We start from the raw sequence: 54208 nt of genomic DNA, 5'->3' as shown, positions 1-54208 counted from the left end.
GGGCTTCCTCGTTGAAACAAGGTACCTACCTACATTACCCACAATGTAACGTAACTGCTGACAGGACAGACAGGAATTTGGATGTTATGCTAGTATTGACTCAGGTGTTGTATCTTTAGGCTACAGTGTTTTGCTCAGACAGGTGCTTGTTGCCCAGGTGACACTGAAGCCAAAGTTGCATAGACACTACACTGCCATTGGAGTGTCAGTGTTTGTTTGAATGAGTGAGTGAAAAGCAGTGTAAAGTGATCTGAGCACCACAAAGACAGGAAGGTGGCAGATCATAAACTGTAGAGGAAAGGTAAGGCGGTCATTTTCTGGGCTGCTTTAAGTTCCACCTTGACTTAAAGATGTTATTGAGAAAACCTTTATTTGTTCCATCTTACAGTCCTCCTGGAGTACAGTCCCACAGGTCACCCATGTAGACAGTCTCCTTGTTTGCTCCGACACACACTGTTCTGAGATACTAGGTGAAAAACAGGAAGAGGGAGTGTGGGAAACCTGGCAGCTTTAAGGTATAATATGTGAGGAAGTGAATAGCTGAATTTAACAGTTTACATTTTCATCTTCAAACTGTATGTAAATACCGTTGAAAGTGAAAGTTTGAGCTTGATTAAAGGTGTAGTTTAAACAGTTTATTGGTCTCAGGCTTTTTTAACAAAGAAAGTACAGTAGACAGAGGAAATGTGAAATCAATCACACAAGGCACGTCTCACCCTTCTATAGCTCAGCGGTAATGCATCTACTGTACACTCCTCAAACAGCAGAAGAAAGTATATGCTTTGTTATTTCTGCTGCACACATTAAGGTCTGTGTTTCTCCTTTTATCTGAAAGCATTAACATGTCCATTAACTACAGTCTCCATTCTTGCTGTGACGTCTTAGGTTTTATTTAGTTCCATGGTGAATGAACCCTCCCTCAGAGAAGGTGCACTTTCAGATGTAGGAGCTTTTAATCTTTCTGGATACAGAGAAACTCCATTAAAACACAAAGGTGCGCACAGGCACACTTTTTCACATGTATGTGTGTTGGTCTGTGTGTGAGCACACTTTTCATTTTCCTCAGTGTCAGATGCTCAACAACTCAGCAAGAAGTTCTGTCCTACTTACACTCAAAATGTCCTATTGCTCCTTCTCTTGGCTGTTTGAGCTGCACTGTGCAGGTTTAACTTTTCTGCTTCCATCTCCTGGAGGATGACATCTTCTTTGTTACACTGTACTGTACACAACATACATGCCTGGACAAGCTAAACCAGTTTGGTAGCCAGTCATGGCTGGTGGATATTATTTGAATATCCTTTTTTTAAAAATAGATTTTAAACTGCGACCTCAGTTCCAAAGAAGTTGGGGCGCTGTGTGGGAACTTACTGTACAGAAGATATTCTGCCTAATCTGCAAATAAACCTGACCAGGTCAGCTGAAATGTACTGTCCTCATCCTGGCTTTTGTCTTTCAGCAGTGCTCACACGGAGAGCGGGACGTGTTTGTTGAGTCTTCAGAGCTCTGCTGCTCGCCCACTTTGTCAACATCATCCAACAATTCCATGACGAAATGTTGACTTGAGTGACCTTTGACAAACAGCAGTACTTCTCCCCGAGGATCCACACTGTTCAATGACACTACAAAGCTTCAACAAGGACAGTCTGATTATGGTGCGTGCACTTCAATTATTTTGCATTTAATCAAATAATGTGGATGAAGGAGTGGTATTATTAGGGAGCAGCAGTTCACTTAATTCGGCCCTGATGCTTTGATTTATGGCTTTTATTTCATTACATGTCAGATATAATAGAGTACAGATATTAGCTGTGGAGTGGAATATAAAGCAGAAATACTTCAAATTGTATATTAGTAAATGTACTTAGTTGTTTATATTGCCAGACCAGGGGAGCTTATAAAGAAAGACACAAACACAAAAATAAGATGGATTACGAGCTGTCCAGTGTGCATGCTCCTATAGCTCCAAGACTTGTGGCTCCCAATTTGGGGGAGTGCAGTCAGCCAAACTTTTAGGACAAATAAGTGGAGGGTGTAATTAGATTTGATGGAAACCCACTGTGCTTACAGATGTGTTGATGCATGTGTGACGTAGGCAGAGCCTGAAACGGAGACAAATACAGGAGGTTGGCTGTAAACCATCCCTCCCCTCGCTCCCCTCTGAGCTCGGACGGAGCTTAGAAAGCTCCAGCTCAGCTCACAGCTTGTTAAGCTGGACTGTCTGCTCATCTTGTCCCACCCACAGACAAGATGCAGCCTCTCACTGTTCTTCTAGCTTGTGCAGTGTGTGTGTGTGTGTTTGTACAGTACTCACACACTTATACTGTATGGCTGCTCCTGCGTGTGCCTAGATCCTTTTCTCACATTCCATTTGTGAATTTATTTACACAACCAGCGACTGCATATTCCTCCTTTCACAGACATTTTCCTGATGTATTTTTCACCGCATTAATCTCAAGTGCTGCATCACTAATGCCATTTATGTCTGATAACAGTCAAATAAACAGTGACTCTCCCAGGCCACCTCCTACAGATGCAGGAACAGTGAGAGAGAGAGTTATGTAGTGCATGTGCAGTCTTTATTTAAACAGCCTTCTTGGCCATAATAAGGGAAAGTCATGGGAAGCACTTTAAATACAAACATGAGCATTATGTGGGCTTTCCTTTAGAGGGAGAAAGATGGATAGAGAGAGAGAGAGAGAGAAAACAGAATGAAAGAAGAAATGAGGTGTTAGGAGGACTGTATGGGATCTTTCCCCTCCAGCCTGACCACTGATGCTATAAAAAGAATGAGACTTCCCAGAGGACCAGCAGTCCCTGAGGTATCAACATCCGCAGGACTAATCTCTGACCTCCATCAGTTTCACTCCTCTCATCTCTTCTTTTTTCTCCCCTCTCCTCCATCTCCTCCCACCTGCAGCCACAGCTGAAGATGTCATCTGGGGATCACTACTGAGTCCACAGTGAGGCCTGTAGAAGACCCTCCCAAAGACATTCTGACATGACAAATTATCAAGGTTAATTCTCTCTCTGAGTCTGATGGCGTGACAGCTCATTACAAGGCTGCATAATCTCCCCTGCCCCTCTCTGTCTTTTAGAATTCAGCCGGTGTTGCAAAGGCCTCTGATCTGAGGGGAAACATCCCTGAGAAGAAGTACTGAGCATGACCAGACAGGCAAGGTCAAGAAGGAAGGCAGGAACAAACACGCAACATTCATGACTGAGCATGCAGCAGTGTCTCAAAAGTCAAAAACAAGGTGAGTTTTCACGGCACAGAGCAGTGGTTTCACCATGCTTTGCAGCCCCATAAAAAATTTGAAGGTGAAAAAGATAGAAAAAACCTAAAGTGGTTTTTAGGTTAGAGAACATTACAGCACTGTAAAATGGGACTCTGATTTAGGGCTGGCAAAGTGTTTAGTAAGTTATGTCCTTGTCTTTTTGAACGGAGCAGCTCCGGAGTACTACATCACTGTGTGTTTTCAGGAAAATAAGTCGTGACAATATGATGAAAAGCTTCTTTCCACAAAAGAAGTTGGATATAGTGCTAAGCTAAGTTGTAAATGAAGTAAAGAACAGTTACAGAGAACAATAATAAAAAAACATTTCAACACTCTCTCCCTCTCTCTCTCTCCCTCACTCTCTGTATACAGTTCACCATTTTAAAACATAACTCCTCAAAAGGAGAACTCCCTGCAGGGCCTCCTTCTGCTAGATAGAAGTTTTGTTTACTGCTTTCACTACTATATGAGTCTTTGTCCCCAGTTAGTGCCCATAATGTTATTTTCAGAGCACTTCTCTTTAGCGCTTATTGTTGCTAGGTGACAATTTGGTACTTTTGCATCATAGTTTACTGAGGAGAGATGAGCAAATTGAAAGAAATCAGATCCAGCGTTGGCAGCTGAAGATGGAAATGGGATTTATGGGATAAGTCATGTAATAAAGCGTCTTCCTCCCACTTCTCGTTGACAGTGTCGATGTTGTGATGTTGATCTGTGTTCTTGCATCTTGTACGTTTGGATTGGTTGGTGAAGGACAAAGGACTATTTCATGGATGCTCCCTGAATGCAGCACTGAAGGAAGCTGGACACTGAGGACATTTGTGTACTCAGGATGTTGACCTTCATTCACTCACCTGGCCCTGGACTACATTTGCCCAAATAAAGCCATAATTGGACTGTTCCAGGCTGACAGGCTGGGGTGACTGCTTCTCCTTGAATGGGTGTGATTTGAAAAGTTAAAGTGTCTGTTGTTGTTTTTATAGTGTCTGTTGTGTGTTGGATATCTTTTACAGATCAGCTGGTTGCTAATTAATGACCCATTAATCCCTTCATCACCGTGTGACCGTTGACAACATTTCTCAGAAGCTCTGTCTTCCAGCTGCTGTTCGACTTCTCCTTAAACGAGGAAGCCATATCAGTTCTCCTCAGTGTTCCTCCTGAGCCCAGATATTTCAGAACAAGTCTGATCATGCTAGACTGGTCTCTACTTTCCACAGTGCAGCTATTTTCATCAGTATTGTGTGAGAGGAACACCAGCAGCTTTCTGACAGCATCTTGGACCCACCTGCCTTCATGTCTCACTCCTCCCCTTCCTGTTATTCTTTCCTTCACTGTAAAACTCTCTAGCTGTCTGGCAGTGCACAAACCTCACAACTGTGGGTTAAAGAGATGGCTGCAGTGCATGAAAAGACATCTGCAGTCTGATGTTCTTGCATGTTGGTATTTATTAGTGTAGCCTAGCTTGGCCTGGGCCCGGATTGAGCTTTTAGACCAGAAGCAGGGATGGTGTGTCTCCTTTTCTATTTCATAAATAAAAAGTTGTGTCTTCTCCATAATTAATGTGAATGCGATTACAGTACCAAATTTACACAGTGCTACCACCTGTCTGCAGCTGATTTGTTGATGTTTTTTAAAACTTGCATCTGATTCTTCCATTTTGTGGTTCTCAAATTTAACGTTGTGATTCTTCTTGACTACTCCACTGAGTAACACTGAGAATATTTCATGAAAGTGGAGCAATTTAGCAGATTAAAAGGGACTTTTGAGCTTGATATAGGCCAAAAACACAACTGAAAACAGAGAGGATATTGGATTTAGCATTCCTTTGGTGGCCAAAAACACAATGGGTGAGGAAGCATTGAGATTTTACCGCTCACAGTGATTCTACAGTGATGCAGTGTACCTTTCAGAGCTTCAAAGCTCACAATATACCAGTCGATATGTCCCTACCCCCACATATGATTATGACCTCTGTGAAGTGATGAGTTTAAACATACAGGTGCCCATGAAGAGAGGAAATCTTTCAGCATCCTGTGAGAAAATACAGTCATGTTTAAAAAAAAAACAGCAAGAAGCAATCTGATTGGTTGAAGTCAGCCTGACACAGGGACAACTTATTCATAAACCTGAGCCAGCCCTTTCTAAACAATTTCCAATAACAATTTCTGAGATGTTTCTGTGTAACAACCCATCTGAGCATCAGGTTCATTATGAATCCCCTCTGGCTTGCTTAGGAGGAGGAAGGACTGGGGGGTGGAGTCTCACCTCGGAGATCCAACTCCAGAAAAGCACAGATGGACAACAACATAAGAGTTAAAACACCCCATACATAACAGTGTGCACTTACAATGTATACTCAGAAATACTGTATGCATCTGTGATTGACAGGATTTTGTTGCATAGGATATGACGATATATGTCAGTGTCCACAACTAAAACACAGTTAACCACTGTGCTGCACATAGTCATAATGTAACCATGCATACATGTACAATATAAGACATCATTGTCCAGAGGTGACTGTACTCAACTCTGAATGAAAATGAAACTTCTTTTAGCTGTCCTAATTTGGAGAGGTAGCTGGTTTCATGGGCAGCCACAGCACTCATTCTGGGTACACCCAGGAGCAACTGGTTAGCTCTAGCTGCTACTGTGTGCTGTGTTACAATGTAAATGCCCACATAAGAAGCTGTAACTTCACAGTTTCCTCACCTCAAAAACATTTGCTTCAGATTTAAGATAAGGTATCTATTATTGTTTTAGGGTCACATGAACTTACACTGCTGCCCCCACACAAAGTTTGCAGGCTAAAGGGTTTCATAGTCCTACATGCTGGAGGTCAGTGCTTTAATCTGACAGGAGAAGTTGTGCAGACAGAGTTGCACAGTGTGCATGCACTCAGGAGAGCTTATAAAATCTATTGGTAGACTGATAGCTGTCTTAATAGTGCCCCTTGCTGCTCTTTAAGCCCCACTTTGTTGACAGGGAGTGAGGACTCAGAGAGAGGAAGTGTGTCTATCTCAGCTCATTTGAATAAGGTTGCACATTTATTCAAAAAGAGGAAGTGTTTTCAAACTGAAGAATTACTATCCTCACCCATCTGTTCTGTCTGAAAACGTGTAGTCCCAAAGCCTGAGTCATCTCAGAGTATCAACTAAACAAAACCTCTGTACTTTCACAAGGGAGGGAGGTTCCTTTATGGAGGTCAGCATGAACTTCTGTCATTCTGCTGCGGTCGCTCTGATTGCGTTGTTAGACTGTGGACTGATGAAGAGATGATGAAGAGAAGAGGTGCTGACAGAGAGGAGCCATCTGTCCCTCATTAAAAACAAATCTAAGGGAGGGGAGAGACAGGTCACCACTGGAGAGAGCAGTCCAGCACAATGACAGGAAGCTTAATAAGCACTGTGAGAAGTGTGTCCCTGGGTCTGGTCTTACAGGCGTAACTGTGTCTTAATCTGCATCTTGCATAGGCTCTGGCCTTACTGACATGTGTTTTTGTGTTTTTGCAGGACGTGGTGCAGACGTTAGAAACTACCTGGCAAACAAACAGTGTTTAGCTGCCATGATTAGAAGTACCTGACTGCCAATATAGATACAGAAAAGACTCAGATTTTTACACATGCAGGAACACCTTTAACCCACCTTAATAGAAAAATATTATCAGCAGCACACTCTTTCACTGGGATCCTACATTATTGCACACCACCCTCCTCCCTCCACTCATTAGTAATTGGAGCTGTCAATAGTAGTGTCAGCTCTGCTCTGTTGTTTGTTGTGATGTGAAAAAACGCATTTGTTGGTAATTTACATAAAAGCTCATGGAGGAGTGAATGCCCTGCCACCTGAGTCTCTTTAATGGCCTAGTCCGCCCTTGGTGGTGATCAGTGTGAAGCAGTGATTAAAAGAGGTGTAGGACCACCGTCAGAGCACAACAAAAACTATGGAAGCATCACTTCTTTGGCAACTGTCTTACATTAATAACCTTTTGGGTAGGGAGGTGTGAATCGCCATCAGCCATGACTCTGACGGCAATGACGGCACCCTTCAGAGCACAGGGACTCCCATGTGAACGCGTCCACCACTGCTCTGTCTGGATATTTATACCAGCAGCTGTGATGTCAAGTCAAACCCCCAAAGTTCTGAAACCCCTGCACTTGTTGACAGCATCTTTTTCTGGAGTTAATTGGTGTAGATGACCTGTCAGAGCGGCAGCGTCTGGCTAATGCTGAGGAGCTGAAGTGGAGCTTCAGAGGTTGATCATTGCTGCTATTAATAGAATTAGCAGGCTTTAAGACAAGCTACGGTAAAAGAGCACCATTCAGTCCACCACTTTTACCTTTAGTCAGAGCACTGCTTACTTATATTAGCTTTGTATTCATCTTCTGTGCTGCTGTGGATTTTGATTGGTCCTGGCACTGATTGAAAAGGTAACTGATGTTTAGCTGCCTGTGACACAGAATGTTTTAGTTTTAGATTGCCACCATAAAAATCAAGTGCATTTCAATGTGAATGCACTTTGCACGCACAAAGTCATTCACCTATTTGTCATTCTCTCTGAAGCTGCACAGCTTGGTGACAGTAGAAAATTAGATCTTTTTTTTCCCTGCATTCTGGTTTCTAACTACGAGGGAAAGCTGCACAGATTAATAGTTATAATGCCAGTTAATCATCTCAAGTACTCAAGGGGAGTTTCAATGAAGGTGAGGAAATTTTAACAAGCAGCGTCTCCCCGGGGTGTCCCAGGAAAAGATTTGTTTCATGGGGGAAAAACACGAAGTACTCAATTAGCAATCCCCTGTGTGAATGTAATGCACTCTTCTGTTCTCTGTACAACAGGAAGTGTGTTCTTTATTTTTTGTGCATGCTGGCATCATTTTAACAAACCATACAGGGCACTGTGGCAGTGATTTAACACAATGTGGGGCCAAAGCATAAAGGACTACAATGACACAGCCTTTACAATGATGTCTATCATATCGTTTTTGACCAGCTGAGACATAGTTAAAACATATTGTATCTTTCCCTTCAGGATCTGTCACCAAATGTACAGCACAGGCCTACTAACACACATTAGCATGGCTCTGGTAATTGCTGCACACGTCGCGTTTGATTCCATTACAGACGGACTGACTGACAGAATGAGCCCTGTCACTGCCTGGTGACTCATCCTGTCCCTAAATGATTGAGTAGCAAACAGCATGAGTGCCTGGATGTGCTGCTGCTGGTGGTGGTGATGATGATGATGATGATGATGATGATGGTGTGTGAGTGTGTATGCCTATTACAAATTGAAATGTGGCTTCGGGTAAAATGTAAAATGAATAGTGACAAGTGTAGAAAGTGAGCTGTCAAAGGTCGTCAATTAAATCCCATCTCACACAAATATCAACATTAATCATGGTCTGATTAATTCAAATGGTCCATTTGAGCAATGTGGGAGAGAGAATGACAGGGACGTTATTAACCTCAGCAGCTGGAATAAAATAAATAATGTTGATATAGTGAACAGGGTTTACCAACACAGCCTCCTTGATCCGCTGTGACCTATGTTGGCTAATTTGGCTAAAACTTCAGATTAACACAGTAAGCGTGACTGGAGAGTCTGATCAATAAGACAGCTGACCAGCTAGCATTTGATTTTAGCCTAGCATGGACCTCTTTCTAGATCATACAATGTTGTTTCCACAGCAGGTAGAGATTGTATTTTCTCCACCATGCTGATGTACCCTCTCAACAGGTGGATTTGGCATAACAAAATACTGCTGTGCATCCATGCCTTTCATACAAGCCTGTGTGAAATGGATTCCTGTGTGCCGTCTGCATGTTGATGCAGGGATTTACATGCATGCACCTTCATTATCTAATCTCCATTGATTAACTGGTGAAATAATTTACACCATGTTAGACTGCCCTTGTAAGGCTGTACATCTCCCTCTGAAATCACTGTTTAAAATGAGTTGGTACATCCACTCCAAACTCAAAGCGGAACTCCAGGCTTACTGGTTTGCACCCATAACTGTGAAAAACACCCACATCAGGCTTTTTTATATAGTCAGTTGATCTCTATATCTTTTGCTCACAATGATTTCACTGCGAGAAATGAGACGGCCTCTTCAAGGTGCTATGTAACACTTTCACATTACAAACCTGCATGAGTGTGTGTGTGAGCTCTACATAAATGAAAATCTTTGATGACTTCGGAGCTTTGTGTGGTTCTATTGTGTTTTTTAAATGAACCATGTAAATAGAATAACCATACAGACATACAGTATGATGCTAATGGTATGATACTAAAGCAACATTACAGCAGACATCAAACATCCCCCTTCCCTTCTCGGGCTGGCAGGTGGCATCCTGCGGCTCCAGACTGTGAAATGGTGACTCTCACAGATGTGTAGAGCCCCCAAACAGAGGAATAGACAAAAAAGGAAGGGGGAAAGAGCGGAGAAGATTATTAATGGTAACGCAGCTAGGGGGGGTTGACTTGCCACTTGTGCTGCTTGTCAGGTACAGCTGCTCCAGACAGTGGTCGACTCACCATTGTCTCCTTGACTCAAAGTCAATGGCAGCAGCAGCTGTTTGTCCCACCGTCTGAAAGCCCAGTGAAATCGTGTCTGCTTTTCTCACTTAAAAACTTAAAAAAAGTCTTAGTGTCAAGCTCAAGTTCAGGTGCACAGAGGATGTCTTATCCGAGATGGATGCACAGTACGTTTGTGATACATAACGTGCAAGGCGGAGGAAAATATCTTTTATTGTATGCTTGGGAGACCGTGGCTCATTTCCCTCATGCAAATGAATGCTGCAAGCAAAAGGGGAAGGCAAATGCTATTGGAAGGCTGACAGCACTGTGTGGAAAATGTTGTGTGACTGGCACTGAGACTAGCACAGTCCCTCAGTGTGTGCCACTGGAGGGAGAGAGGGAACGAGCCAAAGAGGGGGGTCGGGGTGGGGATTTCCTTTTCATGAGGGCTTTGGCATTGAAGGGGTTTTCTTAAAATTTATGTCACCACAGGGCCTGCAAAAAAAACAAAAAACGTTTGAGCTCACACAGATATAGACAGACGCTCACACATGCCCAAGAAGGATAACTTCACACCAAGAGACTCAATACTGCTGATGACTAACGGTAATCTCACTGACTGTGTGAGTGGGCAGCAAGCAGCATAAGTGGAACCTGTGGGTATGGCCATGATCGTCTGCTGGGGATCTGTGGATAGCTGTAGTGAGGCCTGGTTTTGAAAATAGAAATCTTTGGATTTGGATAGTGGAGTAGAGGCAAAGACAGAACCTCTGCAGTGAGAGGGCACTTAAACAGCTGAGAACTTCACGTAGCCGTCCTCCAGACAGCAGTTCTTCACGGCTCCTGATATAAATGCACATTTTTCTGCTGTGAGAGAAGAGGCCAGCTGTGAGCAGGGACAGAATTGGAGCACCCTGTTCCTTTTATACTTTGTGCCCAACCAGGTCCCAGCCCAGCTCCTGTGATCTCCAACAGTAGACCCATTTCAGAGTGTTCGTACTGTGGGGAGATTGTGCTGCAGTAACCTTACGCTCAGGATAAATTGATGGAAGAGAAATCTGGAACACTGGCTTCCCTACTTGCATTAAGTGGGCTGATTCTTACAGTGAACGGGCAAATTCAATAATGTGTTGACTTTTCCTTTAGGTTTCACCTCTACAGGGGCCCCACATTCATTAGATGTAAATACGTTTAAGCAGTAATGTTTTAATAACCAATGGGAGCTTATAATAGAATTAGACAGGTGAGACTATGGGAATCATTGTGTAAACACAGGGGTGAAGGTGCAGTCTCACAAGCAGTCAAGCACAAAGCCTATTGAAGTTCAAAGGTTTCAACCAATAAGACATCAGTCAGAGGGGAGAAGGGGGGGGGGCAGATGTAGATTTTAATTCTACCCACTATTGATGTTATGTGAGGCCACCTTCACTGTTTTCCAGGAAACAACCGTTTTCCAGGAAGTTCACGTCCCAGAGAGGTCGCTGTAAATGATATGCAAAATACGTTCTGTGCTCACTGAAGGTAGCCTGACACCTGAGTCTGATGCAGCAAGCCAGCTGTGGAGCTGCACAGTGCTTCCATGTGTGTGATGTGTGATGTGCATCCATAGCAGGTGACCGATGTGACAAATTATAATAACAACAACAGAACCTGTTGATCCTGTAACTTTATGGCTCACATACATTTTAAAAGGTAAATCTTGAATACTTACTGAATGTCATGAGTTCAGGCCCAGCACCTACAAACATCTTCTAATTCAGCCATGACTCAGAGGACTCACAGGCTATTTCAAAACACCACAGCAGCCAAGAATGGACCCGAGAAGGACGCCTCTTCTCAAGAAGAGAGAACGGTCTGGCAGCACCTCAAGGACGGAGGCTGTCAGAGTTTGAGACTTTCTGTTTAGTTGTTATTGTACAGCACAAAATGCGTACAAAAAGTGACAGAACTCACAGAACTGCTGTCATCTTTTCCATTTGTCTGTACAATGCACTGAATTTATATACTTCCAATCTGCTTCTAACAGATAAGGAGAACAAAACCTTAGTCATGTGTAACTTTCTCTCAGTTTTGTTTTCGGTTGGCCGCAGTTTAAAAAAAATCCCTGGACAGAGGGTTTCGTTATTTGTGTCAATTGTGAGAGCTTCACGGAGGCGCAGTGTCTTTAAACTGCTACTGAGTCAGTCTTTTCAGACAATTACAAAGAACGCCCTAAGTGAATAGATAAACATCGTGTGCAACTGAGCCCCAGGCCTCATTGGACCTGTTCTGAGCGCTGACTGAACCTGGGTGATGTCACATGTTTACAGTTTAAAAGGCCCTGGAACAATGTGACCAGATCAGCTCCGAGGGCGCAGACGCGCAGCTGAAGTTAAAAAAAAAAACAAAAACACGCATCCCCTGTAAGAAGCAATAAACACGACACCAAACTATCAGCCCGCACTACGCAACACGCTTCACGCACCCTGTGTGCAAAAAGGAAATTGTTTCAAGTGGCTGCAGGCAGCGGGACCCTGCGCTCAGGTACGCGCAGCCAATGGGAGCGCAGGAGGGAGTGCTCATCAGCGGAGAGGCGGTCCGCGCCGGCACAGACGCAGCACACCTTCAGATGGAGATGAAGTAGTAGCAGTAGTCGAGCGACAGAGAGAAAGCAGTGTCTGAGCCGCGGATCCGGAGGCTTTCTACACGGGGACAGGTGACCGAGTGCTTCAGGTTCCACCAGAGGAAATTACTGCTCTTTCAAACCCCCTCCGCGCGCGCACACACACCCATTACCACAATAGATGTTTCTCAACTACATGCATTTCGATCTGATCATCTAAGCCCAGCCAAGATGGAAAATGCGCACACTAAATCGGCCACTGAAGTTTTAGACAACTTCGGTGTGAACGAAAACACTGGGCTGACTCTGGAGCAGGTCAAGATCCATTTGGAGAAATATGGACCGAACGGTGAGTAGTTCTCTGCATTACGTTGCTCCTCTCCGTGCTGGTGTGTACAGTCTGTATCGATTCATTTGACAGGTGGTCTGAACCCGCCGTTACATTTCAAGTTGAGGCAGATCGTGCGCGTAAAAAAAAAATCATATTCCCCGTGGCGCACACTCAGTGGAAATGTAAGTGGCACGTTCATTGATGCACATGTCTGCGCATCGCGCTGAGTAAAGTGGGCACACACACACTCATCTGGACAGAGGAGTTTCAAAGCACACTAACTCATTTATCTGTAATAATTCAGCTACGTCTGCTGAGGTCGCCTCATGTCAGGTCTGGTTTGAAACTATGTCAAGTACCTGAGACAGCGGTTCCCCCCGCCCGACCGCCGCCAAAAACGTTTGTTTCTCATCGAAAACAAACCCACCCTGACCAAGTATTGACACAGTGTGTGCAGCTGTGTGTGAGGACACACATCCAGGGCTGTCATGCAGGGATCAGGAAGTGCAGAGCAGGCTCAGGGCTACTGGAGTGGAAGAAGATGAGGTGGTGAAGTATTGAAACAACAAAGCTTGAACAACCTGTTTTCACTTTCAACAGTTGTTCTTGACATGGCCTGTACTTTACAGTTCGAATTACAAGACAACAGAGGAAGTAGATGTTGATGTGTTCAGTCAGTGTAAGTGGACAGTTTTACAGCGATAAAGATCACACATGCTGAAACACTGTCTGCATGAAAAGTTGCTATTTGAGAGTCAGTTGTGTGCATGTGTTGTTTTTTAATGTCATCTCTCCCAAACAAGCCCCCCCCTCTCCCCTGTCTGTGAAGTCTTCACCGTCTATACACATCCATGCTGAGCTCAGACCTGACATCAGTACACCTTTCACTCCTGGCCTGTCATTTGCATGTGCGGCCAAGCTGTGGAGCAGAGCGGCACATTGTGCCAGTCAGACAGTAGCCCTTTTGTTGCAGCCAGCCACTCTACCCAGGGGCTTGTGATGACTTCATGGAAAAAAGCAACGTCTTACCACAGATAACATCTCTTTTGCTTTTAGCTGTGAACTTCCTGCCTTGTGTGAGCGCGCTGCAGATAAACAGTGGAGGGAGGGAATACCCTCTCCCCCCTTAATCCATACAAGCCAAAAATGTTAAAAATAACACCATCAGAATGGCATGTTTACGGTTTTAGAGCATGTTGTGATGAATGGCTCTTTCCACACTGCTCACTAACCACAGGCTTGACAAGGCAAGATCTCCATGTGAGCTGCTGTGTTCTGTTCAGGGAGCATCTGCTCATAGCGATTGAGGAGTGGCTTGCTTACCTTGCTCCCTCTGATGTGTGTGTGTGCTGTCTGGATAGCAGGATGTAATTATCAACAGGATCATTAGCTTGAAAATCGTGTCCACAAACATCCCCACTGTGAGACATAGCTGAGTGTGTGGACACGAAAAGGCAAATGGGAGGTGAAAACGACATGATCTGATGCTCTAAAGTGTCTGCATGGGAGGGCACGGACATGCTGAGATGACAATGTGATGTCTTTGACTCAGACATAACGCTCCTCCACGGACTCCCTCTGCCTCTGAGGGCGTTTAACCATGCCTGGTTTCCGGAGTAAAATTGGGTTCTCCCTCAATTAAAACATGATGAGAATGTGTCTTGCCTCATTAGCTCAATCTAAGTTGAGCTTACACTTTGCCCTTGTAATAGCTGTTATGGTAAAGAAGGCAACACAAACTTCATGTTCCTAATTTGGCCTTTTTAGTCTGGATTCTTCCTTATTATGATGTTATAGGAAGGCACATCAATTGTTGCTTTTTAGTCTGTAAGTAAAGACGGGTGGGTGACGTCCACCCTTTGTGTATATCGGCACTTTAGTGTGCTGTGACAGAGAAACCACCCTGAGCAGCGTCAGAATTTATGGTTCCTTTCCTGAGATGTTGGAAAATTAGCTTAGCCGCCACATCTGGACGCCGTTTTTTTTCTACAACACCGTCTGTGCTGCAGAAATGAGGCGGCTGGCCTTTTATTCACACCTTCCATTTATGGTCCACTGGCAGCTTTCATTCTTTGAAACCTGTCACACACACACACACACTCGCGCACACACACAGTGTGGGCATGTAGCTAATTTACTGCTGAAAACTACAAGCACCTCGATTTACAAGACAGTTTGTCACTTTCATTGTGAAATAGTTGTTTCTGATGTAGTAGAGGAGAGAGGAAGTCACAGGCCTCAGACAACTGCATGCACACATACAAACTCTGTGTGTGTGTGGGTGCACAAAGAAGACTTGTGCTGTTACAACTTGCGGTGGTTGATGATTGTGTCCTGTGCACGTACAAGCTCGGTTTCAAAGGTGCACTGCCTTCATTTTTAGACAGTGTCAGTAAAAGGGCATATCATCCCCATGAGCAATCCGCTTTTTTTAAAATGGCAATTTTCAAAGGAAGTGACACTGAGGTGAAGGAATGCCCGGGAACATGACCTTTTTTACTGAATGTTTTAATTCAGTGATTCATCTTTTTTTTCTTATAATTAAATAAAAAGCAATATTAATATAGCACTTTTATAATAATTGCTTTCCACAGCCGGGGAGCCCTGAGAATTAGTCCAGGTAGTAAACATGTTGCCACTCCCTGTCATTGCACCCTCATGATGCTGTGTCCAGTGTTTGTTATATTGACTACATATGCTCTCAGTAATGTCACTTCTGCACCACTTTCTGTTGATTATATATTCTTATATTGATCGCATTGATTAGACTTGTGCACTTGCTTTCCAAAAGTAGAAGGGCAATAAAGCCTTCCTGTCACTGATGCAGTCCCACGAGTGCCTGACATTATTAGGTGATGCCATCCTTGGTAAATTATGAAATGCTGTTTCCCCACTCCGGCTTCTGCCACAAATAATAATTACAACTTCCTCTAGTGGGATCTCACTCACAGTGCCGTTTCTCTTCCTGTTCTGCAACTCGACATAAAAGCGGCCTAACTTTCTCGCTGTGTTTGAAATATGAGAGACGTTGTGCTGTTTCCTGCTCCTCCTCCTCCTCCTCCACACCGGCACTCTCATGGCTGCACGTTGCAGTACGCTTCTCAATCAGGAGCTGTCGGCTTCCACTTTACTGAAAATGGTCCAGTTAAAAGTGCTAGGTTTATGTGGGCTGAGAAGCGAGAGTTAAGTTGTAGAAAAGTAATTTGAAGTCCTCTGGGTGTTGAGTCACTTCCCTGTTCTAGTGGGCTCTGTGCGTGCCTGCCCAGCTGCCTTCAAACGAGCTGCGATCCTGTTCCAGCTTGTCACTCGTCTTCCCTTCTTACCTCCCACCTCTGCATCTGTCAGTCATCGTCATACCCTTATGTTAAGATGATGTTGAGTCACCGGGTTTTTAACACACTGTCCGGATGCTCTGTTACAGCACAGTTTGGCTCACAGAGAAGATGTGTGCTCGAATTTGTTTGTGTTTGAAGAAGTCGTCTGTGTGTACACAGAGCATATGCTGTAGATCATGTGTCTGCCTTCAAGGTGTGCTACAAAGTCCTGTACCTTGACGAGGTGCCAGATAGCAGTAAGAGAAAGATGCCAGAGCTGCATGTGAAATAATCCACCTCCTGTGTCTGTGTGTCAGAACATATTTCAAGATGAGATTTAAAGGTTAAAACTAATGACTGAATTTGTATTAATTTACCTAGGGCCAGTGATATTGATACTTATAATGGCGATTAGCTGCACTCCTGTTGAACAATATTGGTCATAATCAAATATTGCACATTCCTCCTTTTTATACTTCCTCTAACTGGCTGCAGTCTGGGCCTACGGTTACGTTTCAGATGGAAAATGTCACCTGGTGAAACAGAGGCTCACTGATGTAGTTTTACATAATTGTAGGACAACAATGGGACACTGTGTCACAGAGGATTAAGATACACTAGATCAGGTGTTGGTTACACGGGTAAAGCTAGTTTTTGGTTTAATATTAGGAGGTGTATTATAATATAGAATATCACCAGCTTGGTATCATTAGGCTGAGATCAGTGGCAGAAGTGTCGTTCTGGTTTCTAAACCTATAAATAGTATGGTGGTAACACAAATATATTTCGGTCTGCCGTTTGGGGATCGCTGTCTAATTTTTCACAGCATTCAGCGTCTCCTGTTGGCTGCTGGGCGACCGGGTGCCATCCTCCTGGCCTGGTGAGATGTTACAAAAAACAATGTCTCTGTGCACAGCTGTGACCTTAAAGAGGAAGCTTTGAGTCCTGACAAGATATCAGCTCTGTGCTAATCACACTATGCATGTCCTGCGCAGTTGACAGGCCCTTTTCCTTTTCCTCTATAATCTGCCAGGAGAGCTGATTACACTGTGAGTGTTACGATGTGGGCTTTTTTTTTTTTTGGTGTGTGTGTTTATTAAAACCTGAATGTAATATGCACTGAGCAGTCATGTGTGCAGTTAGAGAGCAGATTTATGTACTGTAAAAGCATAAACACAGATGTCTTGTCTTTGGTGATCACCAGCAGTTTCATTTCATCTCAGATGATCTTTGTTGTAGAGATCAATTTGTGTGAGATTTAATGCACAGTAAATGTACAGGCACCTCACGTGTACGGTGTACGGAGATACCCACCCACAGATCCACAGACAGGACACGCGTAAAAGATGCTGCAGTGTGATTTCAGTGTGCCCCGTCCTGTGCAACAACCAGAGGAAAAACCCAGTCTGTTTTTCCCTGACCACAGCTCCATGATGTCAGATTCACTCCAGCCAATCGACAGCTGCTGCAGCCACTGAGCTGACTCCCTTGTCTTAATTGGCTAGAAAGATAAAATCTCCGCTCTTTGACAGATGATTTTTTTATTTTATTTTTTTTACCTCGCTCTGTGTGTGTGTGTCCTCAGCATGAGGAGAATCACAAGTTAATCACTTAATCAATCATGGCAGCTGAAATAATAATAATTGTACTGTGTAGGACATCTGGTTCTTTCTTGTCCAGCATCCTGTTTGCTTGCTGTGGAAGTTAATGCAGTTAGCTCTCTCACTGAAATGAAACAATTATTTCCTTATTTTGTGTGCAAGTCATTTCAGAATGTTGGCCTGTTGGTCATTTAGCTTGTTGTTGATTGCAAAGTAACAGTTCTGTTTAAGTTGTGTTTTGTCCTCTCGGGTTTGGTGCTGCGCGAAAACACATCGGTGTGTGACATTCAATTTTAAAGCAATGCATATCTTCATCAGAGGATGGAGCTTAGACATTTTATAGGATTTTGTAGCAGTTGTAATGTGTTTTGTGTAAGGAATGGTTTCAGAAAGTTGTGTTTTATACTGCACACTCCTGCAAACTACAGCACTGCATGCAGAGCTGTCCACAATGCACAGGAAAATGACTCCAAATTGGTCTAAAAGCAATTTGCTTTCACCTCCGGTGCTGGGTTGTTTTATTTTAAAAAAGGGGTCAGGTGATCAGGGAGTGACGAATGATGGAAGGCCACGCATGATCCTTATCAGGAAGCAAATCTGTATGGTTCTCATGGTGTGTAGCCTCAGAGGTCGGGGACTTCATTTAACGCTGTGGCCAAAATATGACAAAACTGGCTACACTGCATGCAATACCAGATGAAACCTTGTGTGCTTGTTGTGTAACACTGTCTGAGAGACTTTTGGACTTGGAGTAAGTGGAGAGCAGGCTCTGTCCTCATTTCATTATGCTGCAGAGGACTGTTCTGCTTCCACTGCTAAAGGCTGTCCCTCAGAGGTCTTTGGGCACCTAAAGATAGCTGCTGACACTTACCCCACTTGACACGTTTGCGTATGACTTCCACAGAGAAGGGAAGCCCTTTACTGACATTTATGTAAATGGAGGAAACGTTGACTTTGTCAGAGCGCAGACGTCCTCTGCTGTTACCTGCCAGGCTCTCTGTGCAGCAGAGGTAATAATGTTAGGGTGGAGAACCAGCTGCATTTATCATTCACATTTGATATGGTTAATGCATTCAGACCTTTTCCGGTGGGAGAATACATTAGGAGATTGAGTGGATATAGGAAGCCATCATTAGGGGTTACCATAATGGTATTTATAGGCCTGTTTTACATTCTCATGGTGAGTGGATGGAGCCACAGACTGAAGTCCTACTACTGTACCTCCACACACCCACTCCTTGTGCTCACGCTAAACCTCTGAGGCTGAGTATGAGTTGTTTTTTTTGGAGGTGTATCTGCTTCTCTGCATGCTACCACTCATGCTAACAGTGTACCAGCAGCTTGTGGAGGCCAGAATGGAGCTTATCCACATCAGATCATGTGGGTTTCTGATGCCAGCAAGCTGTATCAGGGCCCTGCTGGTTGCATAACAGTTATTCTTGGTAAATTTTGACAGACACTGGCACATTACCTTGTGTGTAACGTTTGTTTTCAAGGAGGCTTAATGAGCCGAGTTGCCATGGTAACTGCTGAAAACTTTCTCATGTTTGTAGATTCCACAAGGCAGTCTGCTTGTTACTACTGCTTAACCACAGTCAGATGTGATGTTTACTGGGGGTCCATATAATCTGGACTTAATTCGTTAATGGACTGAGTCAGACTAGAAAGAGGAGGGAAAGACGAGCTTGTGCTGAGAGCTCCTTTATCAGCAGGTTGTTTACAGTGCGGACGGGTAGATGAACAGTTTCCTGCTTTGCTTCCTCAATCTCTAGATGCAGAAACCATCAGCATGTCGCTGTTGTTGGCAACTGTCTCCAGGAAGTGTCTCCCCTCTGCTTGGCGCTGCTCACTTCTCTGCTGCGCGTAAACAGCCTCTTTTATTCATTGTCTGGCCCAGCCGGGAGGGAGGGAGGGAGGGAGGAAGAGGGGGAGGTTGGGAGGTGCTGCGGGGACATGGAGGGAGAGAGAGAGAGAGAGGTGAAGTCAGTATTCAGGAATGTGCCTGGGCAAGCCTCGGGTTGACACAGCCCAGATGACTGGGAGGGAATCCTTGGCAGAGGGAAGCCGGGGAACCCCATTCAACACCTCCAGCTTTTTCCTTCTCTTTAACCCCCCCTCCCTTCACTGTCCAATCTGTCTTGTCCTTTTCAGTCAGTCCTTCTTTGTCTCCTGCGCTTGCAGCCAGCCTGTCTGCCATAAAAACATTATACAACTAGAGAGGCTCAGTAATGGGAAAACAGGCTTATGTCAGACTGGTGGAGCATGGAAAACAGCAGAACCCACTTCTCCACATTTCTGCTGCTGCTGCTGGCTGAGTGCAGCCAAAAGTCCCCCGTGAGTTCAACCGTGTCCAACCTGAACTCTGAAATCCCTCCAGACAGCAAGTCAGAGAAGCGACCCACAGTGACTCATCAGCTGTTATTACACGGGCAGAGGAAGGTCCTGCGTGGAGCAGACACATGACCTCTGCATCTAATAATATTTAGCAGATTATGTGCAAAGATAAAGCATTAATACTCCAGCACCCCCTTATTTTTAATAAACCACATTATTCCAATAGTTATTCCACCTCAAATTACCACACAGCTTTTTCATCTCATTCGGGGAAAACTCTGTTTTCCAGATTGCTATTCCTGTCCCTTGACCGCTGAAAACACATTCTATTTTCAATCCAACCTAGAAATCCCATCATTTCTCTTTCCGCCAGTGGCACGTGAGTGACTGCATGATTTTTGTTTTTGGAAGGAGGCTGTGTGGGCTCACGTCATGGCCCTTCCTCTTTCCAGCCCCCTCTGCACACAGGGTCACGTTTGATGGTCGTGCTGCACGGTGTGGTCAAAACACGCCGAGAAACACGAGGTTTCCACTGCTCACAGGAGAATACTGCTGTCATTTAGGGCTGCAGCCCACTGCAGTCCAAATATAGCTGCTTTTCTCCAGTCGCCCTGTAATGAAGGCTGTAATTCAGGCTTTATACTTACTTTTTATATAAAAAGCATTACTTGAAGGCATGGATTAAAGTAGTATGGTGGTGTAGAGACATTAGACTCATATTTCAGCTGTCAGGATGAATGAGAAGCCATTTTTCCAGGCAGAAATAATGTCAGAACTTTGACTTCGATCACAGACAAATACACAAAATCCAGCAGAACCCACACCAGTCAGATGTTATCAAAACTCTTGCAGCTCCTCGGTTTTGATGGATCTTCTGTGTTACATAGGACCTGTTCTCCAATAACTTTGCCTTGATGAGGACCTGACAAACGCAGTGACTAAGCACGCCTGTGTCTCAGTGCGGTGACACTGATCAACAGTACTCGTCAATTGGAATGTTTTTAGAACATGACTGATGTGTTTTCTACTCACACCAGTGACTCATGTGTGTGGTGGGTGTTGTGTTCTGGTAGAGTGGGTAAGATGCTCAGCTCGGCTCAAAGAGCCAAAAAACAAAAAATGCAACTTTTCTTTTTAAATGAGATAAAAACAATGACAAGATGTGAAAAGCAGGGACGGTGTGTTTGTTTCAGCGGGACTGGACCCACATACTGATGAAATACATGGGTTAGTGCAGAAAGCGGAGTGGGCAGTGAACACTTAGACAGAAGTCTGAAGTGTTTGGAGGCTGAAGCTGCAGCATGAATGTCAACAGCATGAGCACAGTGCTGATAAAGAACTGGACAAACTAACAAAGGCTACCCTCAGCTGGTTTTCTGCAAGTTTTAAAGTAATAATCCCAAACATCTAAGTCATAGTGACTGATGTACAAAAATAATGTTGGAGTATTTTTGGTCGACAAATTAGTTACTAGTGTAATAAGTAACTAATTGTCAACCAAAACTACTGATTATGACTTTTCTGAGTTTTTTTCATAAATTGTGAAAAAAGGCTAAATTAGAAATATATGAGTACTATTTTTGAGTAAAGGCTGTGTAAACCTGTTTTATTGTTTTGACCTGAATGTGATCTGGGACATGAGTGATTTATTTCTCTTTTATTCTGAGTTGCAAGCATCTTCTTATTTCCATAGTCAATCATTTAAGTCATTTCTTTATGTAAAATTACCAGAGGTATAAGATTTATTGGACAGATCATCTGAATTAGTCACCTGCTTTGTGAATGTATTATTAAATATTTTATAAGCAAGCTGACCAAATTATTTATTAAAGAAAAAAAAGCCCTAAAAGATACAGATGATTGTGTTGCATACATTTCAAAAATCTGAATGTAAATAAATTAAATTATTCAAAGGAAAATTAAACATTAATTCTACGAGGCACACAAAGTGTGTGAGCCTTTACGCTGCTGGTCTGATATTGGAGGCCTGACACCTCACTGATGGATTTGATATGTATTCAAATCAGTAACAGTCTTGACTGCAGGCTAGAATCCAGAGCTTGAGAAACAGTGACAGCGTTGCTGTTCTGCCTGCTTGGAGCGTTTAATCATCATAACAAAGGGGAACCATTCTGCAGAGCAACCAGTACGTGTTTGTGCATCTGAAAGTCAGCCCGAGTTAATCAAGTGTATTAACTGCTCTTTGTCTTTCTCCTCCACTACCCTCTCCTCCTGTCTCCTGGCTTACCAATTCTATTCCTCTGCACCCGGTGTGATCCACAGAGCTCCCAGCCGAAGAAGGTAAATATTGATTTTTCTTATGAGCTGCAATTCTGCTCCTTTTACGACCTGATCAAGGCCTGATCTTTACTGTGGACTGAGGAGTAAACTTCAGGACAGTCCACATTAGCACTCTTCTGTAAATACAGCATCGGTCTCACTTTACAGCTGGTTATCAGTATTAGAGAGCTAATGTCAATACATCTAACTGATTCTCTCCACTCATGGACAGCCTTTAAGTTTATACTGGAGGTGTGTTTTTAAAGGTGTGCGATGTGTATTTTTCAGGCAAGTCCCTGTGGGAGCTGGTGGTGGAGCAGTTTGAAGACCTCCTGGTCAGGATCCTGCTGCTAGCTGCCTGCGTCTCCTTTGTAAGTACGACCCAAGCTATTCCAAATGCCAGCGGCTCTCGTCATACTTGTTCCTTCTCTTGATTCCCCTGTGGGATTTCAGTCCCAAATTGGACAATGGCCAGGAAATTGCCACCTAATAGACTGCTCCGTTATCCTTAGGCAACTTTATTCCCAAGTTAGAAGTCTCCTCAACCTAGTTTGTGGTCCCGTTTCATGTGGAAACTTATGTATTACAGGCTTTTCCATCCCATGTTGATATGGTTTCAGGCGAACTGGAAACAAAACTATCAATCAAAACTCTCTCTGCTGCAGCGCCTCCAACAGTGACCCTGGTTACAGTTTGAGGGCGGTGAAGGTCAGAGAGGGGTGGGGCTGGGGGAATCCTGCCTGCATAATGACTTTTTTCCATTTATTACAGCACGTCCCCGGTGTCTCAGGACGGAATTGCTGTTCCTATTTCAGAAAGTAGGAAAATTGCTCTAAAAATGTATGTGACATAATGTATCTGCAACGGCTTCTCGTGTTTGGTGAGAGGCTCGGAGTGCGGGCGTGGGCTGTTACTGCACTGCTTTGGAGTGTGGGCTCACTTTTCCTCATGTAAATCAGGTTTTCCCTGCTTTACAAAAAAAAAGGTTGTTTATAGTGGAACGCGGCCCCTGTTCCACAGACCCCGGTGCTTTACAGTGTCATCGTTGCCTGGAGTGGTTTCAGCTAAAGTGAGGCTCCTTGTGACCTGATCTGACCTGAATCAAAAAAAAAAAACATGTCACATTTTAATTATTAAACATCACACAATAATAAATCATATTCCTATGGTACTTTAATAACTTTGCTATTTGCTTACTCCTTTGTATGTTTCCATGTGATCAGGGAGTGGCACAAGCTGAACGGAGTTAAAGTTAAACCCCAACCTGGGACTCATTTGGCTGTTACTTTGAATATGTTCAAAGTGAGAGTATCCGGCTGCCTGCTTCCTCTGCATGACACGACAGTGTAGTTTATCAGTTCACATCAAAGGAAGCCTGTGCAGATTAGACAACTTTAAAATATATATAACCCTTTAAATGATCAAAAAGTGTGTTACTGTCCTATAGTTCAAATCACACTTCAGGTGGATAATCTGAATTATTCAGTGTGCTTCCTGCACGTGTGATGTTGAGTTAATGTTACAGGAAACTGCAAAATGTGACCCTAAAATGTTTATTTCTAATAAATGTGATATGAATAAACAGTTTTTTTCCATTCTGCTGAGGCCTCTGTGATGTTCTGAAACTCTGGAGACGTTCAGATATAATGGGCCATCTGTCGGCATGTGTCTCAGCGTTCAGTTCTGCATGTGGGGTGTGAAGAGCGCAATGTTTAAATCTGTAAGGAGAGGTTTATTTTGGTGATGAAGGTTTGATTCGAAAAACCCTGTGGTGAAAGTGAGCTTAATGTTGTCTCAGATTGCCAAACGCAGGCGGTTAAATTTCCACTCAGCGAGTCCTAAACCCCTCCTTTGCTCTCCATTTGAACTCCCATTCAGCCTGAAAGTAGGAGTTAGGTATTCAGACCGCTCTGTGAATGTGTGCTGATTGTATGAAGTGTCTTGAACCATGCTGGCTGAGAGGGACAGCTATTGTTGCCCTCCAATCTCAGCTCAGTCAGAAGGGAGATTTACCGTCCCAAATGATGGGGAGTGATGAGCTATCGACCGTGCTCAGGCTGCCGTGACGTACTCCCTGCTGCTCAATACTCTGCAGAGGATAAACTCCTCTATCATTTGATAAGGCCCATCAGATCATTGAAACCCAGATCCTCTTCATCCACTGCTCCGCTGCTGCCTTTGTGCTGCAGTCATTCTGTGTTTTTACATTTGCCATTGATGGATGGAAACATAAGTGTGAAATCATTTCTGTCTTTTAGTAGCTGGTTTTTCTGTTATTATCTCTGAAAGACTTTGTCTGACTCATCTTTGCAGAATCTCCACTTTTTTGAAACTATATCCAGCTGTTCAAAACCACAGTAACATCAATGAGATTTTGGGTTAAGGCCAATATTCTTTGCATATTTTCTACGCGCTACATATACTTGAATGATGCTTTTTGGATCACAATATGGATACAGTTAAGAAAACTCATGCATAAGCAGCTGCACTTGTTTAGTCACCACCTACTGTTGCAGTTTCTTCAGCCTGAATGCCTGATGTGCATGTGTCATTGCACCAACTCCATCGATAAGATAAGATGTTTCCTGTGTCATACTCATCTTAGGAGTCTCGTAGATTTTCCCATGAATTTTCACTCGGATTTCTTTTTGTGTTTTTCATCTCTCCCGTAACGACTGTAGTACAGATGGCACATTTTTGTAGACCAAGCCAGAAGTTTTCATTAGAGTGGTATTTGTTAGCATATAAATGAAACGGCAGTATCTGTTGAGCTTTTGTTAACCACAGACCATCTAAAGAAACACACTCAGGAAACCCCAGTGACTGCAGGAAAAGGCAACTGAAGCTCATCACATTTCTATGTTTTGTAAATGATTGTACAGTTCTTCAAGTGTCATTGGATGCACATTTACTTCACATGGGTGATTAATATAAAATTAGTGAATTATTAAAAACAACTTGCAACCCTGACCCTGTTTAGAAACTAAAATGCAAATTCTACACAAGTGTACTTTCAGGTTGCAGGTTGCATTTAAAATCCCCAGGAATATATGACTAGAAAGAATTTATATTCAGTTAACAATCTTAAATACTCGCCTCTGTCCAACGGCTTAATGAGTGTGTGTTATCATAATTAAACACATTATCCTCATTGTAGCTGTTGACAGTCCTGCAGTAAAACCAGGAACACATCCATCCAAGAAGATCTTATGTAAATGTTCATTTGTGTGTGATTTCCATGCAATACATGAGCAATACTGGGGTTTGTAAGAAGACATGTGTATTCCCAAAGATTTCATTTGCCCAGTGATCTCATTTCCTGCAGGATTTAATTTCTTTTTATTGCCCTTGTCATTTAAGGCATCGTCATTGTGCTCCAAGCAACCCACCATTATTATCTGTGTGTTATTCTGAATAATTTGTTTAATCCCGCCCTTTATTTAAGTTTATTTAGTTTAAGTTTTGATGTTGTAAAACTTCAAACGTTGACTTCTGAGTGTATGAGGGAACAGACAGTGGGCCAATTAGAGCTGTATATTGTAATTGTAGTGTTTGCTTAGAGTCCCTGCAGGCATTGCAGTCATTTCCAGTCTGATGACCAGAACCTGCAACAACTTTTTTTCCCCCCTCAAAACAAGCTACATCTGAAAATGTTTTTAAACTACAATGTGCAATGTACAGCACCCTGACTAAGGAACTGTGTGCTGCATGTTTGTCTAGGTGTTGGCTCTGTTTGAAGAAGGAGAGGAGACGGTCACCGCCTTTGTAGAGCCTCTTGTTATTCTTCTTATCCTCATCGCCAACGCTGTTATTGGGGTCTGGCAGGTGAGATACGCTCTTCATCCTGTGTCTCTGTGTAAACATTATACTGTATACACATTTTTCCACCTTGTGTCCACATGTTTACAAAAGCTAACAATGGCTAAGAATAGTAAAAAAGGCATCCTCTCTCCCGGATGTTGCAGTATACATGTATTCACCATCTGTGAACCAGCCTACATTGAAATTGTATCTATATGTCTAAAGAACACTGTGCATCAAGGCAACACAAACCACAGAGCCCATGCAAAATGCCCTCCTCCTTTACTTGTATTGAAGAAGAAGTTGGGAAAGAAGGTGTTTTTGCATTGCTCTGAGGTTATTTGTTCTTTGGCCTCTGTGTAACTCTACACAGCAGTATAAATAATAATGCTCGGGTCTTTATGTGCTGAATGATCAGTTAGTCAAAAATCCTCCCGAGCATCCCTGACACAACCTTCTTTTTTCCCACTTCTCTGTGTGCAGGAGCGGAATGCAGAGAACGCCATTGAGGCTCTGAAAGAGTACGAACCAGAGATGGGGAAGGTGTACCGCATGAACCGCAAAGCTGTCCAAAGGATCAAAGCCAGAGACATCGTCCCAGGAGACATAGTGGAGGTGGCAGGTTAGCTGTGGCAGCCAAACTCTCTCTGTCAGTCTCTGACACTAATGTATGCTTTGCCTGCCTGTAGAGGGCCCTTCCTGCACAGAAACACACACACACACCTCTGCATCCCATTCATGAGTTTGGAAACACCATTGGAATATCTCTAACTACATTACATAAGAGTCTTTTCTCTGGGTGTGCAGGTGCCAGGGCTTCCATCCAGTTGTGTATGTGAGTTTCTCTTCAAATGGCTGTGGTCACTCTTTATATTTAAGGGCCAGTTTAATTTTCCACAGCGTTCCCCTTCCCATTGCTTTCCATGCTCTCAGTCTCACCACCTGGACTCTGCTGGATGTTTGTCAGCTCCTCACTCACACTCCCCCCATGTTACATGCACATGCAGACAATTCCCCTGCTGTAAAATCGCCCATGTGTGGGCAGCGTCGGCTAAAAATAGTCCTGTTGTCACTCGGGCTCCAGAACATCTGTGTATGCCAGCACGGAGGAGATCGCTTCACCATCAATATGACCGGTTTTTGGAGCGGGTGGTGGTTCGCCTCAGGTGGCTCAGAGTGATGTGTGTGGAAAGCAGGCAGTGCTCGGGGTGTGTGTGTGTGTGTGGACCATCAGAGTTTTCATTCATAATAACACAGAGGCGAGGAGAGGGATTATACATGCTGCAGTGGTTGCAGAGAAGCCTTGGATTTCAGCACAGTGTTACAAAAATGAAAATAATTCATATCAAGGAGAGCTCTCAGTCCAGACTAGTCCATTATATAAAATAAATGATCAAATATTTTCTCCCACCAGTCACAGTCATGCTTACATTAGGGTGGCAGTTTGGAATTTGGGCTTGTTACAGCCAGCTTCCTTGTTCACATGTTTGTGTGTTCACAGCAAGCCCACACAGGTAGCAAACACCAAAACTGCTCTAGCTGGACCCACCTACCACCACTACCATCACCATCATTGTCAACACCAACAGCATCACCATGACAACTCCCCTCTCTCAGTTTGACTCATCTCCATGGCGCTGAAGTTCACAAGAGGTGTAGGTTTTAATGACACCTGTGATGACAGTGTACGGAGCAGAGAGAGAGAGAGAGATTTTAAATGAACCATCTGCTCCTGGCTGATGGCTGTCCCACTGTGGGATACAAGGGTGGGGGCGTAAACATGCCAAAGATGAACAGAAAATATATTTTTCCCCTGGAAAACGACCTGCTAAAATTGAAAACTGAAATCAAAATGCATGTATAACTGTGGAATAGTGGCTCATTAGCCTGACCTTAACATGTGTGTGTTTTTACAGTTTAGTTTTGATTTAGACTCGATATGAGATGTGGAGTAAAAAAAAAAAAAAAAATAATAATAATCAGCTGATCTCAAGTGCTAAATGCATTTACTGTCAGAGTTTATCTAAGAAAAGCGGGTCTTCACCATGCTCCATGTTTGTAATTTATAAACGCTCATATATTCAGCACTTGTCTGACATAATGTTGTTGCTAAGCAGTTTTAAACAGGGGTAAACAGCTGAGGTAGGTACGGCTCCGCACTCTTCTCACTTAGAAAATATGTGTGTCAGGGATGCGGGTATATGATGACAAAGAAAAGGAATGATTAATTTCCTTTCCTCCCGCTGGTTTCCCAGGCTTTCCTGTACTTCAGATTAGCCAGTGGTTGTTCCATGGTAACCTGATGCTAAGGGGGGGGTAAAGTAAACCCCGTGTGAAGTTATTGGAAAAGGACACCGTCAACCACCAAGTGCCTTTGAGGAGAGAAAAGAACATAAATATATTTACTCAAGTTTCCACGGCCGCTGCCCGCCGGCCTTCTTGTGTGCTGCTGGCGATGCCAGCCATCCTTACAACGCAGCTGTGATTTGCGCCTCCACTGGAACTTTCCTCAGTTTTTTTGAAACTGGTGGACTGGTGCGGTCAGGTTGTCAGGAACTGCCTGAGGATTTACACAGAAGCTGAAGAGAAGGAAACCTGCAATGAGCCATTCCAACATTATGCAAGACAGGAGTCTGCTCGAAACCAGGTTCAACTAATGGAAAGAGACCTGGAACTAACATTTGTTTTGATCAAACATTCAGATTTATTAGTGAAAAAAATTGAGTTTAAAAGTCCTAACAGACAGAAAACATTTCTGATATGTGTATTTAAAAGTCTAGCATACTAGTTTTAAATTTGACTTCTAGCACATGCAGTCTGTGGGAGGCCGTGGCAGAAAGGGGAGCAGGAGTCCGTGGGTAGGCGTTTGAAAAGCCTCTCTTTTCTGCCCTGGGCCAGTCCTGCTGCAGTGAACCTGTAGCCCCCAGCCATCTCCCACACAAACACAACACACACTTCTCTCCCCAACCACCTCTCCCACTCTTGTTCTCTCACAGCCCATGGATGTGGAACATAGAAATGGAAATGGCTCTTACATATCTCTGTCTATCCTCTCCATTTGTGTCCTGTCAGGAACAAGACTTTGACAAATTCCCCCGGAGTCTCAGAACACAGAAGAAATGTCAGGAGGAGATGATGGAGCTCAAAGAAATGGACATGCAGGAACTTATTAGCCGTGAGATCACTTTGAAAAGTTTTCAGAGTGGAGCGTACCCGCACAGAAAGACGTACTCCCCATTGTGTGTCTGTCAGAGATAAATTAACAAGCGTCTCCATGTTGAAAAACCGATGGAAATTTACCGGGGACTCCTTGTTTTTGTTGTGACTTAAAATTACTGACGGCTGAAGAGCTGGCATTAATGAGAAGCTTATTACACACAGTAATGAGCAGGTCTTTTTTTTCATCTCTGTCATGCTGGAAAGAAACAACTAAAGAAAATTACATCTGTCTCAAGTAGTTGAAGTCATTTCCCACCCCTCTGCTCTGAGATCATTGTCACTGCCTGCATCAAATCATCCATTTTTTTTCTCCAGCCTGCTCTGTCCTGCTATTATGGAAATATTTCCATTAAATGTTCATTGTCGGGCTCTGATAAAGAGGAAGTAATAACCATTTTGTTTTTGGGGCATTAGATACTTATAATGCTCTGGCTATGAAATACGAGTTTAATATGCAGGCTTAATAATCAGACTATTGGGCTGTGGAGGGGGAAGACGAAATGTGTTTTATACATTTAGATGCAGGACGTGTGTGAGGAAGTGGTGTATCAGAGAGCACAAAAGGGAGGGGAAATGATCGATCATTTTAAAGCAGCACCGTGACTCCATCAAGGTTGTATCGAGCTGTTGTTTACCTGCGGCTGCAGCCTAAGCCCGGACTCAACGCACCCATGTTTCTCTGCTCGAGGATTTATAATTTGAACGCTGGTGGTCAATAGGTTGTACACTCGTAAGCATTAGTAGATGTTCCTGCAGGGTTAAAATGTGAACATCTTGTCTCCTCACTGGCTTGTGTTTGGATATCATTATGTGCTGTAATTGGTAGCAGTGCATACAGGAGTCTGTGGTGCTCGGTGTGTGAAAGTGCTCGTGTGATCCCCGACCTTTCTTCTTGTGGTGAAAACAGGTTGACATTTGCAGTTCAGAGTGAAGCAGAAGGGAAACTACCAGACAGATTCCCAAGATCTTTGGAGAATAGAATTTTAATGACAGTGAAAGGTTTCACATTTTGTTTGTAGCTTTTGTTGTGCACAACAGTAATCTTATACAATTATTTCCAGGAAAACAGCTGATACTATAACACCCTAATGTGTAACTTTCTTCTTTTTCTTGTGATTTTTTTGACATATGTTCGTAAATAATAATAATAATAATAATAATAATAATAAGTCTGTTGTGTTTTTATTTTGTTAGTTGGCGACAAGGTGCCTGCTGACATCAGAGTGACCTCAATAAAGTCCACCACACTGCGAGTGGATCAGTCCATCCTCACAGGTGCTTATCATCTCTCACTGACAAACTCACAGAACTGCAGTGTGCTCTTTATAGTTATAACGTTATAAGCAATCAACAACTGTAAAGTGTTGTGAAAATGTTGTGATCATTTCTCTCTCTCTCTAAGGTCCAATAATTATATTGTATAGATCTAATTCTGGAAATTTTTTTCTTTAGGGGAGTCTGTGTCTGTCATCAAACACACTGATCCTGTGCCTGACCCCAGAGCTGTCAACCAGGACAAAAAGAACATGCTATTTTCTGTGAGCACACCCCCTCTGTCTCACAAGTCATCTCACTTTGTGTGCATTTATGATTGATTGCTGCCTCTTCACCTCTCCACACTCATTTCTCTGTTCTCCTTTTCCCAGGGCACAAATATAGCTGCAGGTCGCGCCATAGGTGTCGTCATTGCCACGGGTGTCTCCACAGAGATCGGAAAGATCCGCAATCAGATGGCATCCACGGAGCAAGAAAAGACGCCGCTGCAGCAGAAGTTGGATGAGTTCGGCCAGCAGCTCTCTAAGGTCATCTCCCTGATCTGTGTGGCCGTGTGGGTCATCAACATCGGCCACTTCGGAGACCCCGTCCATGGTGGCTCCTGGGTCAGGGGGGCCATCTATTACTTTAAAATAGCCGTGGCCCTGGCTGTGGCTGCCATCCCCGAGGGCCTGCCCGCCGTCATCACCACCTGCCTGGCCCTCGGAACACGCCGCATGGCCAAGAAGAACGCGATTGTTCGCAGCCTGCCCTCGGTGGAAACCCTCGGCTGCACCTCTGTTATCTGCTCTGACAAGACGGGCACCCTCACCACCAACCAGATGTCTGTCTGCAGGGTAAGCGGCAATACGGAATCTAAAAATGCTTCTGGTAACACAGTTAGCTTAGATACCAAGGTATTATTGCATTTCTGCATCATATGATTGATACTTGTGAGAAGGCTTCTGGGAATTCCCTCTGAAAAGGTGTTATTGAGATGGGTGTGCTGTTCATTATTAATACCGTTCTGCACAATTAACCCATCTCAGGTTTTTTTCTGTGGAAGTGAGGCTGAAAGGAGGCTGGAAAAATCCTTGTGGTGTTGTAATGTTTACCTCCACTTGGCAGCTCTGATAGCTGCTGGTGGAGTAGTACAGACTGGCATGACCCAGTAGCACCCAGAGCACTGCAGTGTATCACCACATCTCACACACACACACACACACACACACACACACACACACGCTGAAGGTTTCCAAAATGTCACATCGCCTGCATAAACACAATACGGTGGGCTGCTGTGTGGGTCTCGTATCTAATTAAGTAGCATATATGATTACATTAGACAACAAACACTGAAAGATCTTATCCACAGCTATTCACAGTAGTTCTGTCGCACACGGCCTCACCCTTTTCTTTGTCCGTTAGTGCTGCGTTTGTGTTTGCTAACCAACTTTGCTCTAAGCACAGTAAATGCCAGCACTGCTGTTTGTCTTGGCTCATGTTAAGGGTTCCACGCATGCATGCACACCCACACCCCCCCACCACCACCACCCCACACACACACATACACGTAATCTCAGTTAACACCTCTTGGCCTCACATCCTCTATCTCACGTCAAATAATGACCTTGGAGTTCCTGGCTGTGAGCAGAGTAGCAGCAAAGCTGTGGACAGACACACAGAGTATCACAAGACGTTGACAGCATCTTTATTTACTCAGGAGTGGAGTCATTAAGCCCTTTTACATTGAGAGACTGTTGTGGCTTTACTCCTTACACCTTGCTCTTCAGTCTGAAGAGTATGGCTGATACGCTTCAGATTAGAAAGCACTGTGACAGTATGTTGTTATTTGTGAATGAGTAAGGCAAGTAAAGGCGGCATAAAGAAAAGGTTTTCCTTGCAGCATTATGTGCAATGTGCTGCTTGCAATTCACCAATGTTCATAGAAAAACATTAAGTTTACTGAAATATCACATCAGTGAGCTAATGTTATATTTTATAGGCTCACTTTAATGACTAGTTAATGCAGACGAAATGTATTGATTTGTGTTTGTGCTACACGAAGCCTTTCTCTCTCAAAATGGAGTTGATGCGTGCGTTTCCTGTGTGACAGACTGTCTGCTCTTGTCGCACCAAAGCCCGCCCTTCTTTGCTCCCCAAGATGACGTGCAGTGTCTGTGTAATGAATGCGTAGCTGCAGGGAGTTCCCTCTAGCAGGAGTAACAGAGAGGAGTGATCTCACCACAACCCTCCCAGACAGGGAAAAAAAAGAGTGAGGCAGGCCGACGCTGGTAAATATTGACCTTCTGCTTCCACCTATACTCCTTTCTGCCTTCGGGTGGGAGATACAAAGGAGCTAACATTCTCACCAAGACAATCAAACATGCTTTGCCCCTTTTTCTTTTTACTTGTTGTTTTTTAGATTTGTGGTTGTTCTGCTCATGGTTGTTGTATGCTTGGAGCTTTGTTTTTTATGGTTTTTATGCATCACTTATAATCTCTGACATATTTGCCCAGGCTCTATATCCCTCTGGTCTGCAGCCAGTGGCCTTAAGCACAACATGTGTCTCCCTGGCCTCAGGGGTATCCCCATATCGCCAGGAATTTCCAGGGATTCCCCTCCTTATCCTGACACTGTACTTCCCTTTTCCCTTCTCTCTCTCTCTCTCTCTCTCTCTCTCTCTTGCACACAAGCACATAAAAAGGGTTACTCACCATTCAGCCCCTCACAGGCTCACAGGAAGTGAGTATAAAAAACCTCTGCCACTACCACTGAGTCACATGGATCACACTGTGTCTTGTTTCCGTGGAGACCACAGCAGATGAGCTAGTGATGGAAACTGACCACCGATGAAAGAACAACTTTATTTCACCCTGTAGGCTCTGCTTTGTGTTTTTGTGGAAGTTAGTGGAGGCCTGCCTGAATAGTTGGTGCATGTTTTTAAAGAGTACTGGAACAGAGGCCAAGTCCGATGACCTTTGTGAAATTAGGTATTAAACAAAAGCTTGAAGCTGTAAAAGGGCAGAACATAGCAAAATGAAAAACACACACAAACAGGGGTAAAAACATGATAATAGGCGTCAGAAATGGGACCCTGCCTCCTCTGGCTGGTGAGACTTTTGGATAATGTTCCTACACGGAGCTCCACTCCACTCCTCCAATGTCTCTTCACAGCAAACATACAGCCTGGTACCAAACAATTTTGGTTTTGTATCAATAAGTTCTTGTTTTGTGACAAATGTATGGGGGTAATTTAATTGACCACCTTAAGTGACAGGTGGGTGCTGAAGCACAGTTCCCTTCTTCCGTGACTCCACCCCTTTGCCTGTATTTGGAGTTTAGGCAGATTGTGTTGCTGCCAACATGGCGACGGTCGGTGTCTCCCACAGAGACTCACAACTCAACTGAATAGAAACCCATGGCTGATGTTACAGAAGCTTCTGCAGTTCTATACAGTCTGAGTGTGTGTATAAATGCAGGAATAAAGCACCTTCCCAGATGCAGTTTTTTGTTCCTGTGCAGATAAATGACACATGTGCAGCTAAAACTTCCAGTCTCCTTTTTCTTACTAGTGTGTTTGTTGGAAAAGAAATAAAATCACTTCAGTATTATAAATGTCCTTACAAAGCTATAACCTCATGAAGACATCTTGTTGATTTAGTATGCCACTCATTTCTAACAGTGTTTCTTTTTGTTGGGAGTCCGGACTAGACTCAGTGTAGACTCCTCTCTGCAGCACTGAGAGAGTGATTACTCAGTTAAAAAGCTAAAATCTGCCTTTTAGGCATTTGTTCTTCAGGATCAGTCGCTGCCTGTCTTCTGAAGTCCACCATTGATCTTGTGTTACTCTTAAATTGATGGGTGCTGTAAAGTTAGTGACACATCCACACACACAGAAGCAATCGGGAAGGAAAGTTTAACTCAATCACTGCTTCATTAATTCTCCAATCAGTCAGATTTAAAGGAGTCGCACAAAGTAAAGGAGTTTGAGCATGCGTGTGCTTGCTGCTAGTTGAACTTAAGTGTCAAGTTATTAAAAATGATTATTAATACAGTACAGAGGCGCAGATGCACAGAGGCACTGGACTGTGAATGACAGAGGTAAAAACATTCTTATGAAACTCCAGCCTCTGCTCTCCCTCGTCTTTTTATTGATACATCAGTATTACTGGTGCGTCCTGAACAACACCTCCTAAGGGGAATGTCAGGAAGAAGATTCGCCAACAAAGCAGCCAACAAAGCAAAACCTTGGACAGCTCTGGGATTTTAGCTTTTCCTCCTGCTTTTACTGATTTTGTTTTGCAGCAGTTGACAGGAGTGTGTTTGGCAGTGTGTGTGACTGATAAAGACATGAGCACTGTTTCTTGTTCCTTCAGTTTCAACTCCATTGATCCATAGACCTTTCCCAAGAGTTCTTCCTGTTATGCTGTTTTAGCATTCACTCAGTCTGTGTCATAGGGTTAATGCTGTTGGTTCAGAATGTTGCTTCTTATGTTTATTAGTTTGTGCTCCATGAATCAATATATCACCTGTCACAGTGTGCATTAAGTGGTCACTTTATAAGGTTGGGTACAGAAGCTGCTTCTGCACACATGGTTTATCATTTTTTAATCTCACTGACAGCAGGTATTATGTTTTTAGGTTGTCTGTGCATCCATCTGTGAACACAATGTTCCAGGAAGTAGTGAGATTTTTTTTCTTAACTCTACATTCAGGTGTGTCCCTTACAGTCTCTGTTTAGCGAAATCTCAAGGATGTTTGTGTGTGTGTGTGCTCGGCCTCATTATACCCACAAAGCTCTACAATAATGGTGCAGAACAGCGAGGTACTCAAGCACATTTGTTAGCGTTTCAGGACATGTTTTCTCAGTATTAAGAAAGAGTCTGGAGGGACTCGCTCTACCAGAAAAAGAATCCATTACAGCATGAGACTGCAGGAGGAGCTGATTAGAATTTAGGGGTCAAAGGTCACTGGCAGTACAGAACAAGTTAAATAAAACAATTAATGTGGTAACTAAAAATATTAACAGCACAGCTCATTATGACCGAAACATATTTGTTTTGAGAGAAAAAAACATCTTTTGATAACTAGGAATGCTATGTGTGCCTGCTGCGTTCATAAACACATCACAGCACTCAGATCTCAGCTGCTCCTTCTCTGCTGCACTTTTAAACAACGGATGAAGGAATTGTTGACTTCGAACTGAAATATTTACTGCTTCCAGATTATCTTCTTCCTTCAGCTCAAAACTGCATCTGAGTCCACAAGACACCCTCAGTGGGTCCACTTCAGTGTCCTCATTAACTATTAAAAAAAAATAAGATGCTTTATTTCTGCACACGTTTCTTCATCTGACCTGTCCAAACCTGCATTGGGAATCTGCAGCACACAAGGACCAAACACTAACTAATTACCTGATCCTGATTGGCTTTTCTCCTCTGCAGATGTTCGTTGCAGACAAGGTGGAGGATTCAAACTGCATGCTGCATGAGTTCTCCATCACTGGTTCTACATACGCCCCAGAAGGAGAAATGTGAGTCACAATTTCAAGATGTATTTGTTGATTAGATAAAGACGTGTTGTACTGTACTCTGCTTGGTTGCAGCTGATCAACTTGGAAAAACAAACATTTGGCCACATCATTTATGTGGCCATTTTGATCTCTGCCATGTCTAACTCTAGATCTTAGTAGACAGGCAGCTGTTCATTAGGTAGGATAGGATGTCAGCTGGTCATGGTGTACGCATGTGCTTTATTTCACTTTTCGTCAAGTATAGCATTCAGACTCTGCATGAACCTGTCGGTTTTATAACAGCAGAGTGTGGGTTATTGTGTGGGAGCTTCGCTAGCAACCGTTGCAGTCTCTACTGGGAAGGGATCCATGGTTGTCATGCAATCAGCACTGCTCGTCAGGAGCGCACACACCAATACACTGTTTACTACTGTACAACTTTGGGATGCTGAACAACTGAATGTCATCCCCACTCATAAATATTCATGTGTAAAGTGTAGTGAACTGTGGAGAGTTTCCCCCTGGTGAGTGATTTGTTTGTATATGTGTGTATGTTTCTCTTCCAGACTCAAAGGAAACAGGGCTGTGCAGTGTGGAGACTATGATGGACTCCTGGAGTTGGCCACTGTGTGCTCCATGTGCAACGATTCTTCACTGGACTACAATGAGGTCATTAACACACAAAAGACAGACTGTGTAGATGAGACAATTTTGTTTTGTGCATTTACAGTGTGCAGACACACACTGCAGTGGCTCCTTAAGTGGTTGCTCCTGAATACACACACCGCCGTCTCGTCTTTAGTTGAGCTAATTTTACTCTGATGTCTGGTCTTTTTCTCTGGTTTGGATTGCTTTTCTCACCTCTTTGTCATCACCATGGTATCATGGTAACCATGCTGAGGAGAGAGGCCAGGGATACAGCACTTCTCAGCCACCATCTACCCTCCCTAGACGATTGTGTTCTTGTGAATGGCTGTTTTGCCACCATTTTTGTACATTTTTGAATAAAGACTCTGTGATCAGTGTGTGTTAAAGCAGGAGGGAAACAAGTGTCGGAGGGTGGCGAGGTGTTTTATTGCCATTTATGGCTCATGGTCGGGCAAACAAATTGTTGCATGCCATTACTGCTTCATCTTATCTTCTCCACATGTCTGGTATGACAGATTATATTTAAGGGTCAGATGTTTGTGCAAGCTCATTTCTCCCTTCACTGAAAATATGTCATTGTCACAGCTTAGAATGTAATGATTGTGACGGTCACATGACTCATTTGTTAAATAATACAAACTAAAGGATAATATGATTCTTAGTAAAGTGATTTCTCTCTCACAGGGCAAAGGGGTGTATGAGAAGGTGGGTGAAGCCACAGAAACGGCTCTTACCACTTTGGTGGAGAAGATGAACGTCTTCAAGACTGACGTGTCTGGGCTCACCAAGGTGGAACGTGCCGGTGCCTGCAACTCTGTAAGTTACATGTGAAGATGGATGCCTCCCCGAGAGGGCATCTTTGTGTGTATTAAAAGGTCATGGTAATTACCGGTGTTTTAAGACTTATGAATTATCTGAGAGATGCTGAATCAAGTGAGTTTAGTTGGACTGAAGAGCACAAAACTTAAATTGTGGGGGAAAAAAAATCCAAGATGAGACATCTGAATAGTTGGCTCAGCTCTCTCATCTGCAGTCCAGTTAAATTGTGAACACTGTAGAACACAATAACCTTTTAGGCTACTCACAGCAGACAGTACTCCTTGTGGAATAGATGGGCTAATTAGACTGCATGATCTGATTTATTTTAAAGGACCTTGTTGCATGAATAATGAGATAAAACTAGTTATAACAGCACATTAATCTTAAAAACTGTGGTCATTAGGCTGCCTCTCATTTTAAACTGCCCATTTAAAGCCTGACGGTGCACAAATGTAAATCTGTCTCCGACCAGTCAAATGCATTTAAGCCAGGTCTCTGCAGATCTTTATATTATTCATCTTCATTTATTCATTCATCTACAGTAAGCTCAGTTTGCTCACACATATCTGCTGCAGGCTCTGCACTTCTCAGCATGAATGCAGATGAGATGGTAATTACTCTGCTCGGTATACTACACTGTAAACTGCCTGTAGGGAGGACATCGTGACCTCATGTGACCCTGCTTATACATATTAGTGTTTTATCTGCGGCGGACTAACAGTGAGTCAACAGGTCGGTGCTTTGTGTCTTATGTGAGGGCGATTTAATAAAACACAGGGTTGTTGTTGATCAAGGCAACAACCATTGAGTTGAAAGTGTGTCACCATGACACCGTGTCTTGAGTTTCTTAAGTGACCAATGGATCACTGCGGAGTCAGTAAAATACATTGTAGCCCTGGTTGCTCTCACTTTCAGGAAGATTGAGATGATGACTTTGGAGCTGTGGGAATCTCATTTAATGTTTCTAATGGCTGCACCTGCATTGTGAGAAAGATGAATGCAAGACCTTGACAGTAACACCCTGAACTTTCCAAATCTGTGCTGGACAGCAAGAAGAAATATAAGACAATCATTTCCTCAGCGTGCCACGCCATGACAAACTCCTATTGCTCGCACTCCTCTCGCACTGACAGACTTTAGGACCTCCATCAGCTGTTTGAAGTCCCCTGACAGGGTGTGTTTACACCACAGCCATCTGGCCGCACAGAGAGCAGTGTCAGTGTTAACCTTTCAGCCATCCCTGTGAACAAGACTCAACACAGACGCTGAACTAGAGGGACACCTAGTGGTAGAAAAAGATGTGTTTAATGGCCATACAGGGTCACTGTTTTGATATGTGTAAGTCCAGCTGTTAATCATCCTCCCATAGGCCCTGTTTCCTTATATGCAGCTGTACACACATTTAAGATCTAAGGCAGCAGCCACACATACACCAGACAAGGTGCTGGAGTGTTGGGTCAAAGGAGTCATCCTTCAGCTGTCAGCAGCTCAACCAAGCCTCTGTCACCCACCCCCTGAATACAGCTACTTAGTTTAGTCTTTAGCTCTCTTCACTTTCTTCTAATTGTTTTCTGCCACATGTCCTCTTTGTCCTCTTTGCACCCATCAGGTCATCAGGCAGTTGATGAAGAAGGAATTCACCCTGGAGTTCTCCCGAGACCGCAAGTCCATGTCTGTCTACTGCACTCCTGTCAAGCCAGGCTCTCAGAGCAAGATGTTTGTCAAGGTATGACTGAATATTTAACTTTCAGTATAAACACACAGACATTGTTTTTTCACTTTGGGTTTCAGGATCGGTTAATATCCTTATCCTGTGTCAATAACAATGTGTCCCCTCAGGGCGCTCCAGAGAGCGTGATCGAGCGCTGTCAGTACCTGCGGGTTGGAACAGGAAAGGTGACGCTGACAACAGCTCTGCGTGACCAGCTGATGTCTAAGATCAGGGACTGGGGGACAGGCAGGGACACCCTGCGCTGCCTGGCGCTGGCCACTCACGACACCCCACCACGCAAAGAGGACATGGACTTGGAGAATGCCAGCAAATTTGCAGAGTATGAGGTACTGAGGCAACCTCTGATGTTTGCAAAGATATTCATGTTGATTAAACAGGCTCATATTTCAGTCCTCTTACCATGGTTACACATTTTGTTTTGTTTTTATCAACCTACAAAATGCCATAATTTTATAAATTTCAACAGTTGCTGCTGTCTTTTTTGCCTGCACACTTTTGTTTAATTAAGAGTCTAACTTAAAAGTATTATTCTCCTTTCCTGGAACAGCTCCTGTGGTGTAGAAAGTAATCTGTTTGATGAGGATGGTTAATTCAATTCAGTGGAATTTAAGTGAGATTTTGTTTTCAGATAGTCCTGTGAAATGTAATCCTCTTGCTTTGTTCTCCCTTCAGCTGGGGCTCACATTCGTCGGCTGTGTGGGCATGCTCGACCCGCCCAGAAAGGAGGTGATCGGTTCAGTGAAACTGTGCAATGAGGCAGGTATCCGCGTTATCATGATCACAGGAGACAATAAGGGCACAGCTGTGGCCATCTGCAGACGAATCGGCATCTTCGGGGAGGATGAGGACGTGATGGGAAAAGCCTACACAGGTCGTGAGTTTGATGATCTCACGCCAGAAAGCCAGAGAGAAGCTGTCAAGAGGGCGCGTTGCTTCGCCCGCGTTGAACCAGCTCACAAGTCCAAGATCGTCGGATACCTGCAGTCATTCGACGAGATTACTGCCATGGTGAGGAGAAGGGGAGCTCAACCCAGAGCTCTAACAACACTTTTTCACTGGCACCCATACACTTCAACTTTACTCTGTTCTCTGCCTCCTGCAGTCGGCACACTGTCACATATTGTTGTTGCACTTGTAAGGCAGAAAAGCATTTTCTCCTTCCCTCAGCTGTTCGTTATATGAATGTCAGGGATGCATGAGAAGAGGCCAGTGAGGCGTGACATGTTTCAGGTCTCTCTGAGGCGCCTCTCAGACACTGCCATCAGAGCTGTCATCTCCAGTCCGCTCTGCTGCTTCCTATCTGACACACGTCCCAGGAAAGGGGTTGATCCAAGGAGGGAGGGAGACAACAATATCACCATTTGTCTGTCACACTCTTTACAAAAGTCTAAGGCTGCTTTCAGGCCCTGTCGCTGCAGATAGATAACTCACTTAAGCTTGATCCTGTCTGGATCCTTAAGGATAATGAGACTTTGCACATTGAGATGGAACTTCCTAGCCTAAAATCAGTATTGTTCAGTTTGAATACGATCACACTCAAAGTTACCTGACAGATTCATGACAGCAACAACCTCTGTCTCAGACAGGAGACGGTGTGAATGATGCCCCGGCACTGAAGAAAGCAGAGATCGGCATCGCTATGGGCTCTGGCACGGCTGTGGCCAAATCAGCATCTGAGATGGTTCTGTCTGACGATAACTTTTCCACCATTGTGGCTGCTGTAGAGGAGGGCAGAGCCATCTACAACAACATGAAGCAGTTCATCAGATACCTGATCTCATCTAATGTGGGAGAAGTGGTCTGGTGAGATGCACAGCGCCCTCACACACAACTGTCATGTGGAATTATCTGCAAACCTCCTCAGCTGATGTTTGTGTTTCTCCTTTGCAGCATCTTCCTGACAGCCATCCTGGGTCTCCCTGAGGCTCTCATTCCGGTCCAGCTGCTGTGGGTTAATCTGGTGACTGACGGCCTGCCTGCCACCGCCCTGGGCTTTAACCCTCCAGACCTGGACATCATGGACAAACCACCCCGTAACCCTAAGGAGCCACTCATCTCCGGCTGGCTCTTCTTCAGATACCTGGCCATTGGAGGTAGTAATTTACCTGCATTAATATTAATCAATATGTGATAAGTGTAGACACCTCTGTGTGTGCACAGCAATGCAATGAAAAAAGCTGCTCTTGACTAATCTAAAATCCTGGCTGTGTGTATTTTAAAATGAACTCTTTAACATCCCTCATGATTAAAGGAATCTCTCTCCAGCTGAGCTGACAGCAGCAGTAATAACACTAAAGGGAGACAAGACGAAATTAAATTATGACTTTGACACTGTAAGAAATGAAACCATCAAATCTGAGCATAGAACCCCTCTTATTCTGGACTTGAAGTTGATGAAAGGCAATGATGAGAAAGTATTCCTCACAGCTTCCTGTTCCTCACAGCTCCTTCAGACACTGCAAGATGGCTGCTGTAGCTTTAGAGTAAATAGACACTAGAACATATAGTGAGAGGTTTTGCTTTCTTTTGCTGGCATTTATGCATTTTCTTGTGCCAAGCCGGATACAATTGAACTAAAAGCTAAGAGGATAAACAAGAATGAAGCATTTGTATGTGCGGTACATTATACCAGATTCTACATATAGTATAGTCCCAATGATGTTAACAACTTTCAGTTCAAACTCTAAATAGCTTAAGCTTGATAAAGGTGATTTGTCACCATAACCACACTGCAGCTTTCATCACACTTAAAACATTTAGATTAGCAAAGACCATTACATTGTGTTAAAGTCTTCTTTATTCTGTCTTAGTCTCCACATAAGCTCGGACCTTCTCCTTGGTTTTCAATGCAACATGCACATTGATACTGTAATAGAAGAATGGTCACTGCATACAAGTGAAAAAATGATTTAATGTATACGCATGGCTTCGTTCTTTTAGGCTATGTGGGTCTTGGAACAGTGAGTGCAGCCACATGGTGGTACCTGTTTGATGAAGAGGGCCCACAGGTGTCTTTCTATCAGCTGGTGAGTTACAGAATATTGTTGTCTTCTCTTTTCTAATGCAGCACAGACCTGCCCTCAGTGGATATGAGTTTTCATATGCACCCCCCTTCTTCCATGCCTTTTTTTTCATTCGCTGTTGTTGGACACAATAATGTTTGGTGATCCCAGCAGTGGACAGAAATAGAAAGACAAGTAAGACCCATGTGGTTTGATCGCACACAGAGCTGGAACGAGGCCAAGGTTCTGCAGCTGTTCCCCCATCAGATCTAAGTTCCATCAAACCAGGTCACAGAGGTCCTGGTGACATCCTGCCAACACTCATGCAGGAGCACACACACACAGATGCTAACTCATGTTGGTCTCTCTCATTACAGCGACACTTCATGCAGTGTACTGAGGAGAACCCCATGTTCCAGGATATAGACTGTGAGGTGTTTGAATCTCGCTACCCCACAACCATGGCGCTGTCTGTGCTGGTCACCATTGAAATGTTCAACGCACTCAACAGGTCAGTTGTCTACTGCTGGGATGACACTGTTGAGAGAGAATCACACAGCTGTCTGAGGAGAGCATGCCATCACAAACATCCATCCTGTTCCCTGGACTGTTGCCGTTTTTAGATTTTTATAGATTTTTGTACACTGTGTTTATAAATGTGGTAAAGGAATCAAGCATAGCAACACATCTTAAGAAATGGAAATAGCTGTTTTTAGTGAGGCACAGAATAAAAGGAACAGGAGTACGCAGGGAAAACTCTCCATCTTTTTTGCCAGGATTGCTCATGGAGCAATTCTGTCAGTAGCTCCCTATAGAAAGAAATGCTAATGTCTCACTGAGGAAAACTTCTGAGGAAGGAAAGCTTAAAATGAAAAGCAGTTTAATTTGCTGAATTAGTTTTATTGCAGACAGTCTAATTAAATGCCAGCTCCTTTCATTAATGTATTGTAATTTTCCTGCAGAAAACCGGTCTGTGAGCTTGCCATAAAATTCTCGTTGGTCCGTAAGTCGTCAACATGTTTTGATCTGTTGAATCTTCTCTTTGACAGTTTGTCTGAGAACCAGTCTCTGATCAGGATGCCTCCCTGGGTCAATATTTGGCTGCTGGGAGCCATCATCCTCTCTCTCTCCCTGCACTTCTTAATCCTCTACATTGAGCCTCTGCCGGTGAGTGTGCAGAACTGTTGTTTAAGCTGGGCTTGCTCCTGTTAGTGAACTTACTGTGGATCTATGGAATGATGTGAAAAATCATCACACCCATTCTTATATTAGTCCAAGGGAAGGGACAATTTCTTTTAGGGCAGAAAATTTAGAAGCCTTCTAATGGAAAAAGAGTACCTTCAAAGTGCTACAACAACATGATGTTCATTGACAACCACACCTGCTGCAGAGGAACTGGTAATATAGGTCGTTTTAGCACTCTTTGCATGAATGATCAGAAACCTGGATACTGGTGTGACCATGTATGCAGAGATATGAATAACCAGGTTACTCATTTAAACCTTTGTGTAAACCAGCATCAAAAAGAACACTGAATTGCATCCCTTGATATAAAACGCTATTCCCCTCTGTTTTTGCATGTGTTTATGAGTCACAGTGTGTTGCAGTGCCACAGTAGTGAGCTTACTTCCTGTCTGTCTTCACACATCATCGGAGGAGTTTCTGACTTTCCCCTCTTCGCCTTCAGCTCATCTTCCAGGTGACCCCCTTGCGCTGGTCCCAGTGGATTGTGGTCCTGAAGATTTCCATCCCAGTCATCCTTCTAGATGAGGCGCTAAAGTACATATCTAGGAACCATATAGAAGGTATGTTAAATTATTGTAATAAGTCTGAAAGCTGGAGTAAAAATTCAAATAAATAAATGTGATTTGTGTTACTTCTCTGATTTGTCCTCTGCTCTCTTTTTCTCTCCCTCATTTCTACTTCAGCCTAAATTCTTTTTTTAATCTCACCTTCTATGAAAAGGTACTCCAACTCCCTCGTGCCTTCTTCTTCTTCTACTCTTCTCTCCTGGTCACTGTGTATTCTCAAAGTCATGTTTCTTTTTTTAATCCCTGGCAGGTGATGAGGAGAAGAAATATCGGAGGAGATGGCAGCTGAACTAAGACCTCTCCCAAAACACACTCACACAGTTAGACACACACAGCTTCCCTCTTCCCTTTTATTGAGTTAGGAACCCCCCCCACCCCCCCACTCCTGCATGTCCAACACTCCACCATGAGAATTGAGCAGGGTTTGCACGAGAGCAAGTGTGCAAGAAAGAGAGCATTGTGTACCTGCAAGTATGGCTAAGTGTGTGAGTAGATGCGCAAAGTGTGTGTGTGAGTGAATGTGTGCGTGCATGTGCATGTGTGCATGCATGTGAGTGAGAGAAAGAAAACAGGCAGATCTGTCTTTGGATTTGCAAGAGAGAGAAACAACTGCAGAAAAAAGACAAAACTGCCCAGGGCTCTGCTTTTTAAAGACTTCAGCTTTCTTTTTTTTGACTGTACAATACAAACATAGTGGTGCAACTGGATTTTGGGAGGGGGAAGGAAAGAGATGATACCGGGTAGCGGTGGGTATGGGGTGGGGTTTGAATCAGCACAGAGATCGAAAGAGAGATTGAGAGGTGAAGCATGCTGCAGAGAGGAGACTGGTGGACACGCTGGCAAAAAAAGAGAACATCAACAAGAACGTGGAAGGCAGAAAAACAAGGACCGTGAGGTGCTCTGTGTGTGTGTGTACACAGGAGGGCCGCTGCACATGTGTCCACAAAAGCATTATCAGGAGGTGCTGCCCAGGCTTCTGCCATCCACACTACCGGCAGTGAATTCCAGCCGGCTCCGCAGGCCTTATCAGGACAACACAACAATATGTGTGGCCAGTTTGTCACAGTGCTGCTCCTTCATCACTTTGTCTTTGCTACCACCATGATTCATCCATTGTGTTTTATGCACTCTCCTGTTGCCTGTCCTGCTCTCTCTCTCTCTCTGTCTCTCTTTCTTGCTCTCTGTTTGAGGAGGCAGCTTTGGGCCCGGGGTTGTGGCTCTTACCGGACTCTGTAGTTATGGGGGGGGGGTGGGGGGTGGAGATGTCACTCTGCCTAAATGGTGTGAATAGCTTTACGCTGCTTGGCCGCTTCCTTCGGCTCTTAATCTGAGGAGCTGAGGTCAGCTCACACACTTGGCAAAATTAAAAAGAATACAAATAAATCCAAACCAGCATATCAGTAGAATAGTCATCAGCCAGCCCACTCAGCTGTGCTGTCAGTACACATCAAAGGTGGATGTAAACAGCGAGGTGATGCTCTGACATTTATCTGAGCACCACTGCTGTTTATCTTTCTTTATTTCTGACCCTGGACTAGCGCTATTGTGTTTGTGTGCTTATAGCCTTACTTGAATAAATGTGTTTAATTTGACTTGATAGGCTTCTAAGTCTTTGAATCTGATGTAGTCAAAGTAAGTTTAGGAAGTAACCTGCCTGATTGTCTCACTTAAGTCATGAATCATTTATATATTAAGCACATCCATGCCTTATACAGCCCACTGCACCTCCACATTGAAGATGTGGTCCAAATGAATGTGTTTTTCACTTTTAATGAGCTTTTAACCCACCACTATCCTTTTCACTTAAACATGTGACCCTCCCACTGACCACACGAGGTCTTATAGACTCTGAATGTCACCCCCCCCCCCCGCTCTGAGGCATTTATAGAGGAACGCCCCTTTATTTTTTGTTGTGCTTTGTGCGCCGCTCCCTCAGCTCCTCCTGCTCTCTCAGTGCTTCAGCAATTCGCTTGGGTATTAAAGTACTTGGGTAATAAGGATGTATTGAATGAACACACAGGGTTTGGATTGTGTCTTTTAAGTTTGACTTCTGGGTTCAGGGTGCTCTGTGGACTGGGTCAGCGGTGTGTTTATGGTCTCTCGTTGCTTCCACACACTGCAGGATGGAGGAGAGTGTGCACATAAACCTTTGTAGAGGCGCTGGATCTGCACACTGTTTTAGCTGCTTGTATTGAAACATCCAATAATGAAAAAAGCCATTTGCTGCAGGCTGATATTAAAGCTTCTGACCTGGACATCAGTGACACAGTGTGCACCTTATTCTTCCTCCTCCTCCTCCTCCCATCCTTTACTTCCAGATTTCAGCACACAGTCCTCATTTCTACAGTGCGACACAGGGCACAGTTTAGAACCTGAAGGAGAGTCCACCCCTCGAACACACCTGTGTGACTTATCTGCTGTTGCTTACTGTACTGCATGCAGCTGTCTTCATCCACTTTGTTCCCTGGTGATGCTCTGACTCCAGGGGATAACTGGCCATACCTGTGTGGCATGACATCACGGAGTCTCTCTGTTTCCACTTGCACATGCTCTCTGGGGTCACTCATGGAAATGCACAGCAAGCAATCAACATAAAATCTTAAATAGAAGTAAGCAGAGCAAAAATTACAGTATAAAACGCATCAACGTTAGATTTAAGGGTGGACTGTTCCTTTTAGTTTTTGACCTGAAGCTGGATTTTGATCATGAAATTTTCAGTTCTGATTTTTTTCTTTTTACCACCATGAGAATGTGGCACCCCTGTCCAGCCCAGCAGACCACCTGTCCCTGTCCCAAGTCTCCATGGCTCTGTAACATGTTGGCACTCTGGCCACAAGGCACTATAGGTCTGTATAGTCTTGTTATTTACTACTGAATCCTCAATTCTGTACAGACGATGAGAATATGATCGCATGGAACCTTGTTACTGTAATAATAACCTATACAGTATATCATATTTAATTTTTTGATAACTTACATCGATGAAACCTACTTACCAATGACAGACTTGCGAGAAAACTCTAAGGATCTCCTTTGTTTTGTTTTTGTAGAATAGAGCGGTTGTTTCTTCATTGTTCCTGTTTGGTTTTTACAGTTGCTGGGGTTTTGTGTCTTTTACTGTAGGGGAAAAGAATCTGATGTTATCATGTTTAAGATAGATGAGAATAATGCTTACGCTTATTAATGGCGATGACGTGGATCATTTCAGGTGTGAGAATGTTCAGGAATTTGTGAATGAACTGTGTCTGGTTTACACTGAGCGATAAGCAGTGATGAATCCTGGCTTATGAAGTTTTCTGACTGTACATTGAAGGGCTGGGTGGGGACGCAGGCTCTAGAGACGCCCGACAATGCTTATGGGTCTGACATTTGGGATGTTGCACAGCTCTTCCAGCATGGTACTAAAAAGTCCTCCACAATGTGTAAAAGAAATAACCTCCCTTACTAATGGTGAAGGAGTGAGCGGGGTCAATACCATCTGACTGATGCTTTCCTTTCTCTGTCTACATACGATCGGTCTCTAGAGCCTGAGTCCTGCCTCTGAGAAATTAAAAGGATTCTCTGTGTTGCCTTGTTAATATTAAATGTGGACACATAATTTTATAAATGACAAAGACGTGGAAATAAAAATTATTTATCTTGTTATTTATTCAGACCTTGTCTTCTTTTTACATTCATACATTTTCCCAGGATGTATTTTTGAGGAGCCCAAACATAATGTTAAACAGTAAAACCTCAGTTTTGTATTATTCATATAAGTTAGTTTTCATCATAGTGATGCACATTCAAACAGAAGCCGTTGTTTATGCAGTAGATTAGATGACTAATATGAAAACCTGTTTTCATGTGTAAAGCAGTGAGAGCACCCAGCTCCAAAGGAGGTAACAGTCGATCCCAAAATCATTCAAAGAACTCAAAATTTAGATGTTTAGACCTGCCAATAGCCATATTAGAATTTGTTACAGCTGACAAGTTGAGTTTTAATCTTGTCAATCACAGTTTTTCTATGATGTAAATTTATTCATCAAGGACTATGGTGATCCTCTGCTTTTTAAGCTCAGGAATATGTTTTATTGGACAGACAGGGAGACACTTGCAAACACACTAATAAAACAAACACAGAGCAAAGGAGAGCCTGAAAACCAGGAAGTAAAAGACAATTTGCATGGTAAACATCTGTGGCAGATGTTTACCATGCAAATATCAAATATCCTCAGTGAATAATCTAGTTTAAGAGCACAAAAAGGACTGTGTACTTATATTTTGTATAGTTAAATATTGTGCGTGCAAAACTACACCTGAAACAAACAAACCGTATCAGACACATTACTACGTGTAAGTCTGAGTATGCCTGCAGGATCTTCTCAGCCATTGTGGGCCGAGTATGCACAGACGGTGTAGTCTTGTCACAGTCAATTGCTGTTCCAGTACCAGAGACGGTGACAAAGTTTTTCATTTGTGAATGTTTTTTCAGATTTGCCAAAGAACAGCTCAAATAATGTACACTGCTCAAAAGAATAAAGGAAATAACACATCCTAGATCTCAATGAATGAAATATTCCAGTTGAAAATCTTCATTCATTACATAGTGGAATACATGAAGAACAAAATAACATAAAAATGATTGATGTAAATCAAAATTATTAACCCATGGAGGTCTGGATTTGGAAGCATACTCAAAATAAAAGTGGAAAATCACATTACAGGCTGAGGAAGTTCCTCAAGACAAGTCAGAATGAGGCTCAGAAGTGTGTGTGACCTCCACGTGCCTGTATGACCTCCCTACAACGCCTGGGCATGCTCCTGATGAGGAGGTGGATGTTGTCCTGAGGGATCTCCTCCCAGACCTGGATTAAAGCATCAGTCAACTCCTGGACAGTCTGTGGTGCAGCGTGGTGTTGGTGGATGGAACAAGACATGATGTCCCAGATGTGCTGGATTGGATTCAGGTCTGGGGAACGGGCAGGCCAGTCCATAGCATCAATTCCTTCATCATGCAGGACCTGCTGACACACTTCAGCCACATGAGGCCTAGCATTGTCATGCATCAGAAGGAACCCAGGGCCCACTGCACCAGGATATGGTCTCACAATGGGTCTGAGAATCTCATCCTGGTAACTAATGGCAGTCAGGGTACCTCTGGCCAGCACATGGAGGGCTGTGCAGACCTCCAAAGAAATGCCTCCCCACACCAGTACTGACCCACCACCAAACCGGTCATGCTGGAGGATGTTGCAGGCAGCAGAACGTTCTCCACAGCGTCTCCAGACTCTGTCACGTCTGTCACATGTGCTCAGTGCGAACCTGCTCTCATCTGTGAAGAGCACAGGGCACCAATGGTGAGTCTGCCAATCTTGGTGTTCTCTGGCAAATGCCAATCGCCCTGCACGGTGTTGGGCTGAAGGACAAGCCCCACTTATGGACGTCGGGCCCTCATACCACCCTCACAGAGTCTGTTTCTGACAGTTTGAGCAGAAACATGTATATTAGAGTCCTGCTGGAGGTCATGTTGCAGGGCTCTGGCAGTGCTCCTCCTGCTCCTCCTTGCACAAAGGAGGAGGTAGCGGTCCTTCTGCTGGGTTGTTGCCCTCCTACGGCCCTCTCCACATCTCCTGGTGTACTGGCCTGTCTCCTGGTATCTCTATCTCTAGACACTGTGCTGACAGACACAGCAAACCTTCTTGCCACAGCTCTCACTGATGTGCCATCCTGGATGAGCTGCACTACCTGAGCCACTTGTGTGGGTTGTAGACACCGCCTCATGCTCCCTCTAGGGGTGAGAGCACTCAAAAGTGATCAAACATCAGGCAGAAAGGATGAGAGCAGAGAAATGGTCTGTGGTCAGCACCTGCAGAACCTCTCCTTTATAGGGCTTGTCCTGATAACTGCCTCTCATTTCCACCTGTTGTCTGTTACATTTGCACAACAGCAGCTGGAACTGATTCACAATCAGTGTTGATCCTAACTGGACAGGCTGATTTCAGTGTATTTTTTTATTTATTGAAATTAAACTGCATGTTCACATGTTCACAAATACTGCTTATGGCTGACATCAAAACTTTCCACTGTACAATAACATGACAGCCATCAACTCTTAAATAACATAGAGTGCCTTTAACACCTCTTTGAATAAAGATCAAGTATCTATATAGTATAAATATATTTGTAGTTTTCCCTTTTAACATTTTATGTATGTATTTATTCCTTTTCTTTAGAAAATGCATCCAAAATATGATTCGTTACTGTACTTTTTTTGTAACAGAAAATCTAAAATATTATTCAAAGATATGATTACAAACCTGTTTTCCCTCTAACATGCTAAAAGGAAGTCCCATTTTCCCTCAGAATGGGAGATCATCAACACCATGTGGTGAACTGCTGCTCTCTGCAGGCTGATGTATCTTCCCACCTGAACTTCACACAGCCTGTCATCACAGCTGGAGGCCTGGTGTGTGGTCTTTACATGTCATTACGCACTGATTACACAGCTTCATGTTCTCACTGACACAGCTCACACATCTCTCCTCACTACAGCTAGAAAACTTGTTATACGCCGGTTGTAACTAGTGATCAGAACAAAGAAGCATTCCACCACAGTGATGATTCCAGACCAGCAGGGGGAGATGTCACACCACACTCGTCACAGACATGAAGCTAAAAGGTGACTGGAAGCACAGAACTGCCTCATAGTCATTGTTTATGCAGCCGGATTGATTGTTGTCTCTGATGTAGACAGTGACATAGAGCTTACACAGATACATAAAGCTTCTCCATCACACATACACCTGCATGACTGCCTCTTATCGCACAGTATTTTGTTGCAATTCCTCAGACATCTGATCTGACAATGGCATACAAACACAAACACCCTCTCCAGAGGAGGAAGTTCCTGGAGTGCAAGAGGGATCCCATGGGCTGCAGGGAGAATAGAGGAGGATCTCATTAGTATTAGGTTGTTATTTCCACCAAAGCCTCAGAGGGATGCAGGATAGGGAAAGCCAGCAGGGACACAGCTCCAGTGAAAAAACAGAACAGCTGAGGATACATGACGCATCCGATGAAAAGACCCAGCAGTTTCTACAGTACAGGAACAAAGGTGGATCCTCTGTGTGTTTATGTGGGAGATGGTAGAATGAGTCACAATTGGATGGAATTTGAGTTTTTACTATATTTAAACTGAGATAAAAGACTAAAACGAATCATTTCGACATGTTGATGAAAGAGACAAAGACAAGATCAACACCGACTGTGGATCTGTGCAGGTGAAATAACAGGACCCTGAGGGTTTACTTTTAAAACCAAAACCAGAGCAGCACAAGCAAGAAACTGCTGGCAGAAAGAAAAGTCTGCAGAAAGGAGAAATTAAATGTGAATTTTCTGGGAATGTTTCCAACACTTTCTGCCCATGAGGATTTTTCTGTCCCCCTTGTTTTCCTCTCCATGACTCACAGACCTCTCTGTTTTTCTCATATTGTTTATGAGATGTTTACGTTTTGTAGAAGGCCGTATATGTTCAAAAGGTTCAAAAGCTCCCAGACAGGACATCATTACAGCATCACTACAGTTGAACAAGCTCTCACACTAGAAGGAGATCTCTGATAATGATGCAGCGAGCCCACTTTGAACTAGTCTCATGTGGCTGGTCTCACTATGTACATACAAGGCTGTGCTGTGGCTGATTTGCACGGTGACTCATATGAAAACAAGCAGATTCTGCTCGCAGCGCAGCGGGCTCTGTGAGGACAGGCAACTTAAAAAACAAAAACACGCCCAGGGACAAGCAGAGCTGGAGAAACTTTCAATTTGTGGGTGATTGTGCTTAGAGGGAAGTCATCCTGCCCCTTATCCCGCAGTGTCACCCTGTGTACTGTGAGGCTGTAGCTGTTGCCAAGAAACCAAATGAACTTGCCATGAACTTCCACCACACAGCTGAGACAGGGAAGGGACAGAGGCGAGTGTGGCTGTGAGGCTGTAAGGCAGTGCCACACGTCCACCAGCTGCTGCTGTGATACAGCTGATAGCGGTCACTCTGTACAGTGGCCGGAAGCCAAATGGAGCTCATTTAATACTGTAGCCTACTCAGAATGTGAGCTATAGTGTCATCTTTTTTATGTGATTTGCATTTGATGGACCTCTTTTTTATATTATAACTACACATTATAAATTATATGAAATGGTTACTGGTAACATTTTGACTTTGACCACCACACACCAGGGCCCCTTACAGGTCTAGTGCAGAGCCCAGGGTCAGTGCAGAGTCCATCCTGGGTCCTTAACTGAAACAAGATCACTTGTAAATGCAGCCCTGAGTTGTAATGCCCCTAAAAATGAAGTGCCACACTCTCTGTTGATGATGATGATGATGATGATGATTTTAATGGAATTTAGATACAGATTTGGTTGTGTGTATGAATGGGAACACCCAAGTGGAACCTAGATCTCAGGTCTATGTGCAGGGACAGAAGCATCAAAGGTCAACACTTAAATTGCAGACCTTGTTTTTTCTGAATTTTTCAGATTTTAAACACTAGCCTTCATTTCCCTGTTGATCCAAAATCTGACTGTACATTCTCATTAGCAGTCTAGAAATAGAATATAATGAGGCAATATTAGAGCTTTTTATGTAGCAGGAGATTTGCCACTGTGAGCTGCAGATTGATCTAAGTTCACTGTAGCCAATTTGCAAAAACATACAAATTACAATAATAAGAGAGATTGGGCTCTTAAAAATGACATGATTTTAAGAAAATGTGTAATTTTCCTTTCAGCTATTTTAGTTATGGTTTTTACATTTTGCTGTCAGTTCAGAAAACAAATTACATAATCATAATGTTATGATGTAACTCTGCTAACACTGTGCTGCTCAGAAGTGACAGAGATCTTCTCTGAATCACATCCACAAAGGGCTGCATGAGTTAATCTGACACGTCATATATCTTCATGTGGGCTGTGGAGGTTTGAAGCACATGATTCCACACTCATTAATTATGTTGTGTACTGTTTGTTGCATAGTCTGTCCTCAGTGTGTGTGTGTGTGGTGTCTACTCTCGGTGATCCATCATTGCTGGCTGTCACACCTCCCAGATGAGATCCAGTGATGTGATATGTAGTGTGTAATGTAATTTATCATTAGAGGATTAACAGGAAGAGTTTGACTTTAAGCGGGCAGCCATAACGGTGCACCCTCATGTGTGACATAGATGATAATGGAACAGAACTACAGGCTTGCTGCTCATCACTCTGAACTTTCACACCCAAACACTAAAATATGTCAGAGAAGCTTAGAGACTGCAGTAAATGCTGGATTTTAATCTGAATATTCCCAATTGACCAATAAATCTCCAAATTCCTCCATTGGATGTTTCACTGTGCGGAATGCAAAGTTTGCCGTTCAAGTGTGAAGAATCAGTTCCTTATTCTGGATTCTGAAATTTATGAAAGGTATTTTTTATATGCCTCAGGTTGATGTTCATGTTTACACTGGCTAATGTCAAGTTAAACTGAGCGCCATACTCTCACATGGAATAGTGTGTAAACCAGCCAGCAGCATGGTGGAGGTTACATTTTCTCCTAAATCCAGTGTCTATTATGTATCACTCTACTGTAGCTGCTCACTGAGTAACAGTATGAGATTGCAGCAGTGTATGTCAGTGTGCAGCTCTGCAGTGTAAATGCTGACTGAGGCAGAAAAAAGAGTGCTCAACCATTTCCCCTGAATACTGCAGGTATCTGACTTCAGCTCCTTCTAACTGTAATCACAATCACTGGGTGATTCTCCTGCTTGTGATGTGGCCTCTTTGTGCAGGCTGGTAAAAAGCTCCCTAAAATGACTTTTTTGCTATTGATGCTTAGAAACGATGTCTATAATGTGAGATTTAATTTGCCTTGCAGGAAATGGAGGATTCAGTGCAGCTCACTGGCTTTGTCAGCAGTATGCAGCATACAGTATGCTGTATTTATTGATTATGGAGTTATCTCTGTGGAAGATGAACTACTCTCTGTCTTTCTTTCCTCTTTCCTTCCTCCCCTGTTCTGTCCTTCTTTAGTTGGGGGGGGGGGGGGGTCAATAATTAGACTGTTCCTCTGACCCACTCTGTTGATCTTAACTAATTACTCAGACCTTCACTGGAATTTGGTCTTTTGGGA

The 54208-nt window shown here is 43.6% G+C and overlaps 1 protein-coding gene across 1 annotated transcript; it reads left to right on the top strand.

Annotated features, from left to right (window-relative positions):
* Nucleotides 1-12401: 12401 nt before the first annotated feature.
* atp2a3 (ATPase sarcoplasmic/endoplasmic reticulum Ca2+ transporting 3) lies at nucleotides 12402-47707 on the top strand. Its single transcript, XM_028420945.1, has 21 exons — nucleotides 12402-12749; nucleotides 22264-22281; nucleotides 22549-22631; nucleotides 25981-26085; nucleotides 26545-26683; nucleotides 30475-30555; nucleotides 30733-30818; nucleotides 30927-31391; nucleotides 35983-36071; nucleotides 36617-36719; nucleotides 37383-37514; nucleotides 39127-39243; nucleotides 39357-39575; nucleotides 39922-40257; nucleotides 40832-41052; nucleotides 41140-41342; nucleotides 42190-42275; nucleotides 42629-42762; nucleotides 43301-43418; nucleotides 43939-44056; nucleotides 44313-47707. Exons 1-21 carry the CDS (start codon nucleotides 12632-12634, stop codon nucleotides 44354-44356), a joined length of 3015 nt encoding a protein of 1004 aa, XP_028276746.1. The 5' UTR covers nucleotides 12402-12631; the 3' UTR covers nucleotides 44357-47707.
* The last annotated feature ends 6501 nt before the right edge of the window (nucleotides 47708-54208 follow it).

The sequence above is a fragment of the Parambassis ranga genome, chromosome 14, assembly GCF_900634625.1.
Source record: "Parambassis ranga chromosome 14, fParRan2.1, whole genome shotgun sequence".
Lineage (NCBI taxonomy): Eukaryota > Metazoa > Chordata > Actinopteri > Ambassidae > Parambassis > Parambassis ranga.
The sequence above is the reverse complement of the archived record's forward strand: the minus strand, read 5'-3'. Positions and strand labels throughout refer to the sequence as shown.

Excerpts from the sequence above, each read along its gene's own strand:
- atp2a3 (XM_028420945.1), top strand. The coding sequence starts at position 12,632 with ATGGAAAATGCGCACACTAAATCGGCCACTGAAGTTTTAGACAACTTC. Across the intron at positions 42,763-43,300 it reads ATGTTCAACGCACTCAACAG|TTTGTCTGAGAACCAGTCTC; the intron begins GTCAGTTGTCTA and ends TCTCTTTGACAG. Across the intron at positions 44,057-44,312 it reads ATCTAGGAACCATATAGAAG|GTGATGAGGAGAAGAAATAT; the intron begins GTATGTTAAATT and ends AATCCCTGGCAG.